This window comes from Lepisma saccharinum, chromosome 1 (genome assembly GCF_977018435.1).
Source record: "Lepisma saccharinum chromosome 1, izLepSacc3.1, whole genome shotgun sequence".
Lineage (NCBI taxonomy): Eukaryota > Metazoa > Arthropoda > Insecta > Zygentoma > Lepismatidae > Lepisma > Lepisma saccharinum.
In genome coordinates this window covers 41,145,262-41,217,350 of record NC_139229.1, presented here as the reverse complement: position 1 = coordinate 41,217,350, position 72,089 = coordinate 41,145,262, and the positions used below count along the sequence as shown (strand labels likewise).

Sequence of the window (72,089 nt, the reverse complement as noted above, 5' to 3'; positions counted from 1 at the left end):
ACTAAAGCCCGGATTTTTATGTAATATCAACCCCTAAAATATGTACATAAATATGTAATAAAAATGTCTGAAATATATAAAAAATACGTAAATTCATAATGAAATATGTACTATAAATATTTATTCCAAACTTTACTTCCTATTTTTGTTACATTTTTTCCTCACATTGGGATATGTTTATTTCAAAAAGACTTACAAAAATTGAAGTTACAATATTACAATGCTTACATTAAGTATTTTTTATGTTCTTATAGAGCAAAAATATTAACCACAATTTGAATATATTCAATATTTAATATACAATGTCACCAGGTACCATTCAAAATGTTCAGTAGTAAATTTTCGTTGCCCAAATTTTTCATTCAAAAAGCACTTACAAAAATTCAGGTTACTTTTGATCTTGGGGCAGGCACTGTATTTAATTATTTAACTTACAATATGTTACCAGGTACATTTCCAAATGTTCAGAAGTAAATGTTTGTCGCCGATCAGATAATATGTTCTTGTACGCAGAGAAACTTCTCTCCACGTCACAAGAAGTAACCGGAGCGTACTTCAGGACGTGAATGTGGTCGGGAGAAATATCATTGGAAGGGTTAACTGTTTCACCATTGAGAATGCGGCTCACTGTAAATAAGCTGACATAACCTGGGTTTCTTTCAGTCACTGCGTCAAATTTTCTTCGAGCTTTCTCTCCCACATCTCCTCCGACAGCAGACAGTTTCTTTCTTGCATCCTCATATATATCCATGGCTTCCAGGAGAGGAAGCCCAACAGTTTCAAGTTTTTTTATGCTTGTATCAATCCAACCAAAATTGATGTTTATGTATGCCATATCGGAAGCAAGTTTGGTGTCCTTGAAGAGATTTTGAGCAGAGCGTACCGATACAGCTGAGTCCGCCGAAAAAGAGTCAAGCACAGATTTCACTTCTTCAAAATGTTCGTTGTAAAACTTACTTGCCCGGATCCAAGTGCCCCATCTAGTAAGAATAGGTTCCGCAGGAAGTGGTACACCTGGCAATTGTTCCTTGTAAACTTGCACACGTTGTGGTGCCTTCAGAAACACCTTTTTCGTGGAAGAAATAAGTTGGTTGACTTCCGGGAAATTGCCTCTCGCCTCCTCAGCAATGCGTTGGAGAGCATGTGCCAAGCAAGTAAAGTGGATCAAGTTAGGATAAAACACTTTAAGTGCCGTAGCAGCTTTTAACATGTATGACGCACTGTCTGTGAACATGAGAAGAACTCTCTCTTCTTGTACGCCATCCGGATACAACAATTTAAGACTGTCATTCACAAATCATGCTATGGTGGAATGATTAGTACGCTCTAGAACTTTGCATGCAATGAGATGTGGTGTAGATGGAGAATCAGCAATTAGCGTTCCAACAATGAAATTACTTACATACCGTCCCAAAGCATCAGTTGTTTCGTCGATGGAAATCCACACATAGGAACTGCCTACTTCTGCCCTAATTGATTCTAAAGTTTCTTTGTAGGAATGTGGAAGATATCGCTTCCGAAGGGTTGACTCGTCAGGAAGTTTATGGCCACAATATTTTTCCAGAAAATCCCGGAACTTCGGTACTTGAATTTTATACCAAGGGATGTTTGCTGCAATCATTGCTTCGCACATTTCCTTGTAAAACACACTGAATGAAGAATCCTCTTGCATCTGGGTTAGTAAAACTTGCTTCTTTTCACTCCGTAGTTGTTTGTTTTTCACATGAAGTGAAGTGCGAACATGTTGATCTAATTGAGACTTCATAGTGCACCCAACTTTTTTTATCGCACACTCGACAAAAAATAACTTTACCATCCGTAGTAAATGCATCATCGACTGCTATCCAAGATCGCAACTTTTGAGATAACGAGGAGGTAGGCGGAGCCATTCCAGCTTTCTACAGCTAAAACACTGTTTAAATACTGAGGCAAGCTCTTCTTAAAACTCCAATGGTTAAAATGAAAAGGCGATGAAATATATATACGAAATTCTACGGTTGAGTTAACAATACTTCATTCAAGATTTGTCGCCGCCGGCTGCAAAAATCAAAACGATCACAACAACGTACGGATGAAAGGTAAGTGCCTCTCAGCGTTGTACTTGCAGCCTTCCATTGTTGGTTCTCTTCGTTCGCTGTGTGTTGCTTGCCGCTCCATGTTACAAACTGGAAACTGAAACACTGTCGAATCTTGATGTAATTGTTACGATGCGGCGAATCAACGAACTGCTATGTACGTACAACGAAGGCAAATCGCACTTTTAAGTTACTATATTTTTTTAGACCAGGAAATGGGGAGGGGAAGTGAGAAGATACTTTTTTAACTAGTAAGCCAAAAGTTCATTGGATTTTACTCTTAAGGACTGTTTTATGTAAAAAATATTTCATATCTTAGGAATATGTAACATTTAGTAAAATATGTAAAAATATGTAATATAAAACTTCACTGTGACATCTCTACTGACGTAATTCGTCAATATATTTTAATTCCACGCTTGTACATATAAAGGAAAAAATATGTAATTACATAGAAATCCGGGCTTTAGTGATGACTCACAAACATCCATGCCCAGGCTGGGATTCGAATCAGAGACCGACCCCTGGCATCGTAGCGCGATTATGATATTGATGAGAACGTAATACTTTGTTTTATGCAGTGTTTTGTTCACGTGATGTTTGTTACTTACATGTTGTTTGAGAATGTATGCACACAGTGGTGGCGATTAGGTGTCTTAACTGAGCGGGGCTGGGGGGACACAAAGATAGTTTACTTTCTACTGACTGCTATTAGAGAGAAGCCTATTGAAAATGGAATTCGGGCAGATAATTTGGGGTTAAATCCTCTGGTGGACAAGGCTTAGCATTAAGAGACCATAATGCCGGGACATGTCCCCATCCCTAATCGCCGCCACTGTCAATACATTGAACCAATATGATATGGTAAAATACGGTCACTTTGCCTTAGAGTCCATTGCAGAATTTTTCGTAGATACCTGGTGCTAACATGTTAAATTTCATCATTTCCTCTACATACAGACGTGCACTTATAGCACAGGTGTTGCCCCTGATGCAGCCAAAGGAGAACATTTGCATAACTGATTGAAGATGTATACCCGACTTCCCAATACGCTCGGCTTTAATGAAATTCCTACGAATATCGAGCATCCTAATGTATTGCAGCCACAAAGCAACAGTGTCCTGTTATCTTTCAGAGTTGAACCAAATGTAGATAAAGATTTTTCAGCACGTCAGAGCTTGAACTTACATTAGTGTCTACTTCTGAATTGAGCATGCCAACAATTTATTGAACGTATCTCAGAAACTGGTTCATTTGCAATGCACTTTGCTTCTTTAAGTAGCGTGAAGAGTGCTGCAAAAACTATGAAATGACCCCTTGTGCCTCTGGCTGTGGCTTTTTCGGATTGATTTGATTCGTTTTAGTTTATATTACGTCTTCTTTCTGCCACTTTTGCCTAATAGCGAAGATAAGGACTGATGATAATATGGTGATAAGGATGAAGGGACAATATGGACGACACCACGAGCCCCACAGAGGATTATACTGACTGTGAAACCAGAGCCTCGCTAGTCTTCAAAATGCAGTCTAAGCTGTGCTGCTTGGAAGTGAGGCGCTTTTCTATGATCATAGGTTTAACAGTGTTATGTCCGTAAATGATCTGAAGGATTTGTTGAAGACCTGAATCTGCCAATAGATAAACAACACATCTGAGGAAACTCATCTTGACGTGAAGACCACCCAGCCTTAGTATGGGCTACTTCAGAGGACTATCAGAGTTCTCATTGGTTACGATACAGAGTGCTTTCAGAAATATTGGTTGATCAAATGTGATGATGTTTGTGTGATTTACCTCTTTGATTGCCCACAAATACAGTGCAATGTGGATTGAATGCATATCTGGAAGTAAAGAAATCGCTGGTTACCCTGGATGATCACTAGGGGGCATATTTATATGCACTAAAAAAGCCAAAATATGCACTAAAAATGGCCAAAATATGCACATAAAATTTTCAAAACAACCTATTTCAAGGTTCTGTCTGACTTATATGCAAAGTAAATATGTCAGTAACTCCCTGAATCCAAGTGTAGAAATGAAACTGTGATATTGTGCTATTTATGATAACCAAAAAATAATAATTTACAAATACTTTTAGTTTCATGTAACAAAATGAATACATTAAAAATAAAAGGAAAACTGCAATATTGAAATTATAATAATATACGTATCTTGTTGGAAACACTATGTTGTTGGAAACACTATGTTGTTTTTGTTGAATTAATCAATATCTTATTATTTTACATTAGCATTTAAATACACTAGACATTATTTATCGATGTTTTTAGTTAACAGAGTCTTGCGATTGTCAGAAAGTAAGCCATTGTATTTTTAAAATATTCTTTCCATTTCACAAGATGTCATTGGAAAGTATTTGTTTGGTTCATATCCTGATGTAGAATGGATATTTCTGTATTAAGTATTTTCAAATAATTATATAAATTTAATTTGTGAAATACCCAGGCAAATCCTGGACAGGTTCCACGAAATTCACCCATCGCAGGAACTGCAAACCTGGGTTTCTGGAAGCTATTGCTAACTGCTTCTACAATTCAGCTTTCTCAATATCTCCTGGTACTATTTTCTTTTTAGCAATATCAAAAAGAGATTGGATGGACAAAGCAAGAAAAATCCATTCAAAACTATCAACAAACTTGATCACATTCTAAATACTTCATTTAAGATTCTGATTAACTACATTTTGATTCAAATTAACAATAACAACACAATATATTGCAAATGGTACAAGTACAGACAGATCACAATGGTCTGAATGGCCTAGTTCAGGGATTCAACCTGCGTTCTGGTGGCGATTGAGTTCGCACACAAAAATATTGTAGGCAGATATTGAACTCAGGCAGTACCGTCTGCACTGCGAACCTGTAGTTCGCACCTGCCGTAAATGGGATTCGAACAAACGCTATGTGTCGTGTGAGATTTAATGGAAATTAATGCACAACGATAGACCAAAGAATAATAAAAGCATAATTTTTTTAACATAAATTGTGTTGCAGGTTATATACTAGATATAATCGTGACATTCTTCCTTATCAAAAACCAGGGATAATGAAAAGCATATTCATATCGTTCAATGTGTGCTTTCCTCTTAACAACTGGAAATAGCAGACATTCGACTGGTGCCCCCAGGATTTTCGAAGAGGGGGGGAGGGTTATGAGTACTTTTTACTAGTCATTCCTGAAGTCCTTATTTTGCCATCTTTTCCTGCCTTTTCTTTCTTCTTTTTTTCAAAGAATATTGAGCCTAAGCAGAATTATGATCCTCACCACCCTTCCTTGAGCACGCCACTGGACACTCGGAAGAATCTTGATAACTCCCAGACTGTAAGCCTTGTTGTGTGCGTGATTTCTTAACTCTTCATGCACAAGACATACAAACACGTAGGTTCAAAATAACAACATAACTTTAATGTCTGGAAGCCATTCACATACATCTTACACACGGTTACTATAACAACCAATCAATAACATGCTATACAATACAAATTCTTCTCCTTCCTGTTATCATGCATCTATCATAGACAAACCCTGCCCTGGCTGTAAACATGGCGATGGGGGCTGAAAAAAGGGCCTGTTATGACCCAGACCTTCAAGAGTGGGGGAAAGTACAGGTCGTTGGACCTGTCTGCCTGTTCGGAAGCATTCGGTTGTTCTCGGCACCGGCAGAGACCAGAAAGATTTGCACAATTCTGCGATGAGATGGGCCGACGAACACCATTGCCTTCAATAGGAAACTTGGTGGGAGGGTTTGGCACGAGGGGTAGTACTGGGGCCTCATTTCAATGCGCTAAGATTAGCGAATCTCTCGCGTATTTCAAGCTGTTACTTGGCTAATTTCGCACTAATATGCGAGTAATCTGACATATTATTTTTACTGCTTCTCCAAAATATATAAAATGCAATATTTTATTTTGCTTTGTTATTGCCCCACCTCCTGATGACCCAAAAGAACCTGCTGTTTTCACATTTTACATGTCAAATATCAAATATGATATAGCGTGAAACTACGTGCTCAATAAAACTAATGGTTTCTACAGAAGTTTATTTTTGTAAGAGGAATAAAAATATTAAAACAAAAATCTTAGGTTTCAATATAAAAAATTTGAGTGACCTTTGAATGACACTGAAATATCCCCCTACTAAAAAATGCATAACAACATTCATTTTCCCCTTCAAGTCAATTAACTTTTATTTGAAACATTTATTTAGGAAATGCTTTGTTTGAAATATATTTTGCATTATCAACTTAAATGATCCATCTGGGGTGCATCAGTACTTAAGGCTATTTGCATTCCTTAGATTATTTGAGGAGGCTTCTTCATGAAAAAGAAACATACCCAAGGTATAAAACATTAATGGATTTACTGTGAATAAAAATATAGGAACATGCCTGTAGTGGTAAAATGGTAAAGATGTGGATGTTTCAACGTTCGACGCCAATTGTTCATCACAAGCATGAGTGGCACTGAAGGCAAACAGCCGAACCAGTTCTGATTATTGCTGAGTGCAAGTAGATGCATCAAGTTAGCCTTCAATGTTCTTCTCGTAAAATCACTGAATCTTGAATGACACATAACTTGACCAATTTCCAGATATATTGGAACTGAATGAAGACACTCGTTACTGTAGCCTTACTGTGTTACCTCATATATTTTCATCTTGAATGGCTTTTTTCGCAGTATTTTCCCAGCATATGACCCTACCTAAAATCTTTCATCCTTCATTCATGATCTCTTGTTCTCTTAACTGTGTGACAGGTAGCTAGCTCCCCCCAACAAACTTTAGTACATTCCGTACATGTCACCTGATATACTTGAGGGGCATTCAAAACAGAGCCAGCAGGGTGTCTACTGAACTATCAAATCCAAAATTCTTTCATTTTTCTTGACCTTTTTCTTAACATGTATTTAAATGGCCCCTACCCAGGTATAGTTGAAAATTAAGATAATCAATATTTTTATTCAATGAAAAACCTGTACTACAAGGCTGATTAAGATGAAAACTGAAGCTGTACTTTAACAAGAGATTTAGACTTGCTTTAATGCATGTAAAAATTCAGACTTCATCCTGGGTGGGGAATGGCCACATTACCCTAATATTTTTACAAAACTTCATGCATACAAGAATGTAATTCTTAATAAACAAAGCGATAAAATTTTAACCACAACTCAATTCAATTTTAGATTTCAAAATTCCAGTACAGGAACATAACAATGTAAAATCAAAATTCTTGGCCACAAGCATAATTGCTTGACTTTCTTGCCCTACTTCATTTCTTGACTGGTGCACACCCTGGCCAGTCTTCCCTGGTCTTTTATTAATGGATTATTCTTCAAATCTTCTTCTGGGTTTAGGCACTAGATTCATGTTTCCATTACATGCCTAATTCTTACTGTATTACACTCAGGGGCGTTCATTTATACTTGCTTCCATTTCTCTACTTTTTAGGAGTTTAATAATAATGCACATTATAAAATTATGAGCTCAATGTACATACAATTGACTATGTTAGCTACTGTCAAGAGTTAACTGGTGGCGCTCCTTCCAGCTGCAGCCAAAAGACGATGGACACACACGCTTTGCTGCCCTGCCTGAGGAACCTCGCTGGTATCACTTCAAACAGATGGGTGAGGAGTGGAAAAGGGGCAGGGGAAAGGTTGAAGTTTTAAAGCATCCAGCGAGGAATCATCAAGGGGTTCCTACATCAGTGGTGCCAACTTGTTTCAAATAAAAGGGAGTATGCACAGAGACACTTTTTTACAACCAAGCAATGATCCATCATCCTCTATCTTTTCTTTATCCTGTCGATTTTGTTCCTGAGGAGATTATATGGGAGTAAATCTATAGAAGGTTGGTTGTAAACAAACCATTTTCTCAAACCGTTTCAAGTTCTATGCTCAACCCATCTCGTTTATTGAACCATTCTAAACAATTATGTGTAGTGAATAATAAGTAACGCGAGTTCAAAACTCGAAAAATATATGCATAATTGAACTTAAAACTGTAGTAATCTGAAAAAGTAATTAATAATAAATCCTAGCACAATTTAGAAGCATTTAGCATAATTTCAGAGTTTAAGCAGCACTTTTTATTATCCTCAATCCACACGACAGGAAGGGGGAACAAAATCGAAATTATTGCAAAATCTGAAATATTGTCATGTATTATAGTTGTTTTTTTATAGGTTCACATTAAAAAATTTCATAGTTCAAGGGGGCAGGGGCCCCTTGCCCTACCATGTGCATAGGCCTGCAGGTAACATTCTAAATGCAATGGATAGTACGAGCGATTTGTGCGACACTGTAATTGAATGCATTTTTCAAACCTTTCTCAGTTTACCATAACTTCTTCCTACACTTCAAAAAAGCCACGAGTTGCCACTGATTACACTTATGTAGAAAGAAAATTATCTTGTTCGGTTTCAAGAATGGGTATGTTGACAGAGAAATTGTGATAATAAGAATAGAAAATTAAGTAACACAGGAAGGAAGATTAAGTTAGTGGACCACTTTTGAGGGAGGGTCACATGTTAGGGTAAGTTAGGATATAAAAAGTCCTTCAAGATGAAAATTATGATACATGGAACTCAACAGTAAGGAATGGATTGTTAAATTATTTAAAACTGATGAGAACACCTATGGCCAATGGACAGAATTGTGCATCCATTGATCTACCATGAATCCAATTGAAGAATAATGAAGGTCATCATGATGCAACTATATAAATACTTCTGCCCGTGCAGCCAGCCATAAGCGACATTGTATGGGTTGTGCACCTTCAGTTGCAGCTCATGATGAAGAACCTGGTATTCAAGGGTTGAAACATCTCCTTTCTCCACTTTACCATCGCAGCCACAATTATATATTTTTCATTCACCATGATAAGCAAGGTAACTTGAACATCTACTAATAACTTTTGTGGGTTTATTGTGCAACAAGAGATAAAGAACATCAAAAATATGCCAGGTTAAGTGTAAAATTGAAAACATATCTATATATTTCAATTCCTATTGAGCACAATCCATCAAAATACATATGGCCCATAAAAGCAAGCATCTTGGACAGATCTACTGTCTGCATCAAAATATTGAGCCCTCTGTTTACCTGCTTCTAAAATTGAACTCCACAGGATTAAAAAGTCAGATCTATCTTATCAGAAAGCAAGACCTGTCTGCTTTTAGATAAAAGTAAGGCTGTCTGTTCTTTAGTCTGGCAAAAATGTTAGTAAAAGTGTTTTTTTTTTTTTGTTTTTTTTTTTCAGGTGACAGGCTTATCGTCCACATTTTATGCATTTTATTTTACCACTGGCATGCACTTTTCCTTCCCTGTTTTCCTTTCTTATTAAGTTGCTGTACATCGTAGGCACGTTATTGTGTGCAGAGCAGACAGCAAAACCAGAAGTCACTGGTTTGAATATATAGTAAAATCCTTCATAGACTTCATCAAATCATTATCATCATTGCACTTAATCTGGCTGTTTAAATGAATGACACACAATGACATTGAGAAAATGAAGTTTATATAAAGATTGGATAAAAGCTAGAAAATGTAACAAAAACTATAGTAGAGAAAAAAAGGGCTTTCATTCATAATCGTTTATACTACCATAAAGCTTTGGATTGGACCTCCAAGATCGCCACAGGCCTTGTATTCAGGCAGTAATACTGTGACAGTTATCTGCAACCTGTCGCCATACCTCATGCACACATTTACCATAATAGGGGTGAAAAACAAATTACATACACATTTCAAACTTCTGGATTTGGATCAAGTGTGTTATGAATTTGCAATTATGCATTTCAAGTTTCCACATTTCCTTAAATTTTCATTTTTTTAAAAGTATCTATGAAAGACCGGCAATTGTATCTTTTCATAGAGGTGCAAAAATAATCCAACTTCAACTACACACAATCTTGATATTATACGAGGGCTGCTGGAAAAGTTTCTGCAGTCAATATGGTATGTGACATGTGAAATTCTGGGAACAGCTTTATTGTTTTTCAAAGTATTCACCCTTAAGATTCCCCAGGTACGGGCTGACACCGTGCATTCGCCTACCCCGAGCACTGGTCGGCAGTTCGCCGACTTCAGCCTTGGACGTTCTTTTGTTTTTTATAGTATTGCGCGGTTTTAGATGTGTAATTTATATTCTTTTTTAGAAAGTGTCCTTCATGCAACTTTTTAACCTAAATCCTTAACCTTCACTTTCACGACGAGGCACCATGTCAGGTGTCTGAATAACATCGTTTCAACCTGAAGAAGGAGGTAGTGTAACCTCCGAAACGTAGTACGAAAAATCTCATACTCACACACGTAAGTTGCTGTTTTTTAATCTTTTAGCCTAAAGTTTATATTTAATTGTGAGTAATTCGCACATTATCAGTATGTTACATTTTGCATACGCTCAAACCAATTTTGAAAGCATTTTGTCCACTCTTAAGCTGATACCTCAGAAACTGCTGTTCGGAATGCGTCAACAGCTGCTTCAGGCGACACAAATCGCTCACCACGTATCTTATTTTCTTATTTTTCATGTGTGGAAACAAGAAAAAATTATTAGGTGAGTACAGAAAATGAGTCATTAATTCGACATTTTACTGGACAAAAAATCAAGTTTGGTGTGCTGAGTGGGAACTGGGATTGTCGTGGTGAAGAATAATGCGACGATTTGGGTTTGCTTTACACAATTCATTGATGACCTCTGGCAAACAAATTGTTGTATACCACTCAGCATTGACAGTCCTTCGATCTTCTAAACCTATTGTTGTAACATGTCCTGTATAACCGAAGAAACAAACAATCATTTGCTTGGCAGCACTCCTCGAACAAACAACTTTTGTTGGTTTCGGCTCACTTTGAAACACCCAAACAGTGGTTTGCTGTTTAGGTTCAGGTTCGTATGAATAGATCCAAGTTTTGTCCCCTGTAACGATGTAGTACACCAAATTTGACTTGCCTTTACACCAATTTACACGAGTCTGTTTTTGAGCTTCAGTCAAGTTGTGTGGGATCCAACGGCTTGAAAGTTTCTGTACATTCAAATGACCATACAAAATCGTATGTATTGCTCTCATGACTATGTTCAAGGATGCCTGAACCTCACGGTACATCACATGCTGATCTTTCTCAATCATTTCACGCACAGCATCAACATTACTCACAACAACAGGCATGGATGGACGACCTGCATGAGATTAATCACAGAAAAATGTGCAACCACGCTGGAATACAGAAAACCAATTGTACACAGACCTATTGGATGGTGCTTCACCCCCAAAAGCCAAATTAAGTCGCTCGATGCATTGTTTCGGTGTTAAACTACATTTGAAATCATTGCCCAAAAGTGTTCACGTGAAATTTCAATTTCTCACACGAAACTACTACTTCAAACTGCTGTGAAAAATAAACGAATAGGCTTAAACAAACAATCAAAGGTAATTTAAACATAAAGAAGGTGTATTCTTCAGATTTTTATAATTTTTATAACAGCAGAACACTAGCACCACTGTTAGTGGTAGTTTGCAGAAACTTTTCTAGTAAGCCTCCTATGTACAGTTCATTATGGACTGGGGGGGGGGGGGGTAATGTGATTTGGTTTATTTTACTTTGCTTTTCTGATACTTTTGGCTAATCGCGAAGATGAGGATGAGTGATATGATGAAATTGATGAAGAGATACACATAACGAACACCCATGCCCAGGCCAGGATTTGAACCTGGCACCTCTGGTGTCATAGCACACCGTGACAACTACTCTGCCATAGAGGTTGGCCGTAGGTTGTGAATTTCTTGCAAAATGAAACAAAATGCTACACTTTTTAGTTAAATTTCCATTATAATGAGATAATGGAGTGAAGAATAATTCTCAGATAATGCTTGTCAAAAAATGGACACACTAAGCTTTTCAATGATGTGTATTTGACTTTTCCCCTCCCATCTAAACCCAAGGGCTCAACATTTTTTAAGTCTATACTAGTCATTCTCTTTACCTATTCTAAAATAATTGCACATCATTATGCCTGATGCAAAAAGAAAAGACTATTCAAATACTAAAAATGTATAAATTTATTCACATGCATGAAATAATTACAACTTTTCAAATTATTATTCACATTCCATCCATTCACCATAACAATGTACATAAAAAGAAAAACACAAGAAGAACACTGGCATCATAGAGTTCACAAAGGTCCAGCCAAAACACACCTTCTCTTGGTCTCGCAGTCTACAGCATTTCGTCCTCAAGATCATCTGGGAGAGAGAACGAAGAGAGTGCACTAATGGGGGTGCCTGAAGGGGAGGAAAGCAAGGAGAGCCTTTTGGCAACCTTCATGAAGGGGCTCTGCTCTACAAGGAATGAGCAATCACCAATGCCTTGCTCATCGGGTGAAGAGTAGAAGTCCAAGTCTGGAATACAGAATTCTCAAATAATATCTTCACCTCTAGCAAGAAATGAAAGTATGTCTCAAGTACTTAAACCTGCAAACTATCATCACTATTAACTAAAATAAAAATAGCTCCACTATATTTTTTAGTGACCTACTGTCTAATCCCTCATTGTTTTTATATTGGTTTTACCCATTAAAAACCAAAAGTTGATGTACCAGGGTAAACTTATAATTTTGTTCATGTCTTTTATTTTACTTTCTTTTTGTAATAAAACAAATAAAAGGTATACATTATTGTTTTCTTCACATATTAAACAGTAAAAAAATACCTGAAATCAGTTTCTCACTTTGAAAGAAATCTATTCTCTTCATATAAAACACACACATTTTATTGTTATATGGTGCCTTAAACCCAGATCCCATTTTTCATTGTTATAAAGTTGGTTCTCTCTTCCAGAAAGTGCGTGTATGTATTGTGATCCAGTTAGGTTTCTTGTATACGTTAGTCTTGAACTTGATGCGATGGGTTGGGAGCCATACTTCTCGGTTTTTGAAGTTGGTTTGATCGGTTTGGCTGTCTACTTATCTTCAACAACCACCAGAATGCAAAGAAACCTAAAAATATACCTCCCAAGCTACTCTACGCAACCACACATCTCCCATGTGCGATGTGTGGTGTTCCCAAATTATCAGCGAGTGTTCTGAAGAAGACTCGCTGATCTCTAGAGGAACACTAGCAGAATTACACAATCAGGGATGAAAATCAGATGCAGTTCGTTGAAATGACAAACTTATTGGCCATTAGGACAAGTATCTTGGAATAGCATAGGCAAAACAAACATTTATGTACACTTTTACACACTGAGCCAGGGTGCGAAATCCTGGGGAGGATTTCCCCCACCAACAATCTTTCCCACCAAAAATTTCCAGGGGGAGGGGCGTTATTATTATAACAAACAAAGGATAAGCCATTACATTTAATATCAAATATACTTTACTAAGAATAATATCGAAAACGCACACAAATTAGTGTAGTTGGGAGTATTGAATGCTTTTCTCTCTCTCTCAAGAGAGAAGCTAGGTTCCACCATTGCAGGTTCCCGTCTTTAGGCAATTCTACAATTCTTGTAATATGGGTGCAAGAACATGCTTATGAATGTATTGTACAAATACACATGTTCACCTGAAGAAAATCTCACGCTAGGTATAACAGAACAAAAGCAAAACAACACACTTCTAAACTGATAACGCAAAAATCATCTTGCACTCAAATGCAACATATCTCTGCAAGTCAGGCACATTCATCAATCTGAAGGTGAAGAAGGAAATAGGAAAACACTCACCAGACTAAAAATGTTTAAAATAACCGTATTCACGCATGTATAATGCACGTGCGTATACAATGCACACCCTGGATTTTGATGGGGAAAGCAACAAACAATATCTCTCACATATAATGAGCAGTGCAATTCAGGTTCAAGAAATGGATTTCTTAGTTGTAGATTGTAAAGCTGTCGCTATGCGGATCAAGAGAAGAATATAGTCTTGTGTTTACAATGAGTCACCAAGTCACACCACCTCCCCCTTTTCCTCCACTGTGTTTAGCATCCCAAAGCATTCACTTCTGTTATTACCTTATTCATTCTGTAGTAGAAGCGAGATCAAAAATATGTTATGGTTTTGCAAAATTCAGGAAGTTATTTCCTATTATTTCTTGCCCCACAAATACTGCTGATACACATTCCGTGTGACGGGAGGTGCAAACTTAAATTCAGCCTGGAAAGCAAGTTTCTCTGTGTTGCAAAACGTTCTGTCACAAAATGAAAAGCCATGGGAAATGGCCATTTTACTTTTATAGTTTTTTTTAAAAAATATATTATTACCAAATAAATGCAACATGGTAATTTGTATTTGCACCTGTTGATTGACATGAACCTCTCTACGAGCGCCACTTTCCTATCTTCAATATTCAGGATTCACCTATGTGAATGACATTCTGGATAAAAATAGAACAACGAAGATTAAATATATTTTACTCACAATTAACGTTGTCAAAATTAAGGAAGATTAATTAATATTCGCAGAAGATTTCTAAAAATTAAAGAATAAGTTTGGATTATTACATATAAATTATAGAAAGCCGGAAAGAGCAAATGTCCAGATTATTATTTTAGCAATGCTCAGACAGATGGCAATAGCAACGGATTAACAAACTTTCGCTATATAAGCAACGAAATTTGCATAATAGAAGAGACATGCAGGGATTTTAATTGTGTATTCTCTTGCCATTTATCCTGCCAACAGAGTTCATACTCCTTGGTTGAAGATAATGCTGATTGAGGATTCTTGCAGAAACTTGAAGGGGGAGAGGTTTTTACTTAAACCCAACCAGGACCTTTCATTTGGTCATCACCAGCATAGTCAGTAATTTATGCGAACTCAGGGTTTCACTTGGGTACCTAATTCTAACCACTTACAAGAAGCTGTGATTCATTCACAGGAATATACAGCATCGATACATTAGTTAAGCTACATGTTCCTGAAGAAGCGGTTTACTGAGCTGGTGACGTCAAGAGACCAAAATAAATCTCACAGGCAATACAGAACTACAGTGAAATCAGACTGGTAATTGATTGAATCTGTTTGAGGAGAGAGCAGATTCAGATATGTATAGTTTCTGGCAACGGACAAGGTGTTACCTTCAGCCTTTCAAAACCAGTCCGATAGAGAAAGGTAATGATACCTGTGGGGTCCAAAGGAGCCAGACACAGGTACGTGACATGATATATATATATATATATATATATATATATATATATATATATATATATATATATATATGCTACATGCAATGGCATAGCATAAACAAGTGTGGTTTCACGGTGGCTGTCCAAATTATTCTGTGCATAATATGGACCACAGTTTTTGGTAGAAAAAAATGTAAAAAAAAGTTCACATTATACATGAGCACATATGGCAAATGTGGACTGCATCTTCAGATGGAAATTGAAGATGGTAGAAACGGAAGTAAGACCAAGACGAAGATGGAGGTACAATGTTGAGATGGACCTAAAGGAAATTGGTAGGGATGGAAAAGATTATATAGATCTTGCTCAGGATAGGGACAGATGGAAGGCCTGAGTTGCTGCAGCCATGAACCTTCGGGTTTAAGAAGGATCGAGAGGGGGGGATGGAAGTAAGTGATGGATGTGCACAGAAGCAATCATCCACACTTTATCTCAATCACCACTTCAATATGAAAATGCTGGGAGGGTCTACATAGCATGACTACAACCACAAACCCTGGTCTGCATAAGGTCACCAATAACCTTCCAATTTAACCCTCTGTTGGAATACGTGTGAGCACGGCGCTAACCCTGGGGTATAATTGTAAGATTTTTTAAAACTACTTTTAAGGGCCAGATAATGATATCACTTTCTGCTATTGTGTAGCCGTCATTCGGAATGTCTATGGCCAGATGATACCAGTTATATGTTGTGGCATTGTTCTCTGTATGTACAGACATGTCATTTTTACGACAGTCCATGTTCTGTGAACACCGCACTCACATGCATACCAACCGCATAATCAATTTTTGCACGCATATTTTATTTCTTCTTGCACTGAATTCGTGTTATGCCACTATTTTCTGTTTAGATTCTTCATAGTTTACTGAACCAAGTGATGAGAAAAGAGAAGACCTGGTTAGTGCGTTTCATCCTGAGGGCTCAGAAGATAATGTTGTTGAAGAGTCATTTATGACGGTTATTGTCATATGGCATCATAAGATTAAAAGAATGTAATGAATGTTGAGAACATTTAGATAATCTACGTACGTCCATAAACCTGTACACTACGAATTTCAGAGAATTCACGATAGATGGAGCGTAACTGCGGTAACGTATACTTATAATCACGTCAATTCCAGAAAATAACGCTAGATGGCACCATTTGAAAGTCATTATAAATTGTAAAATTCTTAAATAACATTTTACGTGAATGTTATATTGAAGTTAAATTCAAAGTCATTGTTATATAAATGCCTTTGTAACAAATTTTGATCTATTATTGTTGAAGATCGCTTTGTCATAAAATTTACCGCCAAAAAGTTTGCTGTCGCTTATGCACAAGGACATTTTGATGTGACGGTGGCTGCACGCAAGGACAATTTGCAGTGATGGCGATAACCTATAAAACTTACAGCGTGATATTCTCCATGCTATCGCGTAAATAAAAATAGAAAGTTTGTTCAAACATTTATTGCAAAAATATCTTTGACACATACATCAGCAAGTATTGTGATATTATATAACTATATAAACTGACAAATTATCCGAGTTAATTCTGTTGTACACAAAAAGACGGTGGGAAGAAGTAAAAGAAGAGGAAGAAAAAAAAGCGGGAGAGAAAGGAACTGGAAAAAATGGAGCGAAAGGAGCTTGGTGGTGAAGTGAGGAGATAATATATATTTCCGTGAAATTTCGGTGGTCGCACATTTGCGGGACAAGAACTGAGTATTGTTTCCATACCAGTAACGGATGAGGAATGTCTGCAGGAATTGGAGAATGAAGATGCATAAGTTATATGATAAAAGTATCATACCCAAACAGTCCGCAGAGGGACAGCGGCATGGCATCTTTTCCCGGCTTCACAAGGTAAGCTGTCGTTTTCCAAACATTTTTGCATGAGCTCATGTCGTCGCAAAATAGGTAGATCTATCAAATTAACAGTGTATGAAAATGCATGCATTCGTGTGAAGCGTGTGTCGCAGGATAATTTACACAAAAATCGTGTGGAACGTCATGGTGGATATTAACTGACAGGTGACGCTTTCATTATCTGGTTCAAGTACACATTGATAAAGAAACAAGAATCTTATATATTTCTATACATAATAGTTGAACTTTGTACAGTGTGTTACTCATTATTAGAACATTAAAAACCATATATGGTAAAGGAATTATGGTAGTTTAAATTTTATTTGGGGTAGTTGATCCTCCCGGCAAATTTCCTCCCACCTGCGCTTTCAGGCACTGCGAGTGTGACCTGTGGGGGGGCTTCCTCCAAAATAAGGGGAAAATACTGGTTGGAGTTCTCAGGTCTCCTGGAGCGTCACACATTGAAAAGTGATAATTATAGCAACATGGATCAAACTCCTTATGAAAACGAAATAACTTTTACGTGTTCTTTATCCTCAATATATTGGCTGATATGAAATTACAAAGTCGAATGTACGAGGTTTATTTTTTAATTGGGGGCCGTTTTGAAATAAAACTAAAACATGCAAAGGAAGAAATTTAATTACCTCTGTGGCTGTTTATATGTACATTCAGCTACTTCTCAACGTAGTTCCAATAGTTGTTGATACACTTGTCGTAGCGGTAGATGAGCGTTTATAGGCCCTCATCAAAGAAATCTGCTGCCAGGTCAGACAGCCAATCCGTCACGGTCTGTTTGGCTTCATCGGTGCTGTTGAATCGCTTCCCAGCGAGGAAAATCTTCAAGTGGAGGAATAGGTGATAATCACTAGGGGCGAGATCCGGACCTCATCCGCTCCCAGCCAAATGAGTCAATGAGCGACTGTGTGGCAGCTGCAGTGTGTGGCCCGTGCGTTGTCATGCAGCAAGATGGTACCGGAAGACAGCATTCCTCGTCGTTTATTCTGTACTGCTCAGCGAAGTTTCTCAAGAGCATTGCAATACACGGCCGCATTAATTGTTTGTCCATTCGGCAGAAACATTGTCGAACAGCGGTTGGCTCGTATCGTACTCTCAACATCATGCACCAATGAGTCCGTTGTGATTGAGGGGCGTCCTGATCGTGGTTCATCAGGCCTTAAATAAGACGTACCCACTTAGCCACTTTGCCTTCAACAATGACATTCTCACCATACACCTCATGTAACTGGCGATAAATGTCTGCCGCTTTCACATTTTTCGCAGTCAAAAACCTGATCACTGATCGTATCTCCCACTTCGTGGGATTTTCAATTACCTGCACCACTTCCATTGTCCACCACAACCACACCAAGCATTTCACAACGTGCAAATGGCATCTGTTTACGTGCAAGGCATGTTGGTAACTAACGCACATGCAGAAAATGCCAAGCATGCAGTGTTGCCAACGTGAGTGCAAAACAGCCCCTAATTAAAAAATAAACCTCGTACATCTCTCTCGTCAATAAGTAAGATATAATTTAATTTATTACTAATGGTATGCAAATTAGCTACATGTTAGGCAATATATATTTATGAACTATTTTTAATGTGATAAATGTAAAACGCTATTCAAAAAATGACAAAAAACTAGGGCTGAGCTAATACCGATATAGGCATCGGTGAGTACCAGTTGATTTTCTTTTACCGATACCAAAGATTTTCAGTGGCTAGAAAAGCAGCCAAAGGCAACAGCTAGTCTCAACGTTTGTCCTTTTTAAAAGTTCATTCACCCTTCCTTGTGACAGATTGGGAGACCAGCACAGGAAGTTCCCTAGATTTTCCTAGAAACACTGGATAAAATCCCACTCTCCTGGGAAGCAGATGACAAGATCAAAAGCATGGCTCAGTGAAAGCTGAACCCAAACGTGACCATGAAGGCATATGACTGCTTAGTTAACGCTGTGGAAATAAAATAAACCATTCACTGCAAATTCTTGCTTGAAAGCTTGTGGGGGTAAGATAGGTGCATGCTTTTAAACCACACGCCGTGCTAATCCCTGGTCGGGTGGTTGTGGAGTTCTTGAAAAAGAGGGATGAAGGTCGCAGTGAAATTAGCTTTGTTTTATCTACGTTCAAGCAGGAAGGGGATTCAGTAATTTCTTCTTGTCATCTTCCCTTCTGTGTCAATTCTTTTGTGTGACTGCCGGAATCTGCCAATGAGGGTTATTTATTTCCGCCGAGATTAGATTGAGAACATACGGCTTTGAATGACAGTACTACGGAAGATCGAGTTTTTGTTTCAAGTCCACTTTATGCACAGATAGGCTAATTGGGACTGGATCTACATTTTAAAGTGTGGCCCGAACCACTATCTACCTCCACTATCAAACCTTATTGATTACAAGGCGATGGCGTTATTACTGCAACATCGAGGAGGCCCCTCTAAAGAGTTACGTACACCACTACATACAATAATGTACATAAAATATTTATCAGAAACTTTACTTTTCATCAAATGGACATACCATTATTCTTTTTGTTATTTAACAAATATTCAATTTTTTACTTCTTTGACATTAATTTCCTTGCCAGGACATTTGTTTTTACACAAATTTTAGTGGTCTTAACTACACGTAAGCTAGATTATGAATATTTGCTGTTTTATCTCTGATTTTATCTCTTTTTACTATTTTGTAATAACAATATTTTTTAGTCAAGAAACAAAGAACAAAATAGGTACTAATGTTGACGTTCCTCAATATCTTATTCTGTGGTTACATACAACAATACTCCATACGCATCGGAGAAATTAAGTACTAATTAATAAATTTATGTATTATTACAAATCGACCTATAATTATATTAACATATTAAGTAGAAACACATTTATTATTATATTTCGGAGACAATTGACTCAGACGGGTTCCCCAACTATATACGTGCCTAGTGATGTGACGAGTTAGTATGACTCGGTAACTAGCCTTTGTTATTTTATACTGGAATTATACAACTATAGGCATCAGTATCAGTACGAATCGGTCATGGTATCGGTGTCTGAAAATGGTGGTATCGGCTCAGCTTTACAAAAAGCAATGAATTTCGTATGCGAGCAATACAAACTATTATTGGCTGCCTAACAATATCAACATTTATAAAATTCACATGACTTTCCTCACAGTATACCAACTGCGTTACTCTGAAACATGTATACCAATGGAGGGTTAAATCCCATCTCCACCCCTCATCCTTATCACCAACCCTCTCCATCTCCACATATCATATCCATCTTACCACTCACAATTTCCAACAAGCCTGGCGAGAGAGAGAGGTTTTTCCATGCCGTCTGCATCTTCACTCTAGACTTGGCAACTTTGCTGGTTCAACACTTACTTCAATTTCTGCAACTTTTATCTATACTTGAAGATAAGATGGTGGCAGCGAAAATTTAAGCTTTGAGCAGTTGAACAATGTAAAAATATCTCCACAGAAACAAACTTCCAGAACATTCAAATTTCCACTTACCTTCAGTCACAACTGAATAAACAGATCTTGACTTATTTCCTGTTGACAGCATGCAGGAGCCTGGAGTGTACGCAGGGGTCTGAAAAAATGCAAAAGTATCATGCAATTGTGACAAACTTGTTCCACTAAAAAAAAACTTAAAATATTATTCGCTGTGAATTTCTACATCATTGGGTGAAATGACTTGAAACAAATTTCTGAATCCCACTCAACTGATTGTCCTAAATGTTCAGGCACAGTATTTTTCCTCTGGTGATTCCTTCGTAATATTTTAAAATAAAATCATTCAGTGCAATAATTTGCAGTGCTTATTGTAGTTCTGGTTCATCTTATCACTGACTACACCATACAATCATCAGGTGAGCATCAGCAAGGATGAATAAGTACTCGTAATGATTGATTGGTACAGCATAGCATTGTGAATATAAATAATTAGATGTGTTACAACTAAAATAATATACTGTTTATAAGTGATTTAATAATTTATTCCTTTTTTTCTAAATTCAGCTTCCAGGAAAATGTGATCAACTGAAAAAGCAGCTCTTAATAAGAGAATTTTACCATAGCAGGGTATCTACCAAAATAACAAATACAAAATTCTTGACTCTTGACCTTTCTATCTTTTTTCTTGACCTTTGTTTCCCTAATTTTTCACAATTGAAATTTGGATAAAATGTGTGGCTTATATTTGGGCCAATACGGTACTACAGACGAGTGACAGTAAATTTCTGCCAATACCAGAATGGTGATAAATTACAAAGATAAAAATTTGCTGACAAAAGTCTACTATGCAAGTGCAAATATATATGGTTCATTCAATTCTTTAAGGCTGAGTCTGCTGCCACGCACGTGTCAGCAGTAAGAATAAGCGTCAAATTTGCTCCTGCCACGTAATTCGTCTGCTAAGAGGATGTTACAGATCTTAAGAACAAATGAAGACGATAAAAATGCAAGTTTGTGATTAGTGGGAATGAATGTACAGGTAATTTAGAACTCTTTTCTTTAGAAAGCATTTAGCAATATTATTTTAATGCTAACAGAACCTAACCTAACTACGAGAGCATTTAGGTTTATTATTAGAAGAATGCTAAGGGAATTAATCTTAAAACATTTTTGTGAAAGTAATCGCTACAACTACACAGTATGTGTTACAGACATAATTGCATACATAGCATGATGAAATCACGATAAAACAAAGACCGAGTCTGCTGCCACGCGCATCTCTTTTGAGGTTCCAGCAGCAAAAGAAAAAAAAAGGTGCTCCCCCTGTGCTTAGCACCACGCCATGAAGGTGTATAGGGGGTGTGGGAGTAACGCCCCACACTTTCTTGATCCGGTCGTGAGTGGGGGTGATGTGATCAGCATCACGCCCCTGACCACCTTTACCCCCCAGGGTTTCCCCCAGGTACCCATGTTATTCGACGCTGGGTGGGTGCCGGGGACGCTTCCAATGTTAGAAAAGTTCCCGGATTTGAACCGGCCGGGGATCGAACCCGGGACCTTGAGCATGGTAGTCAGATGCATTACCGACTGAGCCACCGCGGCCACTTAACGTAACAGGGGAAACTGCTATTGCTTTTTACCTAAAAAAAATACTATATAACTAGATTACATGAATTATGTAGTCATTTACAAAAATAAGAAATTGGCACAATTTTGCACTAAAATACAAGTCATTTATAGCTATATCAGCACATACCAGTAGTGTGTTAATCTGTTCCAGTCCTACAAAATACACCACCTCCTACACTGTTAATGTAGACAAGCATAATTCAATTCCTGTGCATTTTTTGGGGACACTTTATATCTGATGTTATTAAAAAATTCCCTACCTTCCTCAAAACTTCGAAAGGCGAACCCTCCAAGCTGCTGCTTGCATCTGCACCTGCTTGGAAGCGAGAGCTTATTGGAGTTTTCATAATACTCTGATATCCCGAAGGGTTTCTGAGTGTTTCCACATCTGCAAATGCAACTTTCTTCTGCTTTGCAGTTTTACTTAATAGCTCCTTCCTAAAGGTTATGCTGTCGACTGGCATTTCTCCAAGATGCTGCACGGAAGTTGTTACTACTGTGTCTGCAATGAAAAGTTATTTATTCTTGTACTAAGCCTTTTTGTCCTAAAGTAAAAATGACATATTAATTAATATGGGACAGACACTCCATCATTTCTTCAAGGGGTAAACATGAAGGTGCAGAAAAGGGTAAGTTATGCCCTACTTTATAAAAAAAAACAGACAATAAGAAACTTCATAACATGTTTGGTTATGAATAACTACAGACATGAAGATTTAGTTATATTTTTCCCTAAATTGCAATGTTCTTTTTACTACATTTCAGTGTTATGTTTTGCAGTTTAGTGCAAAAAAGGTAAAGGTAAAGTGTTCCCCTGTGCATAGCACCACGCCATGAAGGCGTATAGGGGGTGTAGGGGTAACGCCCCACACTTTCTTGATCCGGTCGTGAGTAGGGGTGATGTGATCAGCATCACGCCCCTGACCGCCTTTACCCCCCAGGGTTTCCCCCAGGTACCCATGTTATTCGACGCTGGGTAGGCGCCGGGGCCGCATCCACCGTTAGAAAAGTTCCCGGATTTGAACCGGCCGGGGATCGAACCCGGGACCTTTAGCATGGTAGTCAGACGCGTTACCGACTGAGCCACCGTGGTAAAGTGTTCCCCTGTGCATAGCACCACGCCATGAAGGCGTATAGGGGGTGTAGGGGTAACGCCCCACACTTTCTTGATCCGGTCGTGAGTAGGGGTGATGTGATCAGCATCACGCCCCTGACCGCCTTTACCCCCCAGGGTTTCCCCCAGGTACCCATGTTATTCGACGCTGGGTAGGTGCCGGGGCCGCATCCACCGTTAGAAAAGTTCCCGGATTTGAACCGGCCGGGGATCGAACCTGGGACCTTTAGCATGGTAGTCAGACGCGTTACCGACTGTAGTGCAAAATTCATTATTATTAATTTAAATCTGTGCTATTTTTACATGTGTTTCCACAGTTTCATTTATGTTTCAAATTTTCACATTGCCTTAGTTCTGAAAAATTTAGATAAATTTTAGTATTAATGACAAAAATCAATTTAAGGCTTAAGTTTGTGAGATATTACCAAATTTCTTGCAATTGGAAAACTATTTCGTCTCGCTGGTCTCTAAATATGAACTGTTTATTGAAGGATATCAACCAAATACTTTGAACAAAATCATATTTCCACTTTTCAGTCTCATCAGAATTTTTTTTTTTAAATTACTTTTCAGATGGTATTCCACATATTGTATCAAATGTTCACAGCAGTGCCAAAAAAGGGAAAGTAACTATTTTTTTACAAGAAATTTGAAATTCATCGGACCCCCACACAAAGATAGTTTATTTTTTCTTTGGCAGTCAAGGTTTAGTATTAACCCTTAGACGCCAAGGCTGATTTTCCAGGTATTTGCTCTAATACAGTGTGTGTTTTCAGGGGAAATTTGAAATTCTGCATGCTTCTAAATGGGATTTTATATTTCCAGGACTAAGTACATTACAGGTACAAATGATACCTCATTTTGTTCAGTATACTTTGGGCTAAAATCCTGATGGGGAAAAAAATCTGAAATCAGTTAGAAGAAAAAAAAGGGAAAGTAACTATTTTTTACACAAAATTTGAAATTCATCTGACCCCCAGACAAGCGACTGGAGGCTTTTGACTTTCTTTCCCTGCCACCTTCCCCTTCCCACTCCCGCTGACCCCACCTGGTCTATTGGCACAAGGAATGTCAGAAGGTCGTACTTCTATTGCCAAAACTGTTTTTTGGAACACCAAAATTGATGAAGAAGCGATGTTTTCGAAACCAATGTTAATAAATCGCATAAAAAAATCACAATTTTTTGGACATCACCTGATCCCCACCCCCCAATAGTAACAATGAAATTAAACTTTACTAATTGCTAATTACATACCTCTAGACTCATGCAGAACTCAAAACATGTATCTCCGATCATTATCAAAGTTACAGTAAGTTAAAAAAGTAACATACTACGAGAAAAAGCTGCGTGTGAAAACAGGTGTCACAAGCCGTCCTTAAGGGAATTACCTGCTGTGACACCCATGTCACGGTCCATTCTTTAAGGGTTAAATGCCATACTATTGGGTAGTTGCCCCACTTCCACTGGTTCACTGTATTCACTCACAGCACCTCCTTAAAGAAAAAAAAACACCTTCTAAACAGAAAGATTGAAGATTGCAATTCTTACCATTCACTCCAATAGAAAGTTTGCTTTAGCAAAAAGTTCCACAGTTCGAAGGGGCAGTCTTCTTTCCTTCTTTTAAACATCTCAAAGCCTTTAATGATAGAAAGTTGTCGCTTTCTTTCACCTGATTTACTTTTCTTCTCTTTGTGCTTCTCATTTGCAAATTATTCTTAATGCTATGTTATTTCGCAATTGCAGTGTGTACAAAATAATGTAGTTCTATCTAATGCATAAAGTCCTTCAGAAGCAAATTCCCGTGTACGATCAAATGCATTTACTGCTGGCTTGGGCGTGCTACTAAGTACACCACCAGAACAAAAAGGAAATGCAAGACTAAGCACAAACCATGCAGCCTCAGAGAACAGTGATTATTTGATGTTCCTGATTCAAACTGAAATTCCCTAACAATGCCCAAAAAAATCCCTTTCTGACCTCAAAATACAGTTTTGTGTAGACACACACACATCCCCCCTTAACCTCTTCCCCCACAACAAGTGTCTCTCAATGAAAATTTTCCCGTTCCTAGGAAACTTCCCTTCTGGGAAGATCCCTGCAGTGAATTCTATTTCAGGACTAGGTCAAAGCACAGTCAGTCCTGTTTATGCCTAACTGCAGTAAATGAAGCGTGACAATCGAACTTTCACCAGCCAGACTAGAAATACCAGAACTCATAGTGCTTTACGCAACTCTCTTTTTACAGAAGAAGTGCTATAACCCGGTTAGTGTTGCACATTTTTCAGCTTCTTTTGCATCAAAGTGAGAAATTCAGTGTTATTCTGAAAAATGGCATAATTTGCATTATTTTGTGATTCCAAAACACTGAAAACTTGTCACCTCAACCTATTAAAATACATTTCAAACACTTTATTTTGCTATTCTCAACTTTTCAGTGTTATCATTAAAACAAAAACTCACATCCCTATGAATAACTAACACTCACTCACTCACTCTCACACACGGGCTCCTCCCCCACACACACACACTTGACAATTGATACTGACAAATTGGGTTGTTTCAAAGATTCGGATGAGAGTGCTAAGTATACAATAAGTAGCAAGTGAGAAAAATTGAATCACTTGAAGTGTTATGGGTAATGACATTATATTCCAATATTTTCCATACAACATTCGAACAGTATTATTAACAAAGGGAGTTTCAAAAGATACTTTGTTTCCCTCACCACATTGTGGAATAGATCTTATAAAATGGGCTACAACTCCTTAACCATTGCTTTTTGCTGATATGTTTCACTTTTACATATAAAAGTAAAAAACAAAAGATCATTTTAACAAAGTGCTGCAATTAGGAGTTCAGGGGGAAATGCCCAATTTAAAAAAAAATCCAAAAAATTGCTACTTCGAAAATGCTGTGCAATTCTTTGAAAACTGGTGGATGAGCATTGCATGTACTCAAACAGTAATCTTTTCTTGTGGTTCCCACTGGATTCGAGTTCTGGTCAAGCCTGCATTTCTTGCTGAAATTTCTACACATGTTCATTTTTTATGATTTCATGTTGCATCAATATGTTATTCATTGTGGTATTTGTACACTTCACATCACTCTTTTGGTAAAGCAAAGCTACCTCTTGTGCAGGAAAGCACAAAAGGGAGGACGGAGGTAGTAGCCTGTACATTCCCAATCTATGTCATAGTGGAGGTGATGTGATCACCACCAACCTCCAGTCATCTTTACACCATAGGTATGCATTGAATCAGAGGCAGCACGACTTCCAGAGTTGCTCTATGCAGGGATGGACATTCCAACCTCTATCATCCACCTGGTACTGAACCTAGGTGTCCAACTTGGCACACGAATGCCCTACTAACTGGACCACCAAGATGGTCACATAGGTATTAAATATATTTTTTTGTACAGATGTAACTTCAATAAGAATTAAGCTTGAATTTTACGACATAAAAAACAAAAGAAGCACAGAAATGAAAAACTCACCCTGGCACGGAGTCAGAGCCAAAGTAACAAAACTCGACCTCCTGTCTTTCACTTTCACTCCTTGGAGTGGTGATGGGGGCACCAGGCACAGATTACTCTCAGCACCTGAAACAAAAAAGAATCTTAAGCTTTCATCGCTAGTAACAGGGAAAGGACACATTAATCATCACTATTTGGCACTCCATTGATGCAGGCAGATCAGTTTATTACTAAAAATGCTTACAATTGTACCAATTCAACATTTCTGCAAATAACTTGAAATTTAGTTTAAAAATCTGCCATTTTGTTGTATTTTTAAATGAACATAAAGGTAAATCCCTAACTACACAATTTTTTACAAAGGCAAAAACCTAGTGCAATCATATGGTACATATACAGGCCGAAATAGTGCGTTCCTGTAGAACAGCGAGGCACGGTGCGGATGCCGGCATTTTCAACCTGGAACGTCCCATTTATTTTACGCACATCTTGTAATGGCACGTCATGGCTCGAAAATGCAGGCATCCGCACCGTGCCTCACCGTTCTGCAATAACGTGATATCTCGGCCAGGAGTCGAAACAAACGCATGGTATAAACACATTATTCAAGGGCACTGTGTTCATTTTGAACTTCCTGTTCATCATTTATGACAATTCTACAGTGAATTCCATGGTAATGTTCCAAATTCAGTATGCTGATAGAGGTTCAAAATGTTTACCTAAGCAGAACATTTTAATAATTTTTATGGTACTGTAATAACTGGATAGGGACTTCATGATGCAATGGTAGTAACACTGACATCTTGTAACCAATGGGACCAAGGTTGATCTCCAGCAGAGGCACTTTAAAGTGTATGTCCAATCATGATTAGCCTGTCTAAGCATGACGAACTGTAGTAGTAACTCCTACGCTACAGATTACTATGCGGAGGAAAACCACAGGTTTTACAATACAAACGTTTAGTTTATTGATTGACCAGGGCCTCCAGGTCATAGTTCTTTTATTTGGATGAAATTTGGCATGAAGGTTTAATCATGTCTGGAAGGCTTGTATTCCAAACAATTGGTTCCTCCGAGGAATAATTATAGAGTAACAGCCTGTGGAAGAAGATGGTGGGTGCACAACATAAAATGTGACCCAAATCTGAGAAATGAACCTCAGAACTAACTTCAGAACTCTATAACTTTGGAACTATTTATGACATCCTAGTGATGTTTACACACCAAACCAATCTCTCCAACCAAGGAACGTGCATGTTGCATCAAAATACCCTCAGTTTGTTTACCTTAGGGAATAAAGTACTCCAAAATATGCCTAAAGATGCCTGACTTTTATATAAAAATGCATATTTTGTGTGCCTGGTGTTACAACTTAATCCACCCAGGTAGGGGGCATTAATTTTTATAGTAACCCTGATGTACGCTCAGGAGGCATACAATATGTTGCCTCCATACCTATCAACCAATCTATGTTACATGTGGCTGAAGATGCAAGAAATTGAGAAATCGCCAGAAAATGGTGGATTTTTTATATTGTGTAGAACAAAAGAGACAAGTGATATGCAAGCCAAGTTGCATACACTACACAATCAGACCTTTCCCTAATAGGTGTCAAAATTTCAACTTGTTATTTCAAGGATCTAGTAAAGGTAGACCCTTAAACGTTGGAAGCGGCCCCGGCGCCCACCCAGCCTCGAATGACATGGGTACCTGGGGGAAACCCTGGTGGGTAAAGGCAGTCAGGGGCGTGATGCTGATCACATCACCCCACTCACGACCGGATCAAGAAAGTATGGGGCGTTACCCCCACACCCCCCCATCATGGCGTAGTGCTAAGCACAGGAGAGCACTTTACCTTTTTTTTTACCTTAAACGCTGAGCGCATTTTCAGGGGGAAGTTTAAAATTGCGCAAGGTTTGAAATAAAAATTTATATCTTTGTAACTGTGAATACTAAGGGTCTACTTTTAGTCTGCACTAGAGCCTCGCAATAACAAGATTAAATTTTGACACCTATTAGGGGAAGGTCTGATTATGTAGTGTATGCAACTTGACTTGCATATCACTTGTCTCTTCTGTTGTTCACTATTTAAAAAATCCATCATTTTCCGGTGATTTCTCAATTTCTTGCATCTTCAGCCACATGTAACATAGATTGGTTGATAGATATGGAGGCAACATAATGTATGCCTGCTGAGCCTACATCAGGGTTACTATAAAAATTAATGCCACCTTCCTGGGTGGATTAAGTTGTAACAGCAGGCTCACAAAATATGCATTTTTAGATAAAAGTCAGGCATATTTTGGAGTACTTTATTCTTAAGGTAAACACACTGAGGGTATTTTGATGCAACCCGCATGTTCCTTGGTTGGAGGTTGGTTTGGTGTGTAAACATCAATAGGATGTCATAAATAGTTCCAAAGTTATTGAGTTCTGAAGTTAGCTCTGAAGTTTATTTCTCAGATTTGGGTCACATTTTTTGTTCCGCACCACCTTCTTCCACAGGCTATTACTCTATAACTATTCCTCGGAGGAACCTAATATTTGGAATACAAGTCTTTCAGACACGATTGAACTTTCATGTCAAATTTCATCCAAATCAAAAACTATGGTGTGCAAACTTTTTTCTGAAATTGATCGATTTGGCATGGAACTATCCATTTCTTTTCTCATTTGTCATTATATGAACATAAAACACTTTTTTTCACCTTTGGATTTATTTCCTCCAACATGTGTTTCTTTTCATAATTGGGTAGTATATAAATACGGAGAAACTAGTACTCACTTTTATCCGCGAAGCTGTTTTTTTCTTCTTTTTCGATTAATTTCAGTGGCCACTGCCACCATTCTCGTTGGAACTTGCTGCGCTGTTGCTTGGCGTGCGTCTTTTGTTCGTAGTTCTCTGGCTGCCGTTAGGTGCGCTGTGCATCTTGGTGCGTCGTCTTCTATTTCCGGGCGATAACTGCTGCAGTAGTGGAATCCAAGTGTGGTGCGCTTGCCCGCTATCGATGTTTAGTTCGTGCGGGAAGTGCATTATGGCATGCGTTTCCTTGATTTTGGTGTCTATGAGCGTGTGGGCAGTGTGTTTCACTCGAACCTTTTGAATTTTATGGCTATTGTATTTGATATGTCTAGCAAGACCAGTAGTGGGTTGGGCTTTTTTCGCATCTGCTAGGTGCTGTTGGATTCTTTCATTGACAGATCTGATGGACCTGCCGATATAATGAGCCTTGCATTCACACTCTGCATCATATACACCTGGGTTGTCAAGGGGGAAAAGGAAGTACCGTTTGTGCTTGTTCAGTTTATCAGTTATTTTGGAGATGGGTTTGTGCGCTACTTTGATGCCAAATGGGAGAAGGGCTTTGGCTATGCGGTTGGAAGTGGTGGGATGGTAGGGGAAGGCAAACCATTTATATTGGTCGCTGGGGGTTGGTTGTGGCTGAGCAGCTTGTGGATGGGTTGATTGTGGTAGGTTAGGGTGTCTGACCTGTATTTCCGCCTTACTGCACCAGGTGGAAAGTTGTGATTCAGTGTAGCCATGTTTCAGGGCTATTTCTGTGATGGTGGCTATCTCCTCTCGCAGATCCTCTTCTTTGCCACAGTAGGAGAAGGCTCTTCGATAAAAGTTTAGCCACACATTGGCTTTTTGCTTAGGGGGATGGCTAGAGAGTTGAGCCTGGGGTGGATGCTATTTAGCTTGTTCACTAGGAGGTTGAGTTCTTCTGCCTTTTTGTATACAACAATTGTGTCGTCCGCGTACCTTCCATATCGGATGTATTGTAGTTCTGGAGTGTGGAGTATCTCTTTTTCAGCCAGGTGCTTGACGAAGTTGGCTAAAGGAGCTGATAGCGGGTTGCCCATCGCAAGGCCCTCGGATTGGTTGTAGAATTTATCTTCAAACTGAAAGTAATTGTGTTTTAGACAAACTTCCAATAGCCTGGTTATCTCTTGTACCTCTAGGGCCGGGATTCTGTTAGTTGTCAGCCATCTTTCAACTGAATGCAGTGCTAGGTCTATGGGGATTGAACTGTACATATTTACTATATCAATGCTGGCTAATTTGGCACTGTCAGCTTGCACTATTGAAGTTACCAGATTTTTAGCATCGGCACAGTTGCGGAACACTTATGTTAGTTTGTGGTTGAATTGAGATATTTTGTTTTTTAGCCAGTTTGTTAGGTGGACTGTGGGGTAATTGAAGCCAGCTATCAGCCGGAATTTTTCAAAAAGTGTTGACCAACAGTGAAACTAGGAAACCTAATCCAGTGCACCAAGAAATCTCTTCTGTCCTCTCCGATTTTGGCAAATGGCTGAACACCAATGATGTTTGGTGTCTAAAGTCTGACAAAACAAACCAGTTCGTAATCATGCACAAAGGTGATTACTCCACGAAAGTGATAGACAAACTAAACAGTGACTCGTACAGTGTCATCAAAAAAGACCCCACAGATAGGTACAATAGAATTGTGAAAAATGCAGTGAAATCTAGTGCCATACTTAGTGAACAAGACCACAAATTCCTCCTCAACCCCCACCCTTCACCTGCCATTGCCTATGGCATTTCTAAAACTCATAAACCTGGAATCCCCATGCGCCTTATAATAGCTGGCTTCAATTACCCCACAGTCCACCTAACAAACTGGCTAAAAAACAAAATATCTAAATTCAACCACAAACTAACATACGTGTTCCACAACAGTGCCGATGCTAAAAATCTGGTAACTTCAATAGTGCAAGCTGACAGTGCAAAATTAGTCAGCATTGATATAGTAGATATGTACAGGTCAATCCCCATAGACCTAGCACTGCATTCAGTTGAAAGATGGCTGACAACTAACAGAATCCCGGCCCTAGAGGTACAAGAGATAACCAGGCTATTGGAAGTTTGTCTAAAACACAATTACTTTCAGTTTGAAGATAAATTCTACAACCAATCCGAGGGCCTTGCGATGGGCAACCTGCTATCAGCTCCTTTAGCCAACTTCGTCAAGCACCTGGCTGAAAAAGAGATACTCCACACTCCAGAACTACAATACATCTGATATGGAAGGTACGCGGACGACACAATTGTTGTATACAAAAAGGCAGAAGAACTCAACCTCCTAGTGAACAAGCTAAATAGCATCCACCCCAGGCTCAACTTCACCGTAGAGCATGAAAAACTTGGTAAAATCAACTTCCTGGACATTACCATCAGCCGTGCACTTGACAAATTCACAACCACCGTCTACAGAAAACCGGATGCAGGCAACCAGTACATACATGCTCTCTCTAGCCATCCCCCTAAGCAAAAAGCCAATGTGTGGCTAAACTTTTATCGAAGAGCCTTCTCCTACTGTGGCAAAGAAGAGGATCTGCGAGAGGAGATAGCCACCATCACAGAAATAGCTCTGAAACATGGCTACACTGAATCACAACTTTCCACCTGGTGCAGTAAGGCAGAAATACAGGTCAGACACCCTAACCTACCACAATCAACCCATCCACAAGCTGCTCAGCCACAACCAACCCCCAGCGACCAATATAAATGGTTTGCCTTCCCCTACCATCCCACCACTTCCAACCGCATAGCCAAAGCTCTTCTCCCATTTGGCATCAAAGTAGCGCACAAACCCATCTCCAAAATAAAAAACGGTACTTCCTTTCCCCCCCTTGACAACCCAGGTGTATATGATGCAGAGTGTGAATGCAAGGTTCATTACATCGGCAGGTCCATCAGATCTGTCAATGAAAGAATCCAACAGCACCTACCAGATGCAAAAAAAGCCCAACCCACTACTGGTCTTGCTAGACATATCAAATACAATAGCCATAAAATTCAAAAGGTTCGAGTCAAACACACTGCCCACATGCTCATAGACACCAAAATCAAGGAAACGCATGCCATAATGCACTTCCCGCACGAACTAAACATCGATAGCGGGCAAGCGCACCACACTTGGATTCCACTACTGCAGCAGTTATCGCCCGGAAATAGCAGACGACGCACCAAGATGCACAGCGCACCTAACGGCAGCCAGAGAACTACGAACAAAAGACGCACGCCAAGCAACAGCGCACGCAGCAAGTTCCAACGAGGATGGTGGCAGTGGCCACTGAAATTAATCGAAACAGAAGAAAAAAACAGCTTCGCGGATAAAAGTGAGTACTAGTTTCTCCGTATTTATGTGTTTGTTGTTGGTTATCATGATTAAATATACAAATGCCCTTCCTACAATTTGTCATGTTGTTCAAGAACATGCGAGAAAAGTGTGTTCAGCATATGAAAGCAGTGAGGCTGTTCACTGCCAAACCTTTTTTGATAGAGTGACCAGTATATGTAGTTGTGCCCAAAAAAGAATTTCATTCGTCATTTGGTTGCCTTAAACTTTACATTCGAGCACAATGCTGTGTGCTTTTCAAATGATATTTTCACCAAAGTGAACAGTTTCTTGCCTTAAACAGTAATCAAGATTATGTTTTATACACCTTTCAGATGAGGTAGCAAGTCCAAGTTTCTAAAAATTACATATTTTTGAAGCTAGGAAATAATACAGGGTGTCTACAAAAAGTTTGACACATTTTAATCCTGCATAAAACAGAAAAGAATAAAAATATAACAAATCTAATAGAAAGGATGTACAGATAAACTAAAAGAATGTTTATCCTTTGTTAGTACACATGTGCACGGTCACACAAAGAATATACAGTCGAAAAACAACTACTTGCCAGGTTAGAAGATATCAGCATTTTCCAATTTCCATATTCAACTCTCAACTTGTACAGAAGTTTCATCAATCACATTCATTTCAATATAGTACCAGTAGGTGGTAATAACGTAATGTGTTATTTTTTAGGACAAATTCCAATGCTTCTTGTAAACCCCTTTAAAAAAATCAGGAAATACGTATATCATGGTACCGAATTCCACATACCGTTAGCAGGTATTTCCGACTTCCAGTCGATCCTTGAGAACAAGGCAAGGTTCTCCTCTATCTTCTCCTGCAGGGCCCTGTCCATGGTCCCCAGTTTACCCTCAAGGTTAGCAAAAGACCTCAGCTGACTCCTGCAGTGACCGTATGCCCTGGTCAGCAGGGACAGATTCTCCTCCATGTTCGCAAAACCACCTCTTTCCAAATTCATTGCAAAGAATTCGAAAGCATGCCTCAAGCAACTCATCAAGTTCTGCAACATCATGGGGCTGTTTCCTGGTGGCATAATTTGCAGAAGGGTCTGGAAACGGAATGAACTAGCTATATCAAATAGCTTAAAGTGCACAGAACACACATAATAACTAAAACCTGTACCAGCAAACTGTAGACCAGGCAAACGAGAACAAAACAGCAAGTGCAAATTTTGACAAGCCGTACATTTAGCGTACAGACTAAGGTCTGTACCATAAGTCCGCACATTCCATGACATTTCCATACATACGGTCAGGACCGTACAGTTTAAAACGCTGCGCTTTCAACTCCTCCTCCTCTGCCGCTTTGCACGGTCCTGCTCCACAGTTAACTGGGACGGAGTACAGATCCACATATCTTTGGCAAATAAAAATGCAAACTTTCAGTTAGCTGGGATAGAGTAGAGAGGCACATATCTTTGGCAAATAAAAATGCAAAATTTCAGTACAAAAACAGTCAATTTCAGTGTAATCAAAAGCAGTAAATAAAATAAAATTTCGGTGTTATAGCAGTCAAAAAATTAGATCAGTATATAAAATGATAGTTTGGTATTAAAATGGTGAATATAATCTTAAATTTGATTTAAAAACTGCACTTATTACACAAAATAAACATATTCCTTCTAATAGCACATTAATGTAGTTACCAGAGTATTAAGTTTATTCCTGTGTAAAGGAGTTCATTTTCGCTTCTCAAATATTTACAGCACAATTAATCAATTTTCCCTGAATTGCATAACTCACAGGATAATTCAAACTTCAGAAAATATCGCATCGGTAAGTAAACTCTAAATTTTGAAGAGGTTTTCTCAGGCAATCAGCCAGGTGATTTCCGGAAAGGCTTCCGAGAGCTAACATCACTCTCATATTCAGGGAAAGAAGTGTGTATGAGAGTGATGTTAGCTCTCGAAAGTTCGGAAGCCTTTCCGGAAATCACCTGGCTAATTGCCAGAGAAAACCTCTTCAATATTTACCACCAGGAAAGCTTCAAGAATTACTGAATTTTGTGTTTAAGAGTCTATTTTGCATTTTGAAGTTCATTTCACATCATTTCGTGACAAAAGAGGATAGGAAAATGCACTTCACACCTTTCAGAAACATTAAAAATTAACATTACAATGTGTTATTTCAAGTTTCATTTTTTTTGTCAAAAACGAAATATGCACGCCTCTAGTTATAACTCATCTCTGCACACTAAAAACTACACCAGATGTTTACGTGAGACACAATAATGATAAGCCATGCAATTTTTTCCCCTTTCTAGCAGATTTGCTATACAATTCCTACATGCAACAAAACTTTATGTATATGTTGTGTACTTATAAACAAAAAAACTAAAAAAAAAAGGATATTCTACAGCACTATCTTCACTTTGTGCATTATTCATGTACATATTATTATTATGAAGAATTAACAGATAACAGTCAGACTAACATTCAATGTGTAAAATTCTACAAGCATTCCTGGTAAAATTATCTTCTTGTCACACCAAAACGTAAATGCCAACAAGACCAAGATCTATAAAATAATAGATGATAACCTGCTCTTCATCAACCTTTCCGATAACTATGATCATACTGTCAGTCTACTTTAATTATCAATCAGTACAGATGGACTACAACTTTTAGTTTGATATTCTAAAAAATACAATAAAAAGTGACAATTAAATGTATTATCTACAAGTCTTACAGTACCAGAAAGTAATGCAACATGGATACGAGTCATTCGTGGACGAATGAATCTTTGTAATGAGCAACTAAACTAGTTGATCAGGTCGCCTCTGAATAGGTCGCAAAGGAAGGACTAAAATGCACAGAATGATTTTCCTTTCTGGGAAAGTAGTCTGTCTTTGTTTTAACTGTGCACTCGCAATACAAAGGTCCAGTGTGAAGTCAGTGAACCAGAGCCAGTCACATGAGATGCTACTGTTCAAGGAGCATACAGTTACTGCACATCCAAAACCACTGAACTGTCCGACATCAACCTCCTTCCCCCTCAGCTTCATGTAGAAAAAGAGGGGTTCCACTGGTGTGTTCTTGAAGAAAGGAAATTTCCTCACCATATACACACAAAACTAAAGGCTCTTTTTTCTTAACACACACACATACCATACAGTTGTGGTAGGTTTCATCCTCTCTAGTAACTTCTTCTCAAAGCTAAAATCTAATTTCTCCCCAAAACCAGCTCTTGGAACAAGTTCACCAGAACAAATAAACAAAAATGAACAGAATTTCCTATCACAGTGATGGAAGCAATTTTATTCCTGTTATTGCAAAAACAGGAAAATCTTTGGGCCTAAAAGGGATGAGGAGACAGGAGAGTGGAGAAGGTTACATAATTTAGAACTACATAATTTGTATTCATGTCCAGATATTATTACAATAATTAAATCAAGAAGACTTAGGTGGGCAGGCCATGTGGCACGAATGGGAGAGGAAAGAGGAGTTTACAGGATTCTTGTTGGGAAACCTGATGGTAAGAGACCTGTAGGAAGGCCAAGACCAAGATGGAGGGACAACGTTGAGATGGACCTAAGGGAAATCGGTAGAGATGGAAAAGAGTATATAGATCTTGCTCAAGATAGGGAGAGATGGAAGGCCTGTGTTGCCGCAGCCATGAACCTTCGGGTTTAAGAAGGCTAGACAGTTAGTTAGTTAGTATTGCAAAAAGAGCCATGACTAACTAGCCGGAGAGATTCAGAACGATTTGGTCGTAATCACTATAAGAACCCTTCAAATGAAAGAATGCAGAACCGAAATTCAAAGAAACCATCATTTCATACCAGACTGAGAATCAGAAAAACGAGAGGAACAAGTTTCTGACTGAATCCTTTCGGGGAGTGGAATCACAAGAACAGACACCGGAAGTAGAAATGAACCACTTGTTCATTTTGCAACTTGCTCTCTTGCAGACACTAAAATGCATGTAAATTCCAGACTACAAAATTCAGACATATCCTGGTTTTCCAGATGCATACCAACCCTGATCTCACACACACTTTTGTCCTCAATACTGGTGCAAAATAGTGTAAACTTTGAATTTTGCATAATTTCCAGGACAATTAGACTCCATGAAATAGTCGCTTGTCATTTTTTGCAGAACTCAGAAAGACCAAAGTGCCATTAAAGTAGTGACCCGTACAGGTGGATAAAATCCAAATGACTCTTTCCGGTACCAGTACCACTGTTATCAGCTGCAAACAACATTGGCATCGACTCAGCCCTACTTTTAACAAATTGTATCCATGTTCTAACCTTTTAGCATACATTGCTCTTAACCTTTCCAGCCCTGAAGCAGAATCCAGATCAATCAAAAAAAAAAAATAGTTTGTGAAAAAGAAGTAACCAGTTTGGCCATTACCTTGGTTAATTTCACAGTACTGGCAACACATTTCATGAAATAACTTTTTCAAAGGAATATCAATTAAACTATACAATAAAATGAAAGCTATCAACATAGCACTTCAGACTATCTAGCAGAAACAAATGCAAAATACAATTTCAGTACTTATTGCAGCGCAAGTAATGAGAAATGAAGGAGAAAGAATGAAAAAAAATACCTGCTGGCTCAGGCGAAGTTGTTCAATGAGGTCCACTGCAACGCCAACATTTAGCTTCAATTCTGAGCCCTTGAGTTCATTCCTGCAGCCACTTATAATGGGCATCGATCTGGCGAGGTCAGCAGCCACGCTGACCTTCCCCACTAAATCTCCATTCTCCTTCCATTTGTTGCTGTTCTCTTCCACAGAGTTTGCAATCCTGAGTTTCCAGTCTGAAACACACAACAATGAGGAAACATTACTAGAAGACATAAAACAAAAATACAATAATTCTTATTTGGGAGCAGTTTTTATTCCTTCACGAAAGGTTCATGCTAGTTTCCCAGAATATTGTGAAATCAACACTTCAGAGAATTATTTTGGGTGAAAAAAAACCTTAGCCATGTTAAGTGTGTATCTTCATGAAGTGTCTAATGCTCCAAAGCAAGCTCTCACTTCATCCCCACAAAACGGACAGTTGATGTTCAATGGCTTCTACAAACTTGTTGCTTTGATGCTGGTCAGACTTCCTGTTTCCACTGTGTGACCCACCCAGCAGGAAAGGAGGTTCCACGCAGTGGCAGGTGAGGTGCAACATAGGGTTTCCCAGATATAAAAACACGGCCATGAAATTAGGTGGCAGAAGTTTGTGTTGTTGCCATGTTGGAGCACAACCTGCAAAGTTTAAGAGAATGAAAGATCTTGTTGTAGAGTTGGTCTCTGTAATGCACGTGATACAAACTGACAGTATTTGCTCGAAAGGTCAGGGATTACACAAAAGTGCCAGTCGGTCTGATGATTGAACGAAGTGATGCGTGGGAACCAGCAACTTTTGTCCCGCTCTCGCTTTGCTTTTCCCATACGTGGCACCAGTGCAATTCTGCCCAGCTGCATATTTTCATGGCCGTGCGTTTAAAGCACAACAATGGTCTGTATTTGTAATTTTGTCATTTTAAGTTGCTTCTCTCCTGCTTTTGGCTTGTCATAAGTGGTGCCTCTTTCAAACACAAGCAGTCATGCCCAAAATGGTCACACACAGTCCCCTGAAAAAAGCCAAAAGCCAAGAGATCATCAAATTTAAATTTTGAAACTTCGTACATTATGTTTTACTAGACTAAAACTAGAGTTCAAAATGTTTCAAACACGGCGACCAGTCAACTTCTCTTCTAAAGTTGATTTGATTTCTCTTACTTTCCTGTGTCCCACTTTCAGCTAATAGTAAAAATGAGGATGAATTGTAAGATGAAATGGTGAAAGGCCAATCACAAACACACAAGGACAGCACATGACACGAGCCCCATTGAGAATTATACTGGCCATGAGTCCAGATGCTGGAGCCTCACTAGTCTGGGAAAATGCAGTCCTGAGTACTACATGGAAGGAAGGTTGACATTCAGGTTTCTTGGGAAAGGGTCACACCTTACACCACTATAGCTTGGAATAAAGCATTTCCTGAACATACAAAAGTTCAGTCACCAAACTGTAGTGGTATCAGAGACAAAAGCACACACCCGCTACTCCTGTGCATTGTATTCCAGCTTCCATCTTCCTGCTTCCGTATGGCCCGAGTTGAACCGATGGAGGGGAAGGTGCATGGAGACTTTCGGCACAAAATCCATTCCTTGTGGTTGCTCTACGCATACATGTGAATCAGACACATCCCTGAGCAAAGTACGAGGGCAATCCGGAAAGTAGTACCCATTTTTGAATTTAAAAATCTAACAATTATTTTTAATAATTGGCGGCCGCGGTGGCTCAGTCGGTAACGCGTCTGACTACCATGCTAGAGGTCCCGGGTTCGATCCCCGGCCGGTTCAAATCCGGGAACTTTTCTAACGGTGGAAGCGGCCCCGGCGCCTACCCAGCGTCGAATAACATGGGTACCTAGGGGAAACCCTGGGGGGTAAAGGCGGTCAGGGGCGTGATGCTGATCACATCACCCCCACTCACGACCGGATCAAGAAAGTGTGGGGCGTTACCCCCACACCCCCTATACGCCTTCATGGCGTGGTGCTATGCACAGGGGAACACTTTACCTTTACCTTTTTAACAATTATTTTTTAAAAACTTTGTAATTGTTAACAACAAACAAACTACTTCTCTACATAATCACCATGTACATTTAAGCATTTGTCATAACGTGTGACGAGTTTTTGTAACCCAGCTTCATATTCCTCTGCCGCCAGTACATTGAGAAAAGTAGTCACCCCTTCTTTCAATTCCTCATCACTGTGAAATGTCTTTCCTCCCAAAAAGTCCTTTAGTTTTGTGAAGGGATGAAAATCTGAATCAATTTCATGAAGAATTGTTCATGAAACATCAGGGAAGTTTTCACTGATTTCATCCAGTTCTTGATGAATTTGTCAACTGCACTCGGCAGTTTGTTCTTAATGACAGACGGGTGCTCGGAGTGTTCGTCATCATGGACATTCTCCCTCCCCAAGTTAAAGTTTCAATACCAGCATGGAACAGACGACTCATCAACATTGTCTCCATTAACCTTCTTTAATTGACAGTGAATATCACATGGTCGCACATTCCTGGCATTGAGAAATCTGATCACAGGCCTAACTTCACAAGTGGCGGCATTTTCAATTTCTTTGAACATTGTAAACACTCACATAAATAATAACTACAATGACAGTGCTACGAAACTTCGCACACACTGTGCAGTCAGTCAACTGAAGTAGTTTGACCTTAAGTGGCAGCTACTTGCATCACTAGCACTCCACACAGCGTTAACGGGCACTACTTTCTGGATGGCCCTCGTACATAGATAATTATGAACTCTTGGGACAACCTTCAAATTTGCATCAACACAAGAAAGACTGTGACATTACAGCTCTCAAACTGAGATTAGCATAGCCCTAAACAAAACCAATCCTGAAGCATAATCAAGAGAAAGATAATTATCCCTCTGTTTGGTGAAGTAATGTTAATCTACTAATTTTGAACAATATTATAGGAGTAAACTTCATGTGTCCACTGGGAACATAGAACTCACAAAGAGAATCACAAAGTAAACAAAAAATACCATTTACGTTACAATGAGGAATGTTTGACTTGGAAAAAATCTTACACGACAAAATACTGTTACATGTTGGTTTATTAGGACAAATGAACAATGATGCAAAGAACATGCCAGCTACATAAAGAATTTTAATCCAGAAAAATCCGGGTTAGCCTTCCTTCACTCCACGAGATGTTCCTCCTGCTCAGCATATCCTTTATTCCCTCATTCCATGTCCTATGTGGTCTTCCTTTCAGTCTTTTCACATCCAATCGTCCCATTCTTGCCCCCCATACCTCTTTAGAAATTCGATGTTCAGGCATTCTGCTGAGGTGTCCAAACCATCTGAATTGTGCTTGCTCAACATCCTGATATATTGGTTTTGTGTTTAATGTTATTCTGATTGTTTGATTTCTGATTTTGTCCCATCTGGTCCTTCCCACTGTTCACCTCAAATATTTCATTTCTACTGTTTGTAAGTTCTACAGGTGCTCAACATCCTGATATATTGGTTTTGTGTTTAATGTTATTCTGATTGTTTGATTTCTGATTTTGTCCCATCTGGTCCTTCCCACTGTTCTCCTCAAATATTTCATTTCTACTGTTTGTAAGTTTTGTTTTTGTTTTTCATTAATTATCCAGGATTCACTTCCATATATCAAAGTTCGTACATAATTTGATTTGTACACAATCATTTTTGTTTATTGGTTTATTTCCTTTTTCCTTAAAAATCATTTGTTTATGGCATAATATAATCTGTTTGTATTCTTTACTTTTGAGTGTTTAATTCTTCATATATTTTTACATTGCTATTGATTGCTAGATACTTGAAACTTTGTACATGTTTTAGTTCTGAATCTTCAAGGCTTATTATGCAGGGTGTTTCTATTCACCCTATCTGTAACACAGTTGTTTTATCTTTGTTTATTTTCATATATTTCTTTGCCATTTATTATTTCTAAATTTCTTTGTAGGTTTGCTTGTGAATTTGCAAACAATACAATATCATCTGCATATAAAAGTTCAGATACAGTTACAGTTCTGTTTCCAATTTCCCACCTTGAATTTTCTCATGTTTGGTTTTATTTCTTTCAGAACATCATCCATCAGGATGATAAACAAGTATGGGGATAAAATATCACCTTGTCTTACTTCTGTTGTTGTTATGAATTCCACTGATCTGTTATTGCCAGTTCTGACATAGCATCTATTTGTTTTGTAGAAACTTTGTACATTTTCATGATTTATAGGTGCAATTTTCCAACAACATACCCATGTTACAACTGTAATTTTCCTTACTGATTACACAGCTGAAACAACCTTTCAATCAAACAAAAAGAACTAAAAATCTTCGTACTTCCTTATTTCTTGTTCACTCTTTCCAAGGTGGAACACTTTATCCCACCTTTTACAACATGCACTTCACTTCTGTCTCTCTAACAGTTGCAGACTGACATAAATTCAAACCAAAACTTTATTTCCAAGATGTGGTGTGCTAAAGACAAATCACAAACTTAGTCAATTGTTGTCAAGCAAATATTAGACTTGTTAAATTTATTACGTTTAAAGTAATGTCCTTATGAGGACATTGGGAAGACATCTATTAAGGAAATTTAGTACTAGCTATATCTCCAAACTTGTTTGTGATCAAGAGCTAGTGTCATGTACAGTGAAATTTTGCTTCCTTATAATGAATTTGAATCTTATTCATACAGGATTCTAATATAGCCATTTTTTTACATAGAAATGTCCCTTACGACGAATATAGTCATGTGTGAACAACAATTAGAAGTTGAAAGTATCGTACCTTCTATGGGTTCAGGGTTCTCAGCCACCACCAATCCTGGTCTAAGGTCTCCTGGTGCTCTGCTCGCTATCTCCTGCAGCATCTCAGTCTTCGTCTGGATCTCCAGCTTCTGCTTTCGCCACATTTCTTCAAGAGACCTGCACAATCATTTATGGCATAAGCACCAAATGTCTTGAAATGTTTTCAGTAGAAATGATTGCAAGAAAGAGGAAAACTATGATTCAAAAACCAATGTACAGTCATGGAAAGAAATACTTCGCCCTTAGAGACTATTGGTATTAAAGCTATACAGGGGAAGTACTTTTTTTCCGTGACTGTACCTGTCACCAGTATGTATACAATGGTGAAGGTTGTCATGAGTACACAGGGTGGCTACTCTAGGACCATGATAAGATGCAAGTATAATTCCCGGCTTCCAAGGCGAACTTTCCAAAAATTCAAGCAGATACTTTCTCTATTTCAACCTTACGTATTACCGCCTTTCAACATCCACACACACAAATATCTTAATAATATAAAGGGTCTATGAGATTCCAACATCCAAAAATTATAATTCAATTAAACGGTATATGTAATATAATTAAAATATTTAATTTAAGGTGCTGAGTTTCAATTTACAATCAGAGGCCCAACCACGCATTTTTGGCATCTAGTAATAATAATAATAATAGTAGTAGTAGTAGTAGTAGTAGTGGTCGTGGTGGTGGTCGTCGTGGTCGTGGTGGTGGTCGTCGTGGTCGTGGTGGTGGTCGTGGTCGTGGTGGTGGTCGTGGTCGTGGTGGTCGTGGTCGTGGTGGTTGTGGTGGTGGTGGTGGTCGTGGTCGTGGTGGTTGTGGTGGTGGTATCAAAGACATTATTATCCTCGTAAATTATGCAAAAAGGGGGTAGAAGTTGGTGTTAAAGCATTTGTGTTCGAACAAACGATTTGAATCATTTTTCCAACATGTTCAATTTCACATTAATAATTGAAAACAAGCACACAAACTATTTTTGAAAGACAGAAAATGCTTGACAAATGCATTCCAAATATAATTCTTTTTTATATTAATATGTATAACTTTCATGCACGATATATGTTCACATATATGCAACATGGAGCAACGTGCAGTATCCAAGCAGTCCCACACTGCGGCGGTGCAGTCTAAGGCGTCAATATTCTAGACTTTGAATGCATCTCATGCAATGAAAAATACGTATCTGTTCACACTGTACTCAAAACTGTTGTCATTAAGAATCAGTTTATCAATTACCTTACAAATTTTCCAATGTAATTTAAGACATTACAATTTTATTACTACAAGGTTACTTATTAAAATAAAATAATAATAATGAGAAATTAAGTTAATATAATTACATATTTTACTGCCAAGAACAGAAAAAACAGACCAGAAATGAGAAAAAATATGTATATTAAATAATTTAATATACTTACATATTTCCTTACATATTTCAGCATTTTTTCTACATAAAATTGATGAAGAGATACCCACAAAGAGTATATGTAACCCATGCCGAAGCCAGGATTCAAAATAATCTTGCATGTGATGAACCAAAATTGTTACATACTATCATGCAAATAAATGCATACACTTGTACGATTATTTATGGGCATTTTACCAAAGAGGCTATTTATGCCCATCACACAGTATGGGGATAAACTCCTTAAATAAAACGAAATTGAGGACTGTCCACTACCAAGAAGAAAAAAAATAGGTCTGTTAAAAACTTCCTAATTCTTAAACTATTCATTCATTACTTTTAAAAAAATATATTATCTCTGAGGACTAAGATATCCCAAACTATTAAAAGGTGCCTTACAAGATGGTTGCCCCTTACTCTCCCCTCCAAAAAAGAAGTTATGAAAAATGAATGCTTACATTAACTATAAGTCAAAAGAAAGATGTTATAAAATGTAAGCATACACACACACACACAGACACAAAGAAGAAATTATCTTTGTGTATTTATTGCTTTTAAAAAATCTGACTCCTAGAAGTTTCATACTATCCTGAAAAGAAAATTTGCATCATGCACGACCTCTTTATATTTATAATTATGTGACTTGCCTGCCTGCCTTGCACATTACAGGATTCTAGGATATGATTTAATGCTTCCATAAGAATTCATTTTCCTCCTGTCTGTGCATATTGAATGCGAGACATAACAGAGGGGAAAATGTTAGAATTATGGAAGAGCAGCACGTAATACTGCATATCAATGTTCTTCTAAAAACTAAAACTAAAAACAACTGTGTGAGATTATTTTGCACGTAATACTGCAATTGGTAGATTATAAAAACACAAATCCTACTCACTGTGCAAAGTCCTCTGCTTCGGAAATGTGCTGAGAAACCCTTGAGACCCGATCACCCAACTCCTGTGCTTCCTTCACAATCATCCCCTTCACAACAGCCCTTGTTGCTCGGTTCCAAGCTCTATCTTCTTGCAACTCCTTGCTCACTGCTGGCGTCTCCTTCTTCACTCCTGCAGTAAAACAAGAGAACAGCATGAAGGAAAGGGTTGAGGAATAGTGTAACACTATCATTTTCTATGGCTGCACATTCAGAAAATACGTGGGTTGTAAATCTGAAAGTGGCAACACTGTTGGGAAGAGGTTGAGGTTGAGGAATAGTGTAACACTATCATTTTCTATGGCTACACATTCAGAAAATACGTGGGTTGTAAATCTGAAAGTGGCAACACTGTTGGGAAGAGGTGATAACAACATCCTATGAGACAGTGAGCATTGTCAGTTGGAGCCTTTGTTGATGTGTGAAGTATGAAAAGTGGTCGGAGCAGAGTGTTCGGTTTTGTGTGTGTGAGGTTGAAATGAACACCATTTTGTTCACTGCTCTAGAACATGTTTGCCGAGGTAAAACAACAATTGTGGATCAAAATTCAGGTGGACTGTAACAAAAATGCACCAAGACTTGCATTAAGCCTGTAATAACAATGCGTAGCCATATCTGATTGTTACACAATGATATGGGGAACCCAGCATGATGCAACTTTCCTCATGTTTCACTCACACATCACAACCTCCTCAAGAAATGCACTTACCCATACAGGGTGGCTACTCTGACTATGATAAAATTCAAGTATAATTCCCGGTTTTCAAGGCAAACTTTCCGAAAATTCAAGGCTACAAGAACGTGTTTTTTTCTATTTCAACTTACATCTTACCACCTCTCACCCCCCCCCCATCCCCCCCACACAAACACACACAAATATATTAATAATATAAAGGGTGTGTCTGATTCCAAAGTATCCAATCTAATTCAATTCAATTACACGGTGTATATATATATATTTTAGATATTTAATTTAAGGTGCGGAGTTTACATTTGCCATTTCACATACTCAGATTCGAAAGACATCTACAAATACAAAATGTTACGGTTTATATTCTGATCTACAAAAAATTGTTAATTGTATAAGAATTTCAGACTAAAATTTACCTAATCATCTTCAAGGTATCTTGTCTTCAGTCTGTCAGATATTGTTCTACAAAGTAGCAACTTTCTTTTCCTTCCTCAATAAAAATAAAACTAAACTGAAAAACTTGCCTCAGGGCATTTATAAATATGTATAAATTCAATGGTATTTGTATTAATAAAAGTGGCAATTTTTCACATCTCTGGAGAAAAATTCAAGCAGAATTCACACAATTACTGGAGCCAATAATTCATGCACAATTCGAGAAATTCAAGGAATTCCTGGTGAGTAGCCACCCTGCCATAGTGCGGACCATCAAATACGGTTAGGTATTGTTGCTATAGACTTAATGCAAGTATTGATGACATTCTTGTACATTTTTGGCACGGTCCACCTGCATTTTGATCCACAAAATCGCTGTTCTACTGTTGTGAACATATTTTAGGGCAGTATTGAGTAACTTCAACATCACACACACAGAACAGAACTCACTGCACCCGTCATTTTTGGTACTTCACACATCATCAAGGGCCCCAACTGACAATGATCTCTGGCTCATAGCAAAAGCTCAGTGATATCACCTTTTCCTGACAGTGTTGGCACTTTTAAATTTACAACTCACATATAATAAATGGCAATTCATGTGCAATATAACACTTTTATGATGGAATAATTTAACTCCTGCTTTAGCAAGAAAAAGGAGCCGAGCTGACACGATGCATCGGTATAGGAAAGTATCAGTTGGCTCTTATTCACTGATACTGGCCAATACTTTTAGATAGTATCAATATTTTGCAGGTTCACAAGCACAACACTTTCGCAGTTTAATTACAATGGGAAGTTACGCAAAATTTGAAGCTTCCATTTATTTTGTACCAGTATTGTGTGGAAAAAATGTATTTTGCCATTACATCAGAGATATTTTTAAGTTCTGATACAATTCCTTGATTATTTTGGAGCAAAACTCGTCAACTGATGCTTATAATTGGAGTGGAACACTCCAATTAATATTAAACAATATTTTGAACAACATTTAATTGTTACTACAGTGCGTCCATTTCGATCTTCAGCCGAGAAAGCGGGAGAAGCTTGGCGGGCGGCGCTGGCGGAGATGCCGACATTTGCGGCCTGTAATGCCCGCTTATTTTTATGGACATATGCAGACATTTATATAAATATTGCAAAACTAGCACTAACCTGTGTTATAATTTATCATCTGTAATTCATCCAAGTTCTGCCCTTATATACACAAAAAAGTACGCTTTAGAAACAATGTTAAGAGCCACAGATAATAAAACATTTTAATCATAGTTTTGACCAGTAACGTCCTGCTTAAGTTTATATCCTTCAAAGAGTTTTGTGCCGATGGGGATCGTTTGGAGGTTTCGAATGTGCAACACTGTATCAAGATTACGCTGTAGACGAAACCGTTAAAAGTCAATGGTGTTCGTGAGCATCCTTGCAATCCGAAATCTCCGAGCTCGAGTTTTTTGTTCCTTCGCGACAGAGCTGTGAATATAGTGGTGAGCAGATGTAAACCAAGAGCGTGTTAATTTCGTACTGTGTGCAAGTGTTATTATTGGTTACTTGCCGTTACTTGTTTGTGTTATTGCAGTGTGTATGTGTGTTGTGTCAGTGAGAGGATTGGAATGCCAGCCGCAAGGTTCACGTTACGAGGGGGGCTGATAAGTTCTCGGCCCGACCCAGAAGGACTTTAGCTACAGGCACGAACGTTTCAGGCTATTCAACGTATTCTCCCCGAAAGTCTACACACTTGGCACTTGGTGGATATCAGTTTGAACAACTCTTATAACACAGGTTAGTGCTCGTTTTGCAATATTTATATAAATGTCTGCATATGTCCATAAAAATAAGCAGGCATTACAGGCTGCAAATGTCGGCATCTCCGTCAGCGCCGCCCGTCACGCTTCTCCCGATCTCTCGGCTGAAGATCGAAATGGACGCACGGTATTATCAAGCATTGGTATCTGTGAGAATTGTTAGAGAGTTCATGTACAGAAGGAATAAAGTATGAATTACAAATCAATGGAGATAGAACAGATTAATTGGTTTACTACTTACATTGCGAATATAGTCATATGGGGTGAAATGGTTTATTTGTAAAATTACTTATTATTTTATAATATTATACACGTCAATTGTGTGTAATGTAGTAAAAATCCTACTATTTTATTATTTTTTAAAATAAATATAAAGATTTTGTAAGGTAAATGTTAAATGCATGGCTTCTTTTTTAACCCTAGAACACCACCGTACATCAAATTTACGTATGCCTTGCACTCAAATCCCTCCCCTACCTCCCACCTCGCACCTACATGCCCCTCCACCTAGCAGTGGCTCACATTGTCTGTCAGACATAATGCAGTACTATGGTAAGGAGGGTGAAAGCGCTGATCGTCTTGATTTGGTTTGTTATGTTGTGCACTGTACGTCAATTTTACGTAGCTGTAGTAAAACTAGAAAAATATTTCACGTAATTTTGACATTTCTAAATTTGATTTGGATAGTTAGATTTTGAAAACAAAAGTTTAGAACCATGCACTATTTTCTTGTAAGACTTTAAAATTACATTCATTCCTTATTTACAGTGTTATGAATATTATTATTATTTGTTTTTCATTGTTTGAACTTTTCACCTTCATTCTTAATGTACGAATGGGCTTGTCAATGGCTTCTCTTAAAATATTCAATGTTTAATAAAACCAATTTTATACATTTTAAAATTAAGAATAAAACTCCAATAAGGAAAAATAAACATGATGTAGTTTCTTTTAAAAATAGATTCCTTCATGTACGTAAAATTCACGTAGGTGAAGATGAAAAAAAAATCCACGTTGCTTTCTAAAAAGATTTTCTTTGCGTACCAAGCTGACAAGCACTCTGCCCTTTGTTAGGTGCTAACCGAAGTTTCTCATTCTTGCAACTAAGCAACCTCTGCATCCTAAGTGGATAGTGACAGTAATTCCCCATAATGTTTTATTTGTTGTATCTGAAGTTGCTTTTCTGCCCCTTTTGGCAACAATGGGGATAAATGAATGCAGAAACTGTCTCAAACACAAATGAATGGCAAAGCAAAAGCCCTACAAAGGATTACACTAGTTGCAAGTAAAGGGATGAAAACTACTCAAGTGATCAAAATTACTGAATTAACTGACCACACTAGCAAAAAACTAAACAAAAACTGACCTATTATTTCACCATATCAGTAAATAGTCATCCTAAAAGTAAATGTCAGATTTCACTTGTTAAAAATTATTCTCTGGCCTCCACAATCACTGCAGCCAGCCATTACCCTTTTTTCTTATGATGATGATAAAACGTTTTCATTATCGTACAAAATTATGAAAGGCAATAAAAAGAGTTATTTTTTTAAAAAAAAAAGCAGATATTGAAATGTAACACATATGTTTACTTTTTGCTATAAAAGTATTAATAATAAAATCGTGTTTATAGTTTTATGCACTTCATTGGCAAGCATTATTTTCTTCATTGTTTCTCTTAATTCGAACACTGAATGCATTGTCACTTAAATTAACTCTAAAAAAGGAAATACAGTAGATTCTCTTTAATTAGAACTTGGAAAATGTGAACTTTATATTCCTTGAAACCATATTTAATGGCATGATGTTTTTGTTAATTGAAACATTTTTTCAGGTTTCCTTGGAATTCAAATCAAAAAGAAGCTGCTGTATTTGCATTTCTTAAGTATAGCATTTGTAGTAACATAACAAAGTTAGTTAACACCATTATGTTTCAATACATACATGAGCTTCCTCCCGCTGTAGGCTGCAAGTATACAAATGTAAAAAGGCAGGCATTGAAATAATAAGTATAATAATATTTGTGTAAAACTAAATATACGTAAGTTTAACACACACACCCATATATTTGCATGAGAAACACTGAAACAGTGCACAAAGTACACATTTTTTTTTTTTAACATGGAAGTACACAGATTGCTAGACATATATCTGAACTATATTTACCTGATTATTACTACCCCCAAGAAGGCCATGTGACCATGTGGTAATAAACATAATAGTTGGAATGTCTTCTTTTTAGTTCTCTTAATATATATTTCTTTCACTGTAGTGCATGAACCTTTATCAAAGCAATTAAGCAATAACTGCATTTGAGAACAACTTCTGATAGAGAAAATACATGAAAAACATTGAAACAAAAAATACTGAAAATTTTATAACCTTTAAAATGTTACATAATAACAGGGTTGCTACGATTTTTTTATTATGAAATTCCCTAGCATTTCCAGATTTTCCAGTCCAAAAATGAAATTTTTCTAGACATGTTTATTATCATGATTTTTTGCTTTTGAACCGTGTGTTTTTCAATTAAATATATAAGCATTAATTATTATGAATATTCACAACTCTTTTTTAGCAAATTCCATTCTACACACACAAGAACATGGGAAAATTCAAAAGTAAAATGTAAAATTACAATCAACATCAAATGTATTGGGTGCTACAATCATGTGCATCTAGCCTTCAGGCTAAGGTAATAGAGGTACATTACTTCACCATAACAGATCTCCACAATATAAAAACAAAATGAACCATACACAATTTTTCATTTTCTGGCAGTGAAAAAAGAAAAAAAAATCTGAAATAAAAATAAAACAGGCTGCTTTTTTCAGTTAAGTTGCTGGTCTCACTGCAGAACATGGGCTGCTGTTTTCCTCTGAATACACGAACAAAATTTATATTTACACAAAGTACGTACCTTCTGCTTCGATTTTCCGGTGTTCCTTTTCGGATTACTATTATATTATTCAGCGTAAAAAATGTTTTTCCTGGTACTAAAAGCAATGCATTTGTCAATTCGTTCGCGTCCATATTCTTTAACAACTGTTGCCCTCATTTGTTTCGGGGTCTTCCTATCCGCACAACAGTTTGGCCACTTTGTGTTCCGACGTCATATTCTTTACAGACATTTTCATTTCTTTTGACGAGGAATGCCTACTGACGAGGAATGCCTACAAGGTTAGGTTAGGTCTGTTAGGTTAGGTTTCATTAGCATAAATACAAAACCAACATAGTCTTATGTGACAACGGAGGCACCCGGCATTAAATTAACAAGCTTTTACACGTGTGCTCAAGTGTTGTGCGGTTTCGGGGTCTTCCTATCCGCACAACAGTTTGACCACTTTGTGTTCCGAAGTCATATTCTTTACAGACAGTTTCATTTCTTTTAACGAGGAATGCCTACTGACGAGGAATGCCTACAAGGTTAGGTTAGGCCTGTTAGGTTAGGTTTCATTAGCATAAATACATAACCAACATAGTCTTATGTGACAACGGAGGCACCCGGCATTAAATTAACAAGCTTTTTTTTTTACGTGTGCTCAAGTGTTGTGCGATAAGCTAGACCTTTCGCATAGACATACTATCGTCTGTCATTTCGCAGCATTCGAGATGATTCCGTAAAAATGGTTTGGGACTGCACAGGTAGCCTTCCCTTCATTAAAATTTCGGTTATGTTTTGTTATAATACATTATTGATTTGGATTTCCTTACCCTTTTCTTTATTTTCATGCAGGAACGTGATAAACAATGTCGCTTTTTCGATTGTTTCTCCGCTATGCAAACTGTCTAGCATGGACATGTATTTTTCATTTTTTTTAAATAAAAAAAAATTTCCGCACTTTACAACTTACTTCATTCGATTACTTACTTCAATACCTTACCAAAAAATTAGGAACCACATTCCTTCAAAGCAGCCCATATTCTGCAGTCTTACCAAGTTGCTATATTACAACAATGTAACATTGACAACATCCATTATATAACTGATTCTTTTTGTTTAAAAAATTACTAACCATTGTTATAACTGTATCTTTAGTCAAAATGAAAATAAATGTCTGATGAAAGGAGAATGTGTTCTCCTGAAACGTCACAAAGAAAAACTGTTTTCTTATGCTTGTAATAACCGTAAACTACAGGAAAATAATGCTATAATGCAAGCAAAGCGTACATACAAGAAAAACTTTTAACTTAGGTAACGATGGCTTTTAAGAACGTAAATTGTCAGAGTGTAATCGATCTTCCTATATTTTTTCCCCACTCACATTTCACCTAATCCTCGATCCTGTTGACTATGGAAGAAATATTTTGACAAAGCTATGAATTGCTTATAACCTGAAGAAGAGAGAAGTTATCTCTCGAAACGTCGTAATTGAAGAACGAACTATACTCGCAAAAAACGTAAGTAAAACTGACTTTATATTGTTTTGCGAGTTGTAGGGGAAGAACGTGAATTCCCATTGGATTGGTGATGTTGCGGTTGAGGGGAATCAGTCCCATGGGGATTGAGGTAATCTCCAACTCCGCACGTGTAGACCATTACCCACGTGCTTCACCTTACTGCTGGACGGGAGTTCCTTGGCTGCCATGTGGGCACCTGGTCTTTAGTCCTTTAGTTTTGAATATGAGTATATTTTAGAATGTTTTACCTGGATAGGGATTTTTACGATTTTAATAACTAGGATTTTTAAGTGGTTTTTTTACCGATTCCTTCAACCATATCCCTATTTAACTCTATTTCACGTAACACCATGTCCGGTGTCTAGATTTCTAGTTAGACCTAAAGAAGGAGAAGGAAGTATTTACCTCCGAAACGTCGTCCGGATTAACATATACTCACTCAAGTAAGTTTGAAAAGTTTTAATACTATTTTACATATTTATTTTGATTTCTCCCATCGTTAGGATCATGAAATGAAAGCAAATATTCTACATGCTTCTCTTCACCGTGTAATTGTTGCCACCACATAACCATCGCACCCTGTTTTTCTTTCAGTCCCAAAATTGGTTTATAACATTTCATCGTGTAATTGCCTGGATAAGATAACAAAACCAACAAGAGTGGCACAGAACTCTATACTTCACATCACTTTAGAAAATTTTCTCCAATTTAATATTTCAACTATAATGCACAAATCAATAAGAACCAATATGTTCACTTTTTTTTTTCAGATGGAATAAATGTTCGCTTCGCTAAATTTTCATTTGTCAATAGTTTTTTTCTGTAGAATTTTTTCTCAAATTAAAATATTTTTTACATTTTATTCTGAAATTATGAGAAAATATCTGCACCTAGAGAAAATATGATGATGTACGGAAGAATCCTAAAATAAAAAAATAATAAAAAAAGAAAGTCTTTATGTTGAGGACTGTAGGAATTATAGTCATAAAACTAAAATAAATGAAATTCAACATGGATAACTTTTTGAAGATGGTAGATATTTCTAGAGTGGGAAATCTTGGGAACCTTCAAGATCCATTGAGGGACACTTGTGTACGTATATCCACCACAGGTCTTGATTTGTTATTTATTTCTGTCCAAGACCAACTGTAACAACTATGTACTTAATCTTAATTTTTATATAACTTAAATATTTGAATTCCTTTTACCGTACAATTAGGAAAATATATAAACATCACTCACCATACGCTCTCTCCATGTGCATGCGGATGGCATACTCTGCCAGTTTGAGGAGCACCAGGCATAGCTTGTCACCTCCAGGAGACAGGAGCATTGATGTCGTAACCATGGGGATTTGGGCTACAGCCTGAAATACAGCATTTACAACACAAATGTGAGATGGCCTCTCTACATAACACTTTACAATTGCAGCAAAAATGTGTACGGAAGCTTGTGTAACGTTCATTTTGAACTCCACTTAATGCTGATAACAGTTCATATATAACGCAATATTTCTCTAAGGAAAAATTCAATATACTGACCAAGGCAGAAATTAATTTTATTATAAAAAATATAAACAAACTTAATGTTTCAACCTTCTAGCAAGGTCTTCATCAGACTATGTACCAAGTACAAATGTAACAAGGTACAAGAACAGGACGATATATATATATATACACACACAAAAATACTCCCCTCCAGACTATTAGAAAGTTGTTCTGGAACATACGCGTACTAGCAGGTGGCTTTCACTCGTCTAAGGAGTGGTAGCGTCGTCGCCTTGTAATCAAGGGGTCCCGGGTTCGACACCCGGTGTAGGCACATAGTGGTTCCAATCCCACTTTATACTGTAGATCCAGTCCCAATTAGCCTTACTGTGCATAAAGTGGACTTAAAACACCAATTAATTCAATCAATCGATCTAAGGTAGATATCACACTGAAGTGACTAGTGACATAACTTGAAGTTGAATCAATGGAATATGGAATATAAGCTTATGCATCGTGTCATGCCACTATGGAGTTATATGTTTGTTCTCAAGTGGCATGTCACTTGTCACTTTGGTGAGGAATTCGCCTGAGACGAATTAAAGAAGAAGCTTTTTCTTTTTAAAGAATGGCAGGGCTTTTAGCAGAGGTGAAATTCATACATTGTACCTCAAAATAATGGTAGTTAAACAACAAGTTGCAGTTATAATAGGCTAATTCTTCTTTGTTAAAAAAAAAAATTGGGTACACGAAAAGCAGTGTTGCCACCTTACCAAAAAATCTGGAAAAATGCTTCTAGCATCAGCCCTATGGACACACGATGGATCAAAATTAATTTTAGAAAAACATAATTTTTAAGTAATTTTGTAAATTGGACATTTCCCTCTGGACATCTAATTGTTGCATGTTGTGAACAAGGTTTTTTGTTTGTTACATGTAAAACAAATATATTATCAAAAAGCACTGATTGAAGAGTAATACCTCATTTATGATTTTATTTTTAATGTTGGTAGGAGAAAAATTGACATTTGAAAAAATAGTTACAATGGATATATTGTGTTGTGATTTCAGTATGTCATGCCCTCATATACATACAATGAACAAAAATAGAAAACTGAAATATCATTTGCACTTTTCAAGAAATGACACGTACTGCCATCAAGGAGAAACGCCGCGGAATGTTCGCCCGTGGTGTGTTGTTCCATTGTGACAATGCTCCCGCCCACACCTCCCAAGTTGCGGTGGCTGCAATTCATGCAGCAGGGTTTGAAATTGTCCCTCATGCCCCTTATTCTCCAGATCTGGCCCCCAGTGACTTCCACCTGTTCCCGAACATGAAGAAACACCTTTGTGGAAAACATTTTGCCAGTGATTCCGAGGTTATGGATGTTGTGAATGCTTGGTTGCAGGACCAACCAAAATAATTTTTTTCTGCTGGGATTGAAGCACTGGAAGGCCGATTGGAAAAGTGTGTTAATGTTGCAGGGGACTATGTTGAAAAGTGACAGTGATTTTGTTTTCCTACGAGGGTTCCTTCTATGTCAGGGGCAGAGCATGCTGAACCACTCTCGTATTATTAATTATTTTGTAGGTTATATGTAATATTGTATTTTGTGTTGATATGTGGAAGAAAGAAATCTGTGCTAAATAAAAAGTACCAAATGCATGGAATGTAGCAAACGATTTTGCCTTACTTTCAGTTCTGAGAGCTTGTTGGCTACAATTTTACGAAACTGGAACTCCATTTTTTTGTCCAACACTGGCCAGCATAGCTTGAAGGTTTCCTTGCAACCATTTGGATCTATGATGTTTAGGAAGTAGAACACAACTTGCTGGAAGGCCTCCATGTTGGGAAGATAGAATATCTCCTGTAATTAAAAGAAATGTTGCAATGTTAAGATAAACTTGCATTATAAATGCAAGGTTTCAACAGATCAAGAGATTTCAACCTTGAAGTTTAAATAAAGTACACTGTACTTATCTTAACTTCCTAACAACTGCTTATATGAAGACATTGCATGTATCAGCACTTACACTCTGCACACAATACAAGGGAAAGCCAGTGAAACAACATAAAAAAACATGACTCACTCGTTGAACCAAAGAATAACTTTGAAACTCATCTTGGGAATTTATTTCCTTATCAAGACAAAAATTATTAACAAAAAAAAGGTCTAAAATCTCCATACCTAGGTTACAAGTTGAATGAATCTGTATAGATGAGAAATAACATTTTGGATTGTTTGTTCATTTTTCTAGGGCAAAACCTGTTGTTGTCTAGTTAAATCCATTAAGTAGGCGAATGAACAGCGCTCGAAAAATTTTCTTCAAAGCTAGGTGCCAACTCTGAAAATCAGGCACCAGGAAACTACCTACTAGCAATTGTGCATACTACAGAGTGTTTCAAAAGTTGCACAACACAAACTTTGAAAATGTATATCATGAAAACCGTAAGAGGTATTTACACCAGGTTTTCTGCACTAAACTAATCATGTACGCTATCACTGGGTTAATAAATTTATGTTAGCATGTATCCAAATAAAAGGAAATACATTATTTTAAAAAATATTGTTAATTTGCTGAAAACATCTGGATTAATTTTCAACAATATAAACGAACGTAGAAATTTTCAGCGAAAAATGCAGGTTTGACCAGGATTCGAACACGGGTCTCTGATATACCATGCCATTTCTCTAATCACTTTTTCTTTTACAACCATTGAGCTACTGAGGCGGCCTGGCCTCGCCTGATTTTTCGCTGTCGCTGTTTTACCTGCGTGAAATCTTCTCTGCCAGTGCTACCACAACGGGATCTGTTGCCTTTGAAATACAGTAGGCTTCGATGTTGCCTGGTTCCTCCCAGCGTAGAGATGTTAATTATTTAAGATCAGGCACACACAGGAAATGTACTACGTAGAAAATGCATTAACATCTCTACGCTGGGAGGAACCAGGCAATGTCGAAGTCTACTGTGTTTCAAAGACAACACATCCCCTTGTGGTAGCACTGGCAGAGATGATTCCACGCAGGTAAAACAGCGATAGCGAAAAATCAGGCGAGGCCAGGCCAGCTCAGTGGTTAGAGAAATCATACGGTATGCCAGAGACCCAGGTTCGAGTCCTGGTCGAGCCTGCATTTTTGCTGAAAATTTCTACATAGTACATCTCCTGTGTGTGCCCAATCTTAAATAATAATACCAACTCTTAACAATTTGTGGGATCATTTGTTGGTATTTGACTAGTCGTAAAACAGTTGCTTTGTGAGGTACAGCAGAAGCAGGAAATTTTTCTTGGAAAACCTCTTGCACATGAGTGTAAGAATTAGTAGTAAAATACTCTTCAGCAATGCACACGTGCTGCTCCAAAGAATACGCCATGCTGAATCAATTACTTGTAAAAGAACAGGCATAGTAGCGTCGACAGTGAGCGAAGAGAATTCAGCGTAACCAGAGGCAGACTAGGATTCTCTCAAGAGTCCAATTTCGGCACAAAATCTTGGATTATGATTTTTCACATAAATGTATAGCCAATACTTAGGCACATGTGGCATGCATCTGTTGACAATATTTTGTACTGCTAGCATTGCCATATACGAGGTTTGGCTAGAAAAAAACCGGATTGATGTTGCTATTGGCAAACAACGAATGCGCGAAGGTTGAGCAATGCATGATTCTATACTACCATACCCTGCCTACAGAATGACTAATTGCCCTGGGTGCAGGCCTCTCAGTTTCGCTGTGGCACTTGGACAAAGCGGAACGTGCGTCTGTGCTCCGTCGGAAAAATGCTTAGTATTAAAATGGAACAGCGTGTCAATATGAAGTTCCTTTACAAACTGGGGAAATCCGCAACAGAAGCGTACGACATGTTAAAATCTGTGTACGGGGATGAGTGTTTATCACGCACACAAGTGTTTGAGTGGTTTAAACGGTTTAAAGAAGGACAGGAAATGATCCAAGACAACCCACGTTCAGGACGACCATGCACGTCAAAAACGGAAACAAACATTCAAAAAGTGAGTGATGTGATTCGAAAAGATCGTCGATTGACCATTAGAGCAGTTGCTGAAATCACAGGAATAGACAAAGAAAGTGTTCGACAAATTTTACACGAGAATTTGAACATGAGTAAAGTGTGTTCAAAACTCGTGCCAAGGAACCTGACATTGGAACAGAAGGAAGCTCGAGTGAACATTTGTACGGACACTTTGAAGAACATTGAAACAGACCCTACATTCTTTGAGAGAGTGATAACCTGTGATGAATCGTGGTTTTTCACGTACAACCCTGCAACAAAGAGCCAATCAATGCATTGGAAGACCCCGAGTTCGCCACGTCACAAGAAAGCTTGCATGAGCAAGTCCAAATTCAAAGCCATGATGATTGTCTTTTTCGACATTCGAGGCATTGTGTACGTTCATTGGGTACCCGAGGGTCAAACTGTAAACCAACATCATTACATTAATGTGCTGAAAACCCTTCGTGAGCGAGTAAGAAGACGACGACCTGATTTGTGGCAACGGAAGTCATGGATTCTGCACCAAGACAATGCTCCTGTCCATACGGCCCTGTCAGTGAAGACATTTTTGGCTAAATATGGCATCCCAGTGTTAGAACATCCACCGTATTCGCCGGACCTTGCTCCCTGTGACTTCTTTTTATTCCCCAGAGTGAAGTCCACGCTAAAAGGAACAAGATTTGAGACAGTAGAAGCTGTGCAAAGAAAAGCAACGGAAGTAATGAACATGATCTCCGAAAATGACTGGCAACACTGCTTCCAGCAATGGAAAATTCATATGGAGCGGTGTACAGATCGTGCAGGGGAGTACTTTGAAGGAGATAAAGTTCCTGTTCTACAAAATGCCGAATAAAAGATTTCATAGCATCAGTCCGGTTTTTTTCTAGCCAAACCTCGTATGTCCCAAAAATTGCACTTTTTCACTCAACCCATAAAATCGCCAATAAAATATCCATCAAATGTTGCACATGAGCAATATTGGTCGCAAATGACAGATTGACATGGCATCAGTCATCAAATTATGACCCTTCGATAATTTCTTACGTACTTTTCTCATTCAAAAGTGCATTTCTGGAAGTAATTTAATACTGCCTTCCACCAGTAATTTATCTAAATTTTCTGTATGGAGAAAACTGATAATTTTAAGCATTGAAAAATATCTCAAAGGATGAGACTTTATACGCAGAAAACCCGGTGTAAATATCTCTTACGATACACATTTCCAAAGTTTGGGTTGTGCAACTTTTGAAACACTCTGTATAAGAAGCTGAGCATCATGGTATTCAAAACATCGCTAAATCATTGGAGAAAACAGGAAATGGGGTGTTGGGGGATAAAGAGTAAGAAATTATTACTGGCACTCTGGAATGTTCACAACGTTGATTTAAAAAAAAAAATAATTTGCTAACTTACGCTGTACTGCAATTTAAACTTAGACATCAAAATTTCGTACATATTACAGCATAAGATCACAGTCGCCAGGCAGACATTTTTAGTTGCCATGGCGACCTGGTGACCCGAGATTTTTCGAGCCCTGCGAATGAACCATTAGATTTTTGCTTTAACATCAATCATTTGGCATCAGATCAGTGAATTATTAGTTTTGCATGTGTAAAGGGGTGGGGGGAGGTGCACCTTGGTATTTGTTGCATTTCTTTATTCCCTAATTTTTAAATAAATGGTATTGTATATATTTTGGTGAAAGACGGGCATGACTTTTTTCTCTCCTGTTGCGTAAAAACAACTCCCAGTTTCATTTGAAGCACTGATTGAGAATTTAGTCACTCAAGATTAATTAAAAAGGATGAGAAATAGTTGTCGAATAATATGTATATTAATATTACCCTGCATATCCATGAAAGATATTAGAGAAACTTATCTTGTGACATTCAGAACAAAATGGTTCAATAAAAAAAGCAACTCTAATTAAAACACACACAACCAAAATAATAAAAGAAATAACTCCAATAAAGAAGCAAGTAATGTATAAAAAAGTAAATATACCCCTGCTTGTTCAAGCTTCAGTATTACAGATTCATTTTCTTTTAAACAATACTGTAATCACTATTGAACCGAAGCAAGGCTTGAAAATGAAGATGGATGATGATTAGGTCAAGGAACATAGAAAGGACTCCAATCTGCAATTTCTGGTGTAAGATCATGAGTCAACAACTCTACATGGAATAGCAGAAAATATGATACTGTTTATTGTGATATCACCTTAGCACTACGACATACCTCTTTGATGCATGCCTTGAGACTGCTGCTCATTGGGTACAGGTAGCTGAGGAGCTGAAGATTCTCGTAGAGCATTCTGTGGTAGGCCTTGGATGAAGAGCGGGAACCACTCATATTGGCTAGAGCTGGAAATTCGTACACTTTATTAGCAAAACAAATTACAGAAATATTCAACACCGAAATACTACATTCACATCCTTTCCATCAGGCAAGACAAAATCTCTGTTCCAAAGCCATGGCATCCAAAGATGGAAGATAGAAGACTGCATTAGGAAGGGTGAAAAAAGGAGTAGTACAGAGGGTTCCATTCAAGTGTAGACCGCTGTGTCGGTATTTGCGCTATCGGAGTGCGAGGCACTCGTGGCCGTTTGTAGGCATCATAGACACACAACAGTTTCCGTAATTATTTTAGAAAGTGATTTACTTACCACATTTATAAAAGAAGGTGTTCAAACTAGTCACCTTCGATGCGCATGAATTTTATTTCAGCTATCTAGTTTAAATAGAAGCAGAGTTACAGCACATTTAGGATAGCTACACAAGCTCAGAAAGGGCAATTTGACACACCATGCTTTACTCCACAACAACTGAAAATTGTCAGTTATTAAGTTCCATGAATAGTTTCATCCACCCAAATTTCACAAAAATTGGAGATGGTCAGGCTGTGGGCTGTGTTGATTTTGTATGGAATGACTCATATGTAGGGTGGTGTTGGGTAGGGCCCAACACATTCTTCAATCTTGGCCATTTTGGAGGTGACATGATCAGAATCACGTACCAGCTGAATTTACCTCCTCCCCAAGGATTGCCTTAGGTGCCCATTTATTTGAGGCTGGGCGAGCCTCAGAGTTGCTTTATGTGAGGACAAGACCAGAAAAATTAACCCACACCACGTCTCCTATGCAAAAAGATGCTCTATTTTTTGTGTGTGTGTGGGGGGGGGGGGGGTACATGAATCCAATTCATGTATGTATTCCTCTTATCAAAAGGGTGGTTCCCATGATCGAAACATTACTGACTCCCAACTGGCCCACATTTCTCCTCAAAAATGCATTATGTTTCAATTTTTCTTTATTGCCAAACTATAGGTTAAGTGCTGCCCTAAAATATTTAAGCCTCTTTTCTTAATCTCCAGAAACTCAGTTTAGGCAGAGATCTGAAAGTGTCATCAGAATTGGAGCTACCCCAGCACATAAAAAATCCATTTTTCATCCACAATCTTGAAATGCCTCCAACAAATGCAAAACAGAATTATCATTCCCTGTGTGTATCTAGTTGCGATATGAATTTCAGCCTAAATTCTCTAAATTTGCTACAGATATTATGGTCTCAAAATTGGTGACTTATCCCACCCTTCCTAAACCACACATTATGTTACAGAATTTTATTAAAAACTCAAGTGATGCCCTAACAAACATTGATGAGACTCTGGTTTCTTAATCTATGAAAATGTAACCTCAAAGATTAGCATAACTTAAAACTCTTGCAAGGCATGTTAAATCAATCGATCTGCCATTCACGATCTTCAAACATGGTGACCAATTGTTCTCAAATACAATGATACCAATCTTTCAAGTTATCTTGCAACTGTAAAAATTACAACTCGAAGGCTTTTCATTTATGGTAGAATGTACTTTTGTGATTTTACCACCATTCCTCTCCTAAACTATGAAATATCATTTTAAAAATTTTACTGCACAATTGCCAAGGGACAAATTACACTGCACATGAGGGCATTTAATTTTAAACGCAAAAGTTACATGTAAAATATCAAATATTTCATACAGTTAATAGCATGAAAAATTTACATATTCATACTTAATGGTCCAGATTAAATTTCTTCACATCTAGATACATTAAGCGAATATAAAAGTGGCACAAAATGTAAGGTAAAAAAGTGTAACATTTTCACAATCTGCAGACATGCTTTATCGACACATGTAGGTTGAATGTTATTTTGTTGTCTTCTGTTTCTTGTATTGTTCCTTTGGGGTCTCACACATAAGAGTACAACAGTAATCAGCTAACATGTTTCCATTCCATCTCCCACTGTATCGTTTTTCCACTTGGGCCACATCTTGGTGGAACCTCTCACAATGTTCGTCTGAAACTGCACCCATATTTTCCGGGAAAAAATCTAAATGGGAATGCAAGAAATGCAGCTTCAGTGACATGTTGCACCCGAAACTGTAGCAAGAGGAAATCAGTTCTTCCACAATTTCCACATAATTTCTATTTCCCAGAAAGTTCTTGCGCACATTTTCAAAAGGATCCCATGCCCTTCCCTCAGTGTCATTCAAAACTTGTCTGAAATTGGGATCCCGAAATAGCTGTCTTACATGTGGACCAATGAAGATACCTTCCTTTATTTTGGCATCACTTATGAATGGAAACTTTTCTTTTAGATCCTGTTTATCCATTGCCTTCACAAACAGTTTCATCAGGCCGAGCTTGATATGGAGAGGTGGTAACAAAATTTTTGATTTCTCGACTAAAGCTGGTACATTTTTCTCTCCCGAAGTGGCCATTCTTTTACAGCATAATGTCTGTCCTTTGCTCGGCTGTCCCACTCACAAATAAAAGAGCAAAATTTTGTGTAACCCCCTTGTAACCCAATCAGCAATGCAACAACTTTTAAGTCCACACATATGTTTCACTGATGTTCTTGGTAACATGTTTTCTGCAACATTCGTTCACGGTTTGCATAAGTCTCTTTCATGTGAAATGCATAAGCCAGCGGTATTGATGGCAACTTGTTCCCATTATGAAGTAAAACAGTCTTCAAACTAACCTTTGATGAATCTATAAAAAGTCTCCATTGATGCGAGCCATATTTGATCCGAGTCATATGCGATCTCAAGTTCCTTCATCAATCCTCTAACACTGTTAGTATACACTAAGTCAGCCTCCATTGAAAACCACTTTGCAATCGTTGATTCCCTCTTCCTGAAGTATGACATTTACATCACTTGTCAAAAGGTACCACTGTTGAAGTCTGGATCCAAGCAGTTGCACCTTTGTTTTGGGTAAATCCAAGTCTCAAACTAGGTCGTTCAACTCAGCTTGAGTAATTAAGTGCGGGACGTTGGTCACAGGTGGATGAAACTCATCATCATCTTCTATCATTCCAAAAAATGCATCTCTTGCATCATCTTCCAGTTCTAAATCCACGGTGGGTAACGGTTCCGATTGTTTTATGATATTTTTTCAAGTCCTCCTACCAGAACGACTAATTATCCTAGAATTTTGGCAATCACTGTCACACAAAATTTGAACATTCCTTGAAATAATGAGCATGGTTTGGATTCGAAAAAAAGGTTATTTATGTTGAAAAAAAAACTTAAAAATTACCTTACGCAAGCATGCATGCTTCCCATGGACAAGGTATTCTCTGTTGACAAGTGACAGTAAATATTGTAGACTAGTGGGAATGAATGTAGCAGTAAATCGGAACCTTAATAGAATGCATTTAGGGACTTTATTTTAATGCTAAGAGAACAAAATCTGACCTGCCTTACCTAACCACGAAAGCATATATTGAACAAAATCTTAAGTAATCGCTAAACCTCCGCAGTACGTGTTAACAGATGTAAATCGAAATCGAACCATGCAAAACTTGCATTCGTAGCATGACGAAATCTCAATAAAACAAAAGGAACTTGGGCCGTTAAGGTTATTGTCAAATTATAGATCAACTAATGCCATAATGCTCTTGTAAGTTTCATGCACAAAGCTCAAAACTATAGTCTACAAAAAGGGCAAAGCAAAGCACCCAAAACGACTTTCACACAACAGCAGCAATAATTTTAGGTATGACTGAAGATGACCGGACTCTTCTCAGATTTTCTTCATATTTGGCATACTTACTAATTGAGGCCTGCTAATGACGAATCTGGTTAAAATTTGTCGGAAACGTCTAGAAGTTGCAAAATAATTGTGAACCATTGACGCTAGCCCCACAAACCATTGACGTGTAGTTAGGTTAGTTTCGGTTAGGTTAGGCAAATATAGTTAAAATTTGGTGTCATGAAACAAAAAGTCGCGAAAATAGACTGTTTCCATTCCGAAAACTAACTCCTTATTTTCGCTTATTTTGCAATTTCTAGAAGTTTCAGACAACTTTTAACGGTACTTATCTGATATTCCCCGGACAGATTACTTAATTTTTACAGAAGAAGCTAGTTACGGTAATAAGTTCCTGTAGCATTGTCTAACATCTGGAAGGTGTTGTGTGATGTGGGAATGTTTCATAGCAGAAATTCATGCTCTTTGTTGAAAATTAATTCTCCGACTGACAATACAGTTTGCCTCGTACACCTTTGTACATCACCACGCGTCGTGATTGTGTTTTGTTCATGTTCATTGGGTATCCAGTGTTTCGAATTGTCTGTGTTTGCAACGAACGTTAGAAACATGTGTCGTGGATGCATGGTGAAATTCGTACCGGGTGTGGAAGATCCAGTGGATTTTTTAATTTAACTGAACACGGGATTGTGAAGAAAAGAAAGGAATGTCGAAAATGTGGCAGTGAATGTAAGCTACTCCTTAGAAGGAATGGGCTGTGGGTATATGTCTAATATGTCGTGTCTTGGATGCATGGTGAAATTCATCTAAGTTTTCCGTATCCTGGAAATGGATTTCTTCAAATTTAAAAGCTTGGGGCTCATTTAGGGGTAGGTGACTCCAGCCAATTTTTAACATGCCTATAACAGGGACTCTATAGAGAAAGCTTGTGACCCAGAGTGGAGGCGGGGCAGTGGCAGGGGGCGGGCGGTAGGTCAATTACCCCAGGTGCGGAGCCCGTAATTGGTGGGAAATTTCCAACCCCAAAAACCATTCACTGATAGCGCCACGAAGCATTACAATTTTCTTTGTAAAACAATGCGAAAAAGATTTCTTGGGTTCCGAAAGTTCAAACACTGCATAACGAATGGAAATCGACAAAACACAAGCACGACACGCGATTATGTAGGAAGGTGTACGCACCATATTGTGTTTCAGGCAAGCAAAAAGACTACGAGAAAGAAGTACTCGTAATGTGAAAAATTGCAAATACTTTCATCAAAAAAACGTGAATACACCTTAAAGAATGTTCCGTGAAGCAGATAGGTAAGTACAAAAGTCAAAAATTGACAAAACGAAGAAATTATGTGTGTCCGGTGAATAGTAGATTTGGTACTACTTTACTATACCGGAGACACCTATCAATGATTTATTTCACAATTTTTTACATTGCTAACGTACTATTCTGCATTGCGGAACATTTCTTTAGGTGAAATAATGAATTTCTAACGAAAATAATGTCTATTTCATACATTAACGAGTACTTACTGTTGTTCCTTATTTCCCACAAACCATCCACGGGTAGCCCAAAAATTCACGATAGCCCCACGAACCCTCACGAGGACAAGGTATGCCTACTAGGTTAGGTTAGGCCTGTTAGGTTAGGTTCCATTAGCACTCCTTTCGTTCAATTTAGCATATACGGACAATACAAGAGCGTATTGTGCTTTCGTGCAGAAAGCAAATAGCGGCAGCAGCAATAGCGCGTCGGAAATAGATTTTCGTAGAAAACCACATGGATTCGCATTAAAATGGATCAAAACTACATTCCCGAACATCAACAACGCTACAGAAAATGATTTGCGTAAGTACTTTCTCCTGTAAATTTGAAGAAATCCGTCTCTGGTATAGTAAAGTGTTACCGTAGATTTTTACTCTTTTATCTTCAGATTCGTGATTATGAGGCCTCAATTAGTGAGTATGCCAAATATGAAGAAAATCTGAGTCGTTTCTAATTTTATATAGTTAGGTTTGGTGTTTTAAGTCCACTTTATGCACAGTAAGGCTAATCGGAACTGGACCTACAGTTTAAACTGGGATCCGAACCACTACGTGCCTCCACCGGGTATCGAACCCAGGACCCCTTGATTACAAGGCAACGACGCTACCACTGCGCCATCGGGGAGGCCCTTACATAGTTAGGTTAGGATTGTTAGGTTTGGTACTGATAGTTATTTTCGGATTGTTTTACAAACAAAAAGCGGAGAAAGTATTCCGAAATTGCAGGTTTAACTTACATGGGCCATTCTATGGGATCAAATATCTCCGTTAATTGTGCTTTCCTAACGCTGGAACCACTTTTACATTACGAAAAACAGTGAAACCTGTGGAATAAAAAAAAAATCGACGAATTCTCGAGGGGGTACAGTGCACAAACGGCCCCAAAAATCGTTCTCCAGAAAGCATGCATTTAATCGTTAAGAATCTGAAGTGCGTGTTAAAAGACAAATAGAAATGAAACCATGTAAAAATTGCATGCATACTATGATTATGTGATTAGTTGGGAATTAAATAATCTGAACTTGGGCCCAAGGGGAATGGAACGACATGCATAGTAATCTTGTGTTTTTGTCAGCTTACGCGTGTAAGGTTTGGTGACGTTGGCCTGTGCAGTGTTCCTTAGCTTTCTGAGCATGCACACTTTCTTTTTTCAATCGTGTCACCGGTTCCATATTTTACACACAAAATACTTGAACCACGTACATTTTGCCTTCCGGCGAAGGAAGATGATATCATACTCCGATGCCTCATAATTTTTCTACGAGGCCTAAACCTACTTGCCACTACACAGAATGCAACTGATTGATCGATATCCAATTCCCAACGAACTCATGTTTTTTTTTTTTTTCAATTAAACTACATTTCAAAAGTAGAAAAGTGGAAATCACATGCTTGGAAATAGATGGGTGATTAACTTTTCAACGGTTTCGCACGAATATAAAAAACCCATGTAAAAATAATTCCTCACCTTATTCAAAAATACAATCCACGAGTAAATCTTCGGAATACAAGACCAATTACGTTCCTGTCAAGAAGAAAGCCACATAACATAGTAACACAACAGATTTACTGATTTGAATTTTTGACATTGACACTTCCTCACACAGCTTCTTCAGCTCGGTCTTCTTCCTCTTCTTCCAGCTAAGCTTTGCTTGTTACGTGTCTGTTATGAGCAATTTTACTAGGGGTACAGGTACAGCGCCTTGAATAACGTAGTGTGGAAAACGACCCAAGAAACTGATTCCCCGAGACGATGACAAGTAGATGGCAGTGCGATCGACCCAGGTGCTAATTATGTTATGAAAGTAATGCGGCTTAGTTAGTTTTTGGAATATATTGTGTAGATTTGTTTCTCTAGAAAGGCGGTAAGTGAATTGATGGAAACAGTTATATTTGTGGAGTGATTTGCAGTCACGAAATGGCATTAATTTGGAAAGAAAAGTAAAATAAAATTAATAAATAAATAGCATGCGTAACACAAGAAGAAACATCGCAATGTGATTCCGGACGTCAGGTCTTGGACTGTGTATTAGAGTTTATTTTTCTATGTTATTAGAATATAAATAGTATCCTGAGAGATATTTCATACTGAGGCGACAAACCACAAATGTCGCTTGAAAGCGAGCAGTCTCAAATCAATGCAGCCTTTCGAACCGTAGGGACAAAAGCTCTGAATGCACCGTTTCCTCAAGGAGATTTTACACCAAAGCGACACGCGACAAACGATACGAGAATTTCACACCAAAGCGACACGGGTCATTCGGTCCAAGGCAACTTTCATACCGAAGTGACACATGTTGCTTGGAAAGGAGCCAATCAAGAGCAACATTTCACATCGTAGCGGCATGACGGGAAGCACAGGCCAGCTTTCGGTTGGTGAAATCCTCAAGCGATAAGTGTCGCGTGCCGCTTGTCGCTTTGGCGCGCAACCTCACTAAAGCAAGACAGACACTCATCGCGTATAACTAACCACGGCAACATGTTGCAAGTTATTGAGGAAATGGCCCAGTTTGAGCGACGCAAAAGCGACAAAGCGACACGTGTGGCTTGTCACTTAGTTGGGAACTCCCCCTCTAGCGCGTCGCTTCGGTCTCAGCACCCTTCCTTTAAGGAGCTTTCCGACCGAAGTAACAAGTAGCACGCGAATACGTCATATGAACGTGTCGTTTGCTATTTGGACCCTCATGTGGGCGCCGGGGCCGCTTCCATCGTTAGAAAAGTTCCCGAATTTGAACCGGTCGCGGATCGAACCCGGGACCTTTAGCATGGTAGTCAGACGCGTTACCGACTGAGCCACCGCGGCCACTCTAACTTTCTAAGTTATAGGCACACTCATTTTGTGCACGTTGCTTCATATCGCTATTTGTTAAAATTATAATACATTTTCGAACTAGTGCAGTTTAAAACCATCAGCACGCGCGTTGTCTGGAAGAAGCAGACGATTCTCACGGAACAAACCAGCCTCCTGGCCAGTGCGTTTGGTGAATCTCGTTCTTGCACGAAAAGCACGGAATGCGACTTTTGGGACAGCCAGGCGCGGTTGGCCCTATAGCGCACAGGATCAGTGAACCCCCAGTAATATACGATAATCACCTCGAGAATGAACAATGTCTTTAAATTTTCATATTATTTCGCTAAAAATTCTACACAATAAGTCATGTATTTGTGCCCGTAACACGGCGAACTCTCTTGCTGAGAAGAAGAAACCGCGAATCGGCCGCCCTGATACAGACCCTCAGTTGAACCCCCACAGGACAGCTCGTGCCATTGTGAAAGCTTCGTGCGGGAGCAGAAGCGCGAGGAGGGTATAGGACAAAATACAAGGGAGATGAGATTTGCAGAACCTATGTTCAACCCAACGGTCATGCGCAGTTCGTTCTCTCGCAGAAGGCGCGGGACAAGGCTCCTTTCTCGCTGCTTCCTCCCTTCCAGTGTTGCTGCGTGCGGTTCAAGTTTGAAGCGCACACATTACATATTCAATCTTCTCTTGTATCATTTTTGCACCGAACTTCTTGGAATAAATGCAAGATTGTGTCAGAGATGGATGAGTGGAAACAAATAGAAGCTGGAATTAGATGCGATGAATTAAAATAAAGGAGATACATTACCAAAATACCTTGTGCATGCATTCAGAGGTGTTTCCTTAAAGGTGGAAACACTTCGGGTTCGCGAAAGAGAAAGAATGGCGCGAAGACGTGACTCGCTGTCGCTCGGTGTCAAAGTCTCAAGTTTTTTAGTTTTTGAAGTGCTTGGATACTTGTTGGAAAGTATTAAGTGATGCTGCGAGTGAAACGAGGGATGGACTTTACCTAGGTTATGTCATTTGATGCAGTGTAGGCGTTGCTGTCCGCGCAGGTAAGAAATGACCGATAGAAATGCACATAATTAACGTAAACAAACTTCCTTGTCCACTGAAAAAAAGCGTGTGCTGGTCGACCAGCCCCAAATTTGAACAAACCTGTCGCGTATAAATGAAAGGGTCTCAGGTTCGATTTCTAGTATGCGCATGCCATTAGTTGCCATTTCCCTTTAACAAATGTAGGACCAGTTCTGATTAGTCAGCATGGACGTCCGGAAGGGGAAAAGGGGGCCGCCCCCCCATAGAAATTGAATGTAAACCAAAAATTATATATTACACGCATATAATTTAATTTCAGTCACAGTAATTTTTGGTAATTATTATAAAAGCGTTGCAGTAACTTTAGACTGAAGGAGTGTTTTTTGCTCCTCGTGGGGAAAATTATATTACTTGCCCCTACTTGAGGATGTCCATGATATTCCAACAAAACTCAACTTTTTTCATAAAGGCACAATTTATTGTAGTTTCAGCCCTAAATTTATTCGCACACCCCTACAACAAAACCTTATACTCCCAGATAAAAAGAATTCTTGACAAAGCTTTTAAACCCTCCCCCATCCTTTTGTTGGGCGAAGGAAGTATATTTTGCGGAAAGTGAATATATGTCACATCACTTCAGTGAACCCCCGGGTAAATAATGCACGAGCCGCGCCTGGGGACAGCATAATGAAACTTACAAAACGCACGGAAGCACTTATGGGACAGCCAGTTACCATAACGTGTTAAACTCGTGCGACTTTCGGAACGGGCCCATGGGTACCTGGGGGAAAACCTGGGAGTAAAGGCGGTCAGGGGCGTGATGTTGATCATATCACTGCCACTCACCACCGGATCAAGAAAGTGGTCATTTTAAAATTTAAAAAGTTGTTAAATCTCGACGTTTTCTGCAGTGCAAGTGTCTGGAACTTATCGGAAAATGTTTGTTTTTATTCCAGAAATGCAAAAGCAATCACTTAAGTTGAAAATGTCGTGCAGAATTCGAGATTTCCAGAGCTTGGGGAAATTTCGAACATTTCCCGACTTTGTCGGGAAATAGCGAATTTTTCCGTCCCGACCAAAACAATTTTGTCCCGCACTCTCCTAAATTTTACATAACAAGACAGTTGCAAGCACAGCAAGTATCATTTCAGGGGCGCGTCGAGCAGGTGCCTGTAGTGTCTGTATCTTTTTCACTCCTTGCTTTAGCTTTGAAGCCAGTGGGCGGAGCTTAAGTTTGTCAGCGCAAGATTATGGGAGAATTCACACCGAAGAAACGCGCGACACGTAACATGCAACACGAAACACGTGTCGCTTGGAAGCCAACACTCAGTAATCAATGCAACCTTTCGAACCGAAGAGACACGGCAAGATGCACGTGTCGCATGTCGCTTACGTGCTTTTCGGACTGTGCCGTTTTCTCAATACCGTGCATCGTGTTGCTTCAGTTTCTTGTTCGCGCATGCGCAGCGAATGCTTCATTCCAACGAGCTGTACTTAGACTCTAGAAGAGAGCTCAACCGGCATTATGTTTGATCCTCTAATTTGTTGATATAATAAAGTATCGATATGTACAGTGTCTCTCAAAAGTTTTAGGACGACATTTTAAACTAGGCAACCCAATTGACACAAGGAGTTGGTGGGTTGTGTGTAGAGTTAGGCTCAATTTCAGGGTTGCCACTTGCACAATAGATATTTATGAAATACGCGAAAGATATAAAAACAAGTAATATTGTATAAAACTAGAAAAAAAATCAGTATTACATTGTTGCAAATGAGAAATGCTTTCTGAAAGATGGAAAATCAACTCTCTAGTACTTAAGAGTGGCCTGGAGGTTGGCATGAAAGTAGTTTCCTGGCCCGATGCGATACAGAGACACCTAGCGACATATCAGAGGACTAGGAAGAGAACCTTCCTCCCTTCACCACCCCCTCCCCTCCGCGTGACTCCCGCAGTGAGGTTTCCAGGAAAATGACACCCACCTGTTTCTTTTCATTCTGGTTTCGGAGGCTAAAATTTCTCCACTGGCAAAGCAATTCGCATTTCACTGCTTGCTGGCTGACTCTTGCATGGAACGAGAAGAGTGGCAGGCTCCCGAGACCTGAAGTTTTGATTGAATAAATTTGGTTGATTACAGTGGCTAGTATAATTATGTTGAATTTTCTTGTTGAGGTTAGAATTATCAATTGAGAGGAAAGAAGGAGGTAGAGAATATCAGTTGAAAGAAAGGGGGTGTTCTTTTATACAAAATCGATATATAATAATAATGATAATAATAAGGCAAGAATTAGTAACAATTATTATTTCAACTATTAACGAATCAAGTCCCTATTAGAGATGGGCAGGAGCGAAACTACCTGGAATTTAAAAAGGGGAAACGTGGACATGCGTAATAACATATGGAAAAACTAAAAAGGAGAAAGACGGACAAAACAATGTAACAAAATGTACAGTAGTAACAAAGATGTCAGGAAACAATAGTATAATTATTATACTATTGTTTCCTGAAGTAGCGGCTCGTGCCTAAAATAACAGGTGAAGAAGTACATTTATAGGCAATGAAAAACAAATAGTAAGTGTCAGTGCGCCCTCCACAATTTAAAACGTCTTTTTTGTCTTCATCTGTCCATCTGGAAAATGGTGTCTGCAACAAATTACACACTAAGTCATTTACTGGGTTCATTTTACAAACCACAGCTCAACACATGAACACAACACACGATAGGAAACGCGAAACACACACGCGGAACAAGATCTCACGAGAACGCAACGATTTTGCCACAACCACTGGATGCAATGTTTTCTGTCGACGAGAGAACTGCTGCACCTAGATGGCGACACCCGTTCAATTCCAACGCTAGGTGACGTCACCGTTGCCATGACAACCGGCTAAAGTCTTCCGCAACCTGGCGGCGTCTGCTCTTGGTTTGTTTATGCTACGACGAACTCTTCACGTGCGTAGCGCCGAGCGGCGTATTATTTGAGTATTATCGTGTGAGTTCTGCTGGGAAATAGTTTAATTTAACAAGCAAATGAAAAATGTCAATATTAATTTGAAAATTAGGTGAAAACATCTGCACTTGTTGCACTCGGCCAGCCGCCACTGGCTATAATATTGAACATACATACACTTTGATGAAGTAGTTTTCTTTGT

General features: G+C 38.4%; 1 protein-coding gene across 1 annotated transcript; it reads right to left on the bottom strand.

Moving 5' to 3' along the window:
- Positions 1–12,137: 12,137 nt before the first annotated feature.
- Positions 12,138–66,696, bottom strand: dgt6 (dim gamma-tubulin 6). The gene is made up of 12 exons (XM_083126141.1): positions 66,568–66,696; positions 59,757–59,881; positions 55,198–55,371; positions 53,259–53,382; positions 44,655–44,823; positions 42,341–42,477; positions 37,545–37,756; positions 33,738–34,035; positions 26,842–26,946; positions 22,492–22,733; positions 20,660–20,738; positions 12,138–12,497 (listed from the first exon to the last, which is right to left on the bottom strand). Exons 2-12 carry the CDS (start codon positions 59,868–59,870, stop codon positions 12,316–12,318), a joined length of 1,836 nt encoding a protein of 611 aa, XP_082982267.1. The 5' UTR covers positions 59,871–59,881; positions 66,568–66,696; the 3' UTR covers positions 12,138–12,315.
- Positions 66,697–72,089: the final 5,393 nt, after the last annotated feature.

Coding starts and splice junctions, on each gene's coding strand:
- dgt6 (XM_083126141.1), bottom strand. CDS start 59,870: ATGAGTGGTTCCCGCTCTTCATCCAAGGCCTACCACAGAATGCTCTAC. Junction 55,372..59,756: donor TCAAGGCATGCATCAAAGAG/GTATGTCGTAGT, acceptor TTTTAATTACAG/GAGATATTCTATCTTCCCAA. Junction 34,036..37,544: donor AACTTCGCCTGAGCCAGCAG/GTATTTTTTTTC, acceptor TTCCGTTTCCAG/ACCCTTCTGCAAATTATGCC.